This window comes from Phaseolus vulgaris, chromosome 11 (assembly GCF_000499845.2).
Source record: "Phaseolus vulgaris cultivar G19833 chromosome 11, P. vulgaris v2.0, whole genome shotgun sequence".
Taxonomy (NCBI): Eukaryota; Viridiplantae; Streptophyta; class Magnoliopsida; order Fabales; family Fabaceae; genus Phaseolus; species Phaseolus vulgaris.
The window spans coordinates 3399905-3460852 of NC_023749.2; the positions used below are offsets into that span (position 1 = coordinate 3399905).

General features: G+C 34.0%; 6 protein-coding genes across 6 annotated transcripts; 3 read left to right on the plus strand and 3 right to left on the minus strand.

The window, feature by feature from the left end:
• The first annotated feature begins 28212 nt into the window (after positions 1–28212).
• LOC137824880 (auxin-induced protein 6B-like) lies at positions 28213–28675 on the plus strand. Its single transcript, XM_068630562.1, has one exon. It carries the CDS (start codon positions 28296–28298, stop codon positions 28572–28574), a length of 279 nt encoding a protein of 92 aa, XP_068486663.1. The 5' UTR covers positions 28213–28295; the 3' UTR covers positions 28575–28675.
• A 5509-nt stretch (positions 28676–34184) lies between these two features.
• On the minus strand, positions 34185–34751 carry LOC137821210 (auxin-induced protein 15A). The gene has a single exon (XM_068625693.1). It carries the CDS (start codon positions 34635–34637, stop codon positions 34359–34361), a length of 279 nt encoding a protein of 92 aa, XP_068481794.1. The 5' UTR covers positions 34638–34751; the 3' UTR covers positions 34185–34358.
• A 2323-nt stretch (positions 34752–37074) lies between these two features.
• Positions 37075–37792, minus strand: LOC137820839 (auxin-induced protein 6B-like). Its single transcript, XM_068625124.1, has one exon. It carries the CDS (start codon positions 37519–37521, stop codon positions 37243–37245), a length of 279 nt encoding a protein of 92 aa, XP_068481225.1. The 5' UTR covers positions 37522–37792; the 3' UTR covers positions 37075–37242.
• A 2030-nt stretch (positions 37793–39822) lies between these two features.
• LOC137829691 (auxin-induced protein 6B-like) lies at positions 39823–41746 on the minus strand. The gene has a single exon (XM_068636572.1). It carries the CDS (start codon positions 40266–40268, stop codon positions 39990–39992), a length of 279 nt encoding a protein of 92 aa, XP_068492673.1. The 5' UTR covers positions 40269–41746; the 3' UTR covers positions 39823–39989.
• Positions 41747–45790: 4044 nt separating this feature from the next.
• On the plus strand, positions 45791–49250 carry LOC137825093 (transcription initiation factor TFIID subunit 14b-like). Its single transcript, XM_068630771.1, has 6 exons — positions 45791–46018; positions 46335–46423; positions 46526–46747; positions 47260–47447; positions 47527–47648; positions 48925–49250. The coding sequence occupies exons 1-6, from the start codon at positions 45905–45907 to the stop codon at positions 49012–49014; spliced, it is 825 nt and encodes a 274-aa protein (XP_068486872.1). The 5' UTR covers positions 45791–45904; the 3' UTR covers positions 49015–49250.
• Positions 49251–55338: 6088 nt separating this feature from the next.
• On the plus strand, positions 55339–56111 carry LOC137830333 (protein SMALL AUXIN UP-REGULATED RNA 12-like). The gene has a single exon (XM_068637613.1). It carries the CDS (start codon positions 55429–55431, stop codon positions 55741–55743), a length of 315 nt encoding a protein of 104 aa, XP_068493714.1. The 5' UTR covers positions 55339–55428; the 3' UTR covers positions 55744–56111.
• The last annotated feature ends 4837 nt before the right edge of the window (positions 56112–60948 follow it).

Sequence of the window (60948 nt, forward strand, 5' to 3'; positions counted from 1 at the left end):
CGAAATTTAAGCCTTTATGAACCTGAAGTGGTTTTCATCTTGCTTAAAGATTTTTGTGAAACATCCATGGTCACTGAAAATCCGAAATATGGCGTGACACGAGTTCAAATCCATTCATAGAAGTCTCTGTGATTCACATATGAGGGAGGACCTAATTCTTTATTATAAACAAGTCTTCATATATGTGTGTTAAGCGCCAACACCATCTTTGCTTAATCATGTTAGATGGTTTTACGGCCACAACAGGTTATTGTAATGACGAGTTCTCCATTGATTGAATATTCTTCAAACCTTGAACTATTATAAGTAGTATCTTACTCCTGAAATGGGGGATAATTGCCCCAGTTTGTAATCTGGGATCTTAAGATGATGGAAGCATAAGCAACTGCCCTGCTTTTTTATTGGGTAAAATTGAGAAAAGAAAATGGAATAAAAAGTGAAGTTTTCCCCAATGAGGATTTTAAGAGGGTGGAATAACATGGTGATGGATGGGATGAAGTAATTTCTCCATTTTCTTCTTTCTTCTGTAATGTTTGTTTAACAATTCAAAAAAAAAAAAATAAACAATATCATCCTCTTACAAAATGGAAACTGTGTATGTAGAATCTATATACAGATAAAAGAAACCATACCTCAAAATCATATGTAATTTTTATAATCCTATCCATTAAAATGAATGCGAAGAACACAACTTAACACAACTTAACTTGAAGTCCATTAAACTGTCTTGCTAGGCAAAAACCACTAGTGTGTATAAAACACTTAAAAAACTTTCAAATCCATTCTAAAAAGATTGATTCTTGTCCTCAGCACTATAAAAGTACTAATATCTCCACCCCCTCCCTGCCTTCCCCTGATCGCGAAGCACTGGTTTTCTTATGCTGTGGAACTTAAGAAAATATATAGTCGATTTCTAGTGTTGTATACCATTCCAACTACTGGAGAAGTAAACATTGAAAGATGTAAATAGAAAGACTTAGCATTTGAATTCGTTATCATTACTCAAAATTTGGTAATAATAGTTACAAGTTCGAGAAGATGCCCATTGTACAAAAATGTCTCTAATAATCTATGTTAGTCTCCTAAAGTGAGATCTATTGTCCCTTGAAACAAGAAACTGTATGTTGGAAGACATCCTCACTGCAAGGAATTGTGAGGCCACCCATGGGATGATCATATCCAAACTCTTCCTCAGCTTGACTCAGTAAGTCTTGGAATGAAGGTTGGTTCAAGTATGAGATGGAAATCACAAACCGTTTTTGTTTCTCTCCAACATACACGACAAAATAGCCCTTCGGTATGTCCTCAGATTTTGAAGTTGCTTGTCTTGCTGTCAATGATGCCCTTCGGATGGCAGGTAAACGGAAACCCATTTTTTGAGCTAGTTTGAAGGATGAAGAGAAATCTCAAATTTACAAAGAGTGAACCCAAATTTTTATGCTTGTCGAAGGCTTGTGTTGTTTTTGAAGGTATAGGATAGTGTATATATAGCTGTGAAAAGAAGGAGGGCATACAGATGAGATATCACGTGGTGTTGTCTTCAATACTTCTATGAAGCATAATGAAGGGTACAGGAGTGTAACCCCACCTTGTTGAACAACAGGCAACATTAAGCCTCCACATGTACCCAATGAAACGTGGCTAAGTGAAGACCTAAATTTCTTCATGCATTAATTGGTATTACATATTTTGCAAAACATGCTTTGGACATGTTTTCTTCACTTCACCTAATGTTGAAGAACAGCTGGATAGATGAAATTATAAGGAAATGGACAGCGAGAGATGATAGACCATTATATTCATGAGATTTGAAATCATAAGTCTAATCTATTTCAGGTGAATTGGCTTGAGATAGTGTACTATCGACTGTAACATCTCCCATTCAAGTAGCCGACGATATCCTACAAAAAATTTCATCTATATATATATTCTAGGCTGCAAGCCTTTGGGACAACAAAAATCATTTCCTAAACCATTTTAACTTCACAAACTAGCATCTTATTTGCAACTCTCTTTTCTCAACTTTCTCTTCCCAAGTATCAACATATAAAACATGGGTTTTCATTTACGTGGTATCAAAAAGGCATCCCTTCCTGCAATCCAAGCATTTTCAAAAGTTGTGAACGTGCCAAAGGGTTACATTGCAGTCTATGTTGGGGATAAATTGAAGCGCTTCATGATTCCTGTATCCTACTTAAACCAACCTTCATTTCAAGATTTGTTGAGTCAAGCTGAGGAAGAATTTGGGTATGACCATCCAATGGGTGGTCTCACAATTCCTTGTGGAGAGGATGTGTTCTTAGATATCACTTCTCGTTTCAATAGGTGCTAATTGCATGAAGATGAAACTGACTTAGATGTAGACTATACTTGACACATTTTTGTATCTTAGTTTCTTACCTTGAAAATATCCCCTCTCTATTTTTCTTATCTTGTTTAGGCAAGTGTAAAAAATATTAATCTGAATGAGAAGATTTCTACACAATGTTTTTTCTCACATTTTTTGTGAATCTGACCTATATAATTACTGAATAAGAAATTTGTTAAAAATCTTATCTGTATCACATTTTCGCTTCATCTATCATGAGTGATGTAACAGAGAAATAAAACGAAGCATTCATGAAAATTATAAGCTTTTGTTAACCTGAACTGCTTTGGTTCACCTGGCTCCAAGTGCTATGCGAACATCTCTGGTCACTTGAATATTTCCTGACATGAGATCATATTTCATTCATAAAATTCTTTCACCCACCTATGAAGGAGGCCTCATTAAGCAGCATCTCACCATGTTTTCATGATGGAGTTTGTTAGTTTTACTTGAAGCAGTTGAAGAAATTTTAATCACCTTGTTTTGGATGAAAACAGAGATTAAAAATCTTAATCCTGGAACGGGGGATAAAGTGACTGCCCTATTTTATATAATAGATATATATGTTATCCACTGAAATTAATAGGAACAACAAAACTTCATTTGAAGTCCATTATAACTGCCATGGCTGGGGCAAAATCTCACGTATGATTGGAACCATGAATTTTAATTTAACACGTGTGAATAAAACTTCAAAAATATATTTAAATTCGTCCCTCACAAATTGATGCTTTTCGTTTACCATAGCAAAACACTCTTACTCTGCCCTGGGCTGACTGTGCAGATCTTGGTTTTCTAGGCTGACGAATTTGTGAGAACAAAAGTCTTTTTTGTGGAACATAATAAATGTGGCTCTTAAATGATTTTATGAGCAGTTACTAGAAATATTAAATCAATAATTAAAACATAATTAAAACAACAGAGGAATAATAAAATATCACGTGTGCATTTATATGCAGTTAAAAAACACAATATCCAACACTCTCCTTGATTTTTTGAACTGCAAATTCCAATCTTCGGTCTTGAGAACTCAAACTTGTTGGCTGGGAGTGGCTTGATAAACAAATCTGTAATTTTTTTTTTCATCATCGCTTTGCTTAATCTCCATTCAACACCTTTTGATTTGACATAAGGTGCAAATTCTAAAAGACTTTTGTTAAAGTCTAAGCTGATAAGATAATCATCAATTCGGTTATACCATGTTCTGGGAACATCTTTTAAGCTATAAATAGCTTTAGATAACTTATAAACTTTGTCTTCTTTTCCTTCCACAATGAAACCTTTAGGTTGCTCAACAGAAATTTCTTCTTCAATAAATCCATTAAGGAATGTTGACTTGACATCCATTTGATGTACCTTTCTATCTCGAGGTATGTCAACAAGCTCCCGAATTTTGTTCTTCTCAATCATATACACATCTTTCTCCATTGTCTTTTTCAACTTTGGGTCATTGATAACTTCTTTGTGATCAGCACAAGTTCTTTGTGATCAGCACAAGTTCTTTGTGATCAGCAGGTTCACATACTGCAACGTTACATTTATGATATATGTCAGAGAATGATCGATTGCCTTTAATTGGTGGATCATCTTCCATTTCAGATTTTTGCATCTTGAGAAGCCATTGACTAGTCAGCTCCTCTTGAAATAGATCTAATGAGAAACTTTTGCCTCTCATTTGTACCTTGAACAAATCTTGCCCTGTAGCATCCTTGATCAAACAATAGTTATCTTCAAAAAACATTGGTTCCTATTCCTTTTATTGAAATGTGACCCCCATGACCTATCTTGACCTTTGAAATTTTTGAAGGCTTCAACTCATTGAATTTTTTTTTGTCATAAGTCATGTGATTTGTGCATCCACTATCAATTAGCCAAGATGCACTTGAAATATTGCTGGAGAAACCAGTTGCAAAGAAAAGTACATCCTCCTCCTCATTTGCAAATTGAGCATCTACATCTACGTCTTGTGCTCACTTTGGTTTCCATCTTGTTGCTCACTTTGGTTTCTACAAATGACTGCTTTTGATTGCACTTGTTGCACTTAGCATCAGGTCTTCTCCAGGACTTAAATGGTGGATGACCTAACTTGTTGCAAATTGCAATGCTTACAAGGAGGGTAATTTCTCCTTTTGTTGTTATTGTGTGCAGCAACTTCTCCATTTGCTGGTTATGCTTGATTTTTTTTGTTTCTCCAGCCACCTTCATGTTTGGCTGTTAAGGCTCCTTCTATTGCTCCATCTTTTCTCATGACTTTTCTTTGTTCTTGTGCTTGTAAAGCATTTAAGAGCTCTGCAAGAGAAATTTTTGATAGGTCCTTTGTGTTCTCTAGGGTTGTTACGGTGGCTTCAAACTTCTCTAGAACAGTTACAAGCAGTTTTTTCACAATTCTTGAATCTTTTAACACAAATCCAAGCAACCTCACTTTGTTGGCAATGCTTAGAAGTCTCTCAGGGTACTCTTTTACGGATTCTGACTCCTTCATTATCTGCATTTCAAACTCCCTGATTAGATTCAACACTTGCATTCCACGAATCCTCTCATCGCCTTCATATTCTTCCTTGAGGCAATCCCATATTTCTTTTGCTAACTTCAAAGACATTATCCTTGTGAATACCATAGGAGATACAACTGCAAATAGACATGCTTTTTCCTTTGATCTTTTCATCTTCTTTTTCTTCTGTGATTTTATTTGTGCCACAGTAGGGTTTTCTGGAAGGGACTAAATTTCATAAATCAAATGCTTCTAGGTAGGTCTCCATACGAACAACCCATATTTGATAATTGTCTCTATGAAAGACAGGTGGTGTCATTGCTGAAAAATTGGAACCTCCTTCCATTGATGCCCCCTACTAACCTTGGTTTTTTTAGAATAAATCAGATGAAGATATTTTTATTATTTTTGCTAACAATTACATTTATAGTACTTGCAGTAACTAACTCTTAAATGATTTTATGAACACTTACCTAGAAATATTAAATCAACAATTAAAACAGAAGAATATAATATCACGTGCACTTATGTGCATTTATATGCAATTAGAAAACACAATATCCAATATCCAACAGAATGTCAGTATCCTAAAGTGTGAGATTTATTGTCCATTCAAGCAGGAAGTTATATGTTCAAAGACATCTTCAGTACAAGGAATTGTGAGGCCACTATGGGATGATCTATCCAAACTCTTCCTCAGCTTGACTCAATAAATATTAGAGGGAAGGTTGGTTCAAATATGATATGAAAAGAACAAACAGCTTCTGTTTCTCTCCAGCATACACTGCAAGATATTGGTTTGCAACTTTTACAGATTTTGAAGCTGCATGCCTACCTGTGGGATGACTGTCAATAGCAAGTAAGCGGAAACACAATTTTTGTGCTTGTTATGAGAAGAAAGAAGAACAATATGAGATTAACATTGAATGGACCTAAAATTTCATGTTTGTGGATGACAATAAAGATAGTGTATATATAGTTTTAAAGACTCCCTGGAAACTGAATTTGAAGGAAAATGTAGATTTTTTAGGAACAAAGGCAATAGTTAACAGAGAAGAAAATGGAGAGTATGCAAATCTGATTAAAGACTGGGATTGCTAACTGCTGCAAACTATTATTTTAAGGCAACTAAATTAAATACACTCAGATAATAACAGACTAAGATATTAGGTTTCATGATTCTAGACACTACATTGATCATGAAAATAGTTAATCCACTAACAGCTAATTCAACAGAATAAATTTCACTTATTCAAGAATGAAACAATTCTGACAAGTTCCTGAATATATGAAACACCCAAAGACACGTTCTCAATAGAAAAGACTGTTAAAAGATGAAGGGCATACACATGAGATATCATGTGGTTCTATCCTCAATGTCTTTCTCTAGGATAAAGTTGTTTATTCATGCATTAATTGGTATTTCATGATTGTGTACATATGCTTGGGACATGTTTTCTTCAGGTTGATAATGCAGCCTAATGTCTAAGTAATGTACAGATGGAAAGTAATTTCCGACTATTGAATTATAAGGCTACGGATAGCAAGAGATTTTAGACCATAATATTTTAGAGGTTTAGATCATACGTCCGTTTTATTTCAAGTGGATTCACTTGATAAGGTGGGGCCCACACTCTCCACTGTAACATGTTACATTATTCATCCTTGAGAAAGTCCTACAAGGCAACAACACATGCCCCTGTCTCACTGTTGGTCCCGTGAATCATATCTCATCGCTCTTTCACTCAACTATTTATGTGGACAACAATTACACACTGTTCTTTCATCTCTATATATATCTTCAACTCTACAAGCCTTTAACACAACAAAAATCATTCACTTCCCAAAAGTATTTGAAGTTCATAAACTTGCATCTTACAGAATCATTTTTCATAACTTTTTTTCCGAAGTCTCAACACATATAACAATGGGGTTTCGTTTACCTGGTATGAGAAAGACATCATTTGCTACCAACCAAGCATCTTCAAAGGGTATGGATGTGGCAAAGGGCTACCTTGCAGTCTATGTAGGAGAGAAAATGAAGCGGTTTGTAATCCCTGTATCATACTTGAACCAACCATCATTTCAAAACTTGTTGAGTCAAGCTGTGGAAGAATTTGGGTATGATCACCCAATGGGTGGTCTCACAATTCCTTGCAGAGAAGATTTGTTTTTGGATATCACTTCTCGCTTGATAGGTGTTAATCCATATAGATGACAGAGATGTAAATGTATAGACACAATTTTTGTAGCATAGTTTCTTACTTTGACAATATTCTCTGTCCATTTTTATTCTATATTGGGAAAGTACAAAATTGTTATCAGAAATTTCCTACAAGACGAGTTTTCTCACATATTTCTTCATCTGTCATTCTGATCTACCTAGTTGTCGAATAAGAAATTAGCTACTCGTCTCTAACCAAATAATTCTTAATGTATCCGATTAAAATTCAGCTATTATCTCTACATTTTGTAACTTAGTTCAATAAAAAAATAACTGCGTTATAACCGAGAGGAAAATAAGATAAGTTTAAAACAAGATCATGGATCCAATAGACAAATAGAAAAACTCATCGAAATTTAAGCCTTGATGAATCTGAAGTGCTTTGATTTCATATTGCTTCAAGATTTTTGTAAGCCATCCATGGTCAATGAAAATCTAAAATATTGCTTGACACGAGATCAAATCCATCCATAAAAGTCTCTGTGATTCACATATGAGGGAGGACCTAATTCTTTATGATAAACAAGTCTTCACATATGTGTGTCAAGTGCCAACACCATCTTCGCTTGATCGTGTTAGTTGGTTTTAGGGCCACAACAGGTTATGGTAGTGAACTATTTTAAGAGATTACCATCTATTTGGGAAGAAAATAGAAATTAGGTATCTTACTGTGAGGAGTTAAGTTTTTTTTAGAAGAGTGTATTATTCTGAATACATAAATGAAGGTGTATCAGCTTCTACATGATGTAGAAGCTTAAGTACCATACTCCTGGTATAGGGGATTATTGACCCAGTTCGTAATGTGGGATCTCAAGATGATGCAAGGACAAGCAATTGCCCTCCTTTTTTTATTGGGTTGAATTGAGAAAGGACATAGGAATAAAAAGTGAGGTTATCTCCAATGAGGAATTTAAAGTGTGTGGAATCACCTGGTGATTGATGGGATGAAGTAATTTCTCCCTTTTCTTTCTTTCTTTATTTTGTAATGTTTGTTTAACAATTCAAACAATCTAATCCTCTTAAAGAATGGAAACTGTATTCGTAGAATCTACATATAGATAAAAAGAAACCTTGCATCAAATGCATATGAAATTTTTATAAGAAGGATCTTATCCATTGAAATGAATGGGAACAACACAACTTAATTTTAAGTTCATTATAACATTTCAAACCATTCTAAAGAAGTTGATGCTTCTCCTCGGCACTATAAAAATACTAATATCTCCACCCTTCCCCACCTTGCCCTGATTGTGAAGCAGATGGTTTTCTTATGCTGCGGAACTTATGAGAATAGTGGAGTCTTTTTAGTGGTTTATACCATTCCCATTGCTGGGAGAAGTAAACATTGAAATAGATCTCTTATAAAGACTTAGCATTTGAATTCGTTATCATTACTCAAAAATTTAGTAATAATAGTTACAAGATCGAGAAGATGCCCATTGTACAAAAATGTCTCTAATAATCTATGTTAGACTCCTAAAGTGAGATCTATTGTCCCTTGAAGCAAGAAATTGTATGTTGGAAAACATCTTCACTGCAAGGAATTGTGAGGCCACCCATCGGATGATCATGTCCAAACTCTTCCTCAGCTTGACTCAATAAGTCTTGGAATGAAGGTTGGTTCAAGTATGAAATGGAAATCACAAACCGTTTTTGTTTCTCTCCAACATACACAGCAAAATAGCCCTTCGGTATGTCTTCAGATTTTGAAGATGCTTGTCTTGCTGTCACTGATGCCCGTCGGATGGAAGGTAAACGGAAACCCATTTTTTGAGTTTGTTTGAAGAAAGAAGAACAATCTCAAATTTACAGAGAATGAACCTAAATTTTGATGCTTGAGGATTACAAAGGCTTGTGTTGTTTTTGAAGGTATAGGATAGTGTATATATAGCTGTTAAAAGAAGGAGGGCATAGAGATGAGATATCACGTGGTGATGTTTTCAGTATTTCTATAAAGCATAAAGAAGGGTACAGGAGTGTAACCCCACCTTGTTCAACAACAGGCAACATTAAGCCTCCACATGTACCCAATGAAACGTGGCTAAGTGAAGGCCTAAATTTCTTCATGCATTAATTGGTATTACATATTTTGCAAAACATGCTTTGGACATGTTTTCTTCACTTCACCTAATGTTGAAGAACAGCTGGATAGATGAAATTATAAGGAAATGGACAGCGAGAGATGATAGACCATTATATTCATGAGATTTGAAATCATAAGTCTAATCTATTTCAGGTGAATTGGCTTGAGATAGTGTACTATCGACTGTAACATCTCCCATTACTCCCTAAGAAACACATTCAAGGCAACACCATGTGCCCTTTCTGTTCTATCGGTCCCATGACTCTTATCACATAGCCCTTCACTCTCAATCATTCAAGTAGCCGACGATATCCTACAAAAACTTTCATCTATATATATATTCTAGGCTGCAAGCGTTTGGGACAACAAAAATCATTTCCTAAACCATTTTAACTTCACAAACTATCATCTTATTTGCAACTCTCTTTTCTCAACTTTCTCTTCCCAAGTATCAACATATAAAACATGGGTTTTCATTTACGTGGTATCAGAAAGGCATCCCTTCCTGCAATCCAAGCCTTTTCAAAAGTTGTGAACGTGCCAAAGGGTTACATTGCAGTTTATGTTGGAGATAAAATGAAGCGGTTCATCATTCCTGTATCATACTTGAACCAACCTTCATTTCAAGATTTGTTGAGTCAAGCTGAGGAAGAATTTGGGTATGAACATCCAATGGGTGGTCTCACTATTCCTTGTGGAGAAGATGTGTTCTTAGATATAACTTCTCGTTTCAATAGGTGCTAATTGCGTGAAGATGAGACTGACTTAGATGTAGACTATACTTGACACAGTTTTGTATCGTAGTTTTAGCCTTGAAAATATCCCCTCTTGCCATTTTTGTTATTTGTTTAGACAAGTGTAAAAGAATGTTAATCTGAATGAGAAGTTTTCTACATGATGTTTCTTAGCACATTTTCTATAAATCTGATTTATATATCACATTTTCTCTTTATCTATCGATAAGATTTAAATTAAACTATTAACTCCACATTTTATAACAAAATTAATTAAAAAAACTACTTAGAAGAGATAAGAAGATAAGTTTAAAACAAAACGAGTGATGTAACAGCAGAGAAATAAAGCTAAGCATATGGCTGACTAATTCAATAGTAGTTGGGGTGAGGAGGTTGAGAGAGATTTGTGTGTAACGTGTGGGGAGCTAACCGAAACAGTGAGCCACTTATTATTTAGTTGTAAGTATGCAATTCAAGTATGGAATTTGTGTAATAAGTGGGTTGGGATAACCTCTGTTTCGCAAAATATATTATAAATTTGTCCGTCATAAATTGATGCTTTTCGTTGACCATAGCAAAACATTTTTCTTTAGCTGTAGGGTGGCTGGTAGGATCTGGCAAGGGTAGGAAGATTCTCAGTTTATCATAATAGGGCTTATGTACACTTTAACCAATATGAAATTATTGGTATGAACAACACTGTTAATAAGATTTGGAGGAACATGTGGATGGCTATTGTTTGGAGGATATGGACTCGTAGAAATAACATAATCTTTAGAGGTGGAATTTTAGATTCAGAAGAGGTTTTGCATTGGCACAGATCATGACATGGGCATGACAACAGTTGTTTTTCATATTCTGATTGGTGCCTAAATCCAATTGGATGCCTGCAGTCTGTCAAAAAGGGCTAGTCTGTTAAAAAGGGTTGAAATTAAGTGTTTAGATATTGGTACAGGGATACCTGCAAATTCTCAGTAATTGTTACATCAATATACAAGGAGTAAGTCTGCATGTTATGACCTTCTATTTGCTTTGTTTATGTGTTTCTTTTTAGTGCTCAGGTATGCATCTGTATTGAACACACAGTGCAAATTAACATTGGAGTCCACGGGAGATGAAACAATTGTTGTTGAAGTTTCTCTCTAACCACATGACAACCAATGTCAATGTGTTTAGTATGTTTATGGAAGCTGCTAATTGTGCTATATTTCTTGCAGATTGACTGTCATAGAACAGGCTAGCTGCGTTGCAAGGTGCAATGTGCAGATCTTCAAGCAAGTAGACGAGCCACTCTATCTTACTGTAGGTGGAGGCTAAAGCCCGATACTCCGTTGTATCTGGAAGTTATTAATGACCCAAAGTCGAAAAAGGTAATGGAGGAAGAGGTGTATATGATTGAGAAGAACAAAACTTGGAAGCTTGTTGACATACCTCGAGATTGAAAGGTACATCAAATGGATGTCAAGTCAATATTTCTAAATGGATTTCTTGAACAAGAAATTTCAGGTTTCATTGGGGAAGGAAGAGAAGACAAAGTTTATAAGTTGTCTAAAACCATTTATGGCTTAAAAGATGTTCCCAGAGCATGGTATTATCTTATCAGGCTTAGGCTTTGATAAAAGTCTTTTAAAAGGTGTTGAATGGAGATTAAGCAAAGTGAGGATGAAAAAAAAAATTGCATATTTGTTTACCAAGTCACTTCCAGCCAACAAGTTTGAGTTCTCAATACAGAAGATTGAAATTTGCAGTTCAAAAAATCAAAGAGGAGTGTTGAATGTTGTGTTTTTTAACTGCATATAAATGCACATAAGTGCACGTGATATTTTATTCTTCTGTTTTAATTATGTTTTAATTGCTGATTTAATATTTCTAGGTATCTGGTCATAAAATCATTTAAGAGTCAGTACTCCAGATACTGTAAATGTAATTGTTAGCACAGATAATAAAATATCTTCCTCTAATTTATTCTTAAAAAAAACCAACAATCTCATCCTCTTACAAAATGGAAACTGTGATTTGTAGAATCTATATATGGACAAAAGAAACCTTACATCAACTGCATATGAAATTTTTATAACAAAGGATCTTATCCATTGAAATCAATGGGTACAACACGGCTTAATTTTAAGCATATTATAACTGTCTCGGCTGGGGAAAAATCCGCTAGTGTAAAAAACTAAAAAACCTTTCAAACCCGTTATGAGTATAGTGGAGTCTTTTAGGTGTTGTATACCATTCCAATTGCTGGGAGTAGTAAACATTGAAATACATAAATAGAAAGACTTAGCATTTGAATTCGTTATCATTACTCAAAAAATTGGTAATAATAGTTACAAGTTCGAGAAGATGCCTATTGTACAAAAATGTCTCTAATAATCTATGTCAGTCTCCTAAAGTGAGATCTATTGTCCCTTGAAGCAAGAAATTGTATGTTGGAAGACATCTTCACTACAAGGAATTGTGAGGCCACCCATGGGATGATCATATCCAAACTCTTCCTCCGCTTGACTCAGTAAGTCCTGGAATGAAGGTTGGTTCAAGTATGAGATGGGAATTACAAACCGATTTTGTTTCTCTCCAACATACACGGCAAAATAGCCCTTTGGTATGTCTTCAGATTTTGAAGTTGCTTGTCTTGCTGTGAATGATGCCCGTCGGATGGCAGGTAAACGGAAACCCATTTTTTGAGTTTGTTTGAAGGAAGAAGAACAATCTCAAATTTACAGAGAATGAACCTAAATTTTGATACTTGAGGATTACAAAGGCTTGTGTTGTTTTTGAAGGTATATAGGATAGTGTATATATAGCTGTTAGAAGAAGGAGAGCATACAGATGAGATATCGCGTGGTGTTGTCTTCAGTACTTCTATCAAGCATAAAGAAGGGTACAAGTGTGTAACCCCACCTTGTTGAACAACGAACAACATTAAGCCTCCACATGCACCCAATGAGATGTGGCTAAATGAAGGCCTAAGTCTCTTCATGCATTAATTGGTATTACATATTTTGTAAAACATGTTTTGGACATGTTTTCTTCACACTACCTAAAATTGAAGAACAGCTGGATAGATGAAATTATAAGGCAATGGACAGCGAGAGATGATAGACCATTATATTCATGAGATTTGAAATCATACGTCTAATCTATTTCAGGTGAATTGGCTTGGGATAGTGTACTATCGACTGTAACATCTCATATTAATCCCTAAGAAACACTTCCAAGACAACACCATGTGCCCTTTCTGTCTTATCGATCCCATGACTCTTATCTCATAGCCTTCCACCCTCAATCATTCAAGTAGCCGATGATATCCTACAAAACATTTCATCTATATATATTCAAGGCTCTAAGCCTTTGGGACAACAAAAATCATTTCCTAAACCATTTTAACTTCTCAAACTTGCATCTTATTTGCAGTTCTCTTTTCTCAATTTTCTCTTCCCAAGTATCAACATATAAAACATGGGTTTTCATTTACGTGGTATCAGAAAGGCATCCCTTCCTGCAATCCAAGCCTTTTCAAAAGTTGTGAACGTGCCAAAGGGTTACATTGCAGTCTATGTTGGAGATAAAATGAAGCGGTTCATGATCCCTGTATCATACTTGAACCAACCTTCATTTCAAGATTTGTTGAGTCAAGCTGAGGAAGAATTTGGGTATGACCATCCAATGGGTGGTCTCACTATTCCTTGTGGAGAAGATGTGTTCTTAGATATCACTTCTCGTTTCAATAGGTGCTAGTTGCATGAAGAGACTGACTTAGATGTAGACTCTACTTGACACATTTTTGTATCTTAGTTTCTGACCATCAAAATATCTCCTCTCTCTCAATTTTTGTTATCTTGTTTAGGCAAGTGTAAAAAAATGTTAATCTGAATGAGAAGTTTTCTACACGATGTTTCTTCCCAAATGTTCTATGAATCTGATCTACATATCCCATTTTCTCTTTTTCTATCAATCAGATTTAAATTAAACTATTAACTCCACATTTTCTTACAAAATTAATTAGAAAAACTACTTAGAAGAGATAGAAAGATAAGTTTAAAATAAAATGAGTGATGTAACAGAGAAATAAAGCTAAGCATTGATGAAAATTATATGCTTTTGTTAACCTGAACTGCTTTGGTTTGACCTGGCTCCAAGTGATTTGTGAACATCTCTGGTCACTTGAATATTGCCTGACAGGAGATTAAATTCATAAAATTCTGTCACCAACCTATGAAGGAGGCCCAATTAGGCAGCATCACCATCTTTCCAAGATGAAGTTTGTTGGTCTTACGGCCTCAATATATGATATGCTGGTTTTTGGCTCAGTAATTGAATAGCAGTGGAGTTTGAGAGTGATTTGTGTGTAACGTGTGGGGAGCTAACCGAAACAGTGAGCCACTTATTTTAGTTGTAAATATGCAATTCAAGTATGGAATTTGTGTAATAAGTGGACTGGGATAACCTCTGTTTCACATAATCAGGCAGAAAAGCACTTCAACCATTTTTTTGTACTTTACAGCTTAACACCAAAGGTAACACAGTGTGGAAGTGCATGTGGATAGCAATCATAGAGGTATATGGAATATGAGAAACAGAATTATCTTAAAAATGCAAGAGTGGATGGGGAAGAAATTTTTAAGTTGCCACAAATTAAAGTGTGGGCATGGGTGATGTATAGGTTCAAGAAGGCAACTTTTTCCTTTTCAGATTGGATTTTGTGCCCTTTAATATGCATCAAGTATATTCAATAATCCTACAGTGGTAACTGTGTGCAGGTGAATTTGAAAGACAATAATGCTTAAGGGTGTAATATAATATGGCTATAGGTGGAGCCTTAAGATCATGACAAAATAGGTGCACACACCTTGGTGGGAAGCAAAGGACCTTAGAGTGAACATTATGTATAAGAGACGACCATAGGTTCCCTGTGCAACAATCTAAATCATGAGATGGGTAGTTAAACATAGCACATTTGTAAACTTTTGGGGATGACCAAACACCCTTAAGGGCAGGGGACTATATCTTCCAGTGGTTTGTTTTTTTATTCTAGTAGTTGTGTTTTGCAGGTTAAGAAAATCCACTAGGTCATAGTGCAGTACCTTTGATGCTAAGGAGAAAAATATCAAGAGCAGGTTGGGAATACTCTGGAAAAGCTGCTAGATAGGGGAGGTAACGTCTCCCAAGGGAACAGAGAAGATAATTGTAAGTGGGTTAGAGTACCTGCCATTATTGCCCCATTTTGTATTCTGTGATCTTAAGATGATGCAAAGACAAGCAATTGCCCTACTTTATGTATGGGGTAAAATTGAGAAAGGAAAATGGAATAAAAAGTTAGGTTTTTCCCAATGAAGATTTTTAAGTGGGCGAAATCACATGGTGATGGATGGGATGAAGTAATTTCTACCTTTTCTTTTCTTTCTTTTCTATTGTTTGTTTAACAATTCAAACAACCAAAATAAACAATCTCATCCTCTTACAAAATGGAAACTGTGTTCCTAGAATCCATTTATAGATAAAAGAAACCTTACATCAAATACATATTAAATTTCTATAACAGGAGATCTTATCCATTGAAATGAATGGGAACAACACAACATAATTTTAAGTCCATTATAACTGACTTGGCTAGGCCAAAATCCGCTTGTGTAAAAACTTAAAAACCTTTCACATCCGTTCTAAAGAAATTGATGCTTCTCCTCGGCCCTATAAAAATACTAATATCTCCGCCCCTTCCCTGCCTTGCCCAGATTGCGAAGCACTTGGTTTTTTTATGCTGTGGAACTTATCAGATTGCAAAGCACTTGGTTTTCTTAGGCTGTGGAACTTATGAGAATATATAGTGATGTATACCATTCGATGGCAGGGAGAAGTAAACATTGTAATAGATAAGTAGAAAGACGTAGCATTTGAATTTGTTATCATTACTCAAAAATTTGGTAGTAATAGTTACAAGTTCGAGAAGATGCCTATTGTACAAAATGTCTCTAATAATCTATGTCAGTCTCCTAAAGTGAGATCTATTGTTCCTTGAAGAAAGAAATTGTATATTGGAAGACATCTTCACTGCAAGGAATTGTGATGCCACCCATGGGATGATCATATCCAAACTCTTCCTCTGCTCGACTCAGTAAGTCTTGGAATGAAGGTTGGTTCAAGTATGAGATGGGAATCACAAACCGATTTTGTTTCTCTCCAACGTACACGGCAAAATAGCCCTTTGGTATGTCTTCAGATTTTGAAGTTGCTTGTCTTGCTGTGAATGATGCCCGTCGGATGGCAGGTAAACGGAAACCCATTTTTGGAGTTTGTTTGAAGGAAGAAGAACAATCTCAAATTTACAGAGAGTGAACCCAAATTTTGATGCTTGTGGCTTGTTTTGTTTTTGAAGGTATAGGATTGTGTATATATAGCTGTTAAAAGAAGGAGGGCATACAGATGAGATATCGCGTGGTGTTGTCTTCAGTACTTCTATGAAGCAGAATGAAGGGTACAGGTGTGTAACCCCACCTTGTTCAACAACGGGCAACATTAAGCCTCCACATGTACCCAATGAGACGTGGCTAAGTGAAGGCCTAATTCTCTTCATGCATTAATTGGTAATATATATTATGTAAAACATGTTTTGGACATGTTTTCTTGACATTAACTAAAGTTGAAGAACAGCTGGATAGATGAAATTATAAGGCAATGGACAGCGAGAGATGATAGACCATTATATTCATGAGATTTGAAATCATACGTCTAATCTATTTCAGGTGAAATGGCTTGGGATAGTGTACTATCGACTGTAACATCTCACATTAATCCCTAAGAAACACTTCCAAGGCAACACCATGTGCCCTTTCTGTCTTATCGGTCCCATGACTCTTATCCCATAGCCTTCCACCCTCAATCATTCAAGTAGCCGACGATATCCTACAAAAACTTTCATCTATATATATATATTCTAGGCTGCAAGCCTTTGGGACAACAAAAATCATTTCCTAAAGCATTTTAACTTCACAAACTAGCATCTTACTTGCAACTTTCTTCTTTTCTCAACTTTCTCTTCTCTTTCCAAGTATCAACATATAAAACATGGGCTTTCATTTACGTGGTATCAGAAAGGCATCCCTTCCTGCAATCCCAGCATTTTCAAAAGTTCTGAACGTGCCAAAGGGTTACATTGCAGTCTATGTTGGAGATAAAATGAAGCGCTTCATGATCCCTGTATCATACTTGAACCAACCTTCATTTCAAGATTTGTTGAGTAAAGCTGAGGAAGAATTTGGGTATGAACATCCAATGGGTGGTCTCACTATTCCTTGTGGAGAAGATGTGTTCTTAGATATCACTTCTCGTTTCAATAGGTGCTAATTGCATGAAGATGAGACTGACTTAGATGTAGACTATACTTGACACATTTTTGTATCTTAGTTTCTTACCATGAAAATATCTCCTCTCTGCATTTTTGTTATCTTGTTTTGGAAAGTGTAAAAAATGTTAATCTGAATGAGATGTTTACTACCTGATGTTTCTTCTCACATTTTCTATGAATCTGATCTATATATCACATTTTCTCTTTATCTATCAATCAGATTTAAATTAAACTATTATCTCCACATTTTATAACAAAATTAGTTATAAAAACTACTTACAAGAGATACGAAGATAAGTTTAAAATAAATGAGTGATGTAACAGAGAAATAAAGCGAAGCATTTACGAAAATTATAAGCTTTTGTTAACCTGAACTTCTTTGCAAACATCTCTGGTCACTTGAATATTTCCTGACATGAGCTTAAATTTCATTCACAAAATTCTGTCACCGACCTAGGCAGCATCGCCATCTTTCCATGATGAAGTTTCTTTGTTTTACGGTCAAAACATATGATATTTTGGTTTATGGCTCACTGATTGAAAAGTAGTAGGGGTGTGGAGGTTGAGAGTGGTAACTAAACAAAACTTGAGTAGTATGGGTGTGGAGGTTGAGAGAGATTTGTGTGTAACGTGTGGGGAGCTAACCCAAACAGTGATCCACTTATTTTTTAGTTGTAAGTATGCAATTGAATTATGGAATTTGTGTAATAAGTGAGTTGGGATAACCTCTGTTTCGCATAACCAGGCAGAAAAGCACTTCAACCATTTTACAGCTTAACACCAAAGGTAACATAGTGTGGAAGTGCATGTGGATAGCAATCATAGGGGTATATGGAATATGAGAAACAGAATGATCTTCAAAAATGCAAGAGTGGATGCGGAAGAAATTTTTAAGTTGGCACAAATTAAAGTGTGGGCATGGGTGATGTATAGGTTCAAGAAGGCAACTTTTTCCTTATCAGATTGGATTTTGTGCCCTTTAATATGCATAAAGTATATTCAATAGTTAGTAGAAGAAAAGAGTGATGGGATGCTTTTGCTATGTCTTCCAGTGGTTTTTTTTTTTTTTTTTCTTGTAGTTCTGTTTTGCAAGGTAAGAAAATCAAATAAAGGTCATAGTGAAGTATCTATGATGCTAAAGAGAAAAAAATCAGGAGCAGGTTGGGAATACTCTGGAAAAGCTGCTTAGTACGGAAAGTAGTGCATATGAAATTTCTACAACAAGGGATCTTATCCATTGAAATGAATGGGAACAACACAACTTAATTTTAAGTCCATCATACTGTCTTGGCTAGGCCAAAATCCGCTAGTGTAAAAACTTAAAACGCTTTCAAATCCGTTCTAAAGAAATTGATGCTTCTCCTAGGCCCTATAAAAATACTAATATCTCCGCCCCTTCCCTGGCTTGCCCAGATTGCGAAGAACTTAGTTTTCTTATGCTGTGGAACATATGAGAATATATAGTCGAGTCCTTCTAGTGCTGTATACCATTCCAATGGTTGGGAGAGTAAATATTGAAATAGATAAATAGAAAGACTTAGCATTTGAATTCGTTATCATTACTCAAAAAATTTGTAATAATAGTTACAATTTTGAGACGATACAAAATGTCTCTAATAATATATGTCAGTCTTCTAAAGTGAGATCTATTGTCTCTTGAAGCAAGAAATTGTATGTTGGAAGACATCTTCGCTGCAAGGAATTGTGAGGCCACCCATGGGATGATCATATCCAAACTCTTCCTCAGCTTGACTCAGTAAGTCTTGGAATGAAGTTTGGCTCAAGTATGAGATGGGAATCACAAACCGATTTTGTTTCTCTCCAACATACACGGCACAATAGCCCTTTGGTATCTCTTCAGATTTTGAAGTTGCTTGTCTTGCTGTGAATGATGCCCGTCGGATGGTAGGTAAACGGAAACCCATTTTTTTAGTTTGTTTGAAAGTAGAAGAACAATCTCAAATTTATAGAGAGTGATCCAAATTTTGATGCTTGAGGATTCAAAGGCTTGTGTTGTTTTTGAAGGTATTGGATAGTGTATATATAGGTGTTAAAAGAAGGAGGGCATACAGATGAGATATCGCGTGGTGTTGTCTTCAGTACTTCTGTGAAGCATAAAGAAGAGTACAGGTGTGTAACCCCACCTTGTTCAACAACAGGCAACATTAATGAGACGTGGCTAAGTGAAGGCCTAAGTCTCTTCATGCATTAATTGGTATTTCATATTTTTTCAAACATGTTTTGGACATGTTTTCTTCACATCACCTAATGTTGAAGAACAGCTGGATAGATCAAATTATAAGGCAATGGAGAACGAGAGATGATAAACCATTATATTCATAAGATTTGAAATCTTAAGTCTAATCTATATCAAGTGGATTGGCTTGGTATAGTGTACTATCGTCTATAACATCTCCCATTAATTCCTAAGAAACACTTCCAAGGCAACACCATGTGCCTTTTCTGTCCTATCGGTCTCATGACTCTTAATCATTCAAGTAGCCGACGATATCCTACAGCAATTTTCATCTATATATATTACACGGCTGCAAGCATTCAGGGCAACAAAAATCATTCACATCCTAAAGCATTTTAACTTCAAAAACTAGCATCTTCTTTACAACTCTGTTTTCTCAACTTTCTCTTCCCAAGTATCAACTTATAAAACATGGGTTTTAGTTTACGTGCTATCAGAAAGGCGTCCCTTCCTTCACTTCAAGCATTTTCAAAAGCTGTGGACGTGCCAAAGGGTTACATTGCAGTATATGTTGGAGACAAAATGAAGCGGTTCATGATCCCTGTATCATACCTGAACCAACCTTCATTTCAAGATTTGTTGAGTCAAGCTGAGGAAGAATTTGGGTATGACCATCCCATGGGTGGTCTCACAATTCCTTGTGGAGAAGATGTGTTCGTAGATATCACTTCTCGTTTCCATAGGTGCTAATTGCATGAAGATGAAGTTGACTTAGATGTAGACTATACTTGACACATTTTTGTATCTTAGTTTCTAACCTTGAAAATATCCCCTCTTGCCATTTTTGTTATCTTGTTTAGACAAGTGTAAAAGAATGTTAATCTGAATGAGAAGTTTTCTGCACGAAGTTTTTTCTCACATTTTCTATGAATCTGATCAATATAATTACTGAATAAGAAATTCGTTAAAAATCTTATCTATATCACATTTTCTCTTCATCTATCAACCAGATTTAAACTAAACTAATAACTCCACATTTTATAACAAAATTAATTGAAAAATGACTGATGTAACAGAAGAGATAGGAAGATAAGTTTAAAATAAAATGACTAATGTAATAGAGAAATAAAACGAAGCATTTTTACATGATGGAGAAGATTCCTATTGTACAAAATGTCTCGACTAATGTATGTCAGTATCCTAAAGTGTGAGATTTATTGTCCATTCAAGCAGGAAGTCATATGTTCAAAGATATCTTCACTGCAAGGAATTATGAGGCCACCCATGGGATGATCATATCCAAACTCAGCTTGACTCAATAAATCTTGGAGGGAAAGTTGGTTCAAATATGATATGAAAAGCTAAAATTGCTTATGTTTCTCTCCAGCATACACTGCAAGACATCGCTTTGGGACTTCTACAGATTTTGAAGCTGCATGCCTACCTGTGGATGATGACTGTCGAATAGCAAGAAAATGGAAACCCATTTTTTGTGCTTGTCATGAGAAGAAAGAAGAACAATCTGAGATTTAAATGAATGGACCTAAAATTTCATGCTTGAGGATGCCAATAAAGATAGTGTATATAGTTTTAAAGACTCCCTAGAAACAGGAATTTGAAGGAAAATGTAGATCTTTTAGAAACAAAGGCAATAGTTAACAGATAAGAAAATAGAGAGGATCCAAATCTATTAAAATACTCTTCAACCAAAAAACTTGATTCACAACTGCTAGTACAGCTGCAATAAACTCAGCTTCAGCTGTTGACTGAGCTACAACCTCTTGTTTAAGTCTTTATGAACCTGAACTGCTTTGATTTCATCTTGCTTCAAGATTTTACTGAATCATTCTGGTCACTGAAAATCTGAAATATGGTGTGACACGACATCAAATCCATCCATACAAGTCTATGTGATTCACATATGAGGACTTAATTCTTTATGATAAACAAGTCTTCATATATGTGACTCAAGCGGCAACACCATCTTCACTTGATCATGTTAGGTGGTTTTACGGCCACAACAGGTTATGGTTGTGACGAGTTCTCTATTAACTGAATATTCTTCAAACCTTGAACTATTTTAAGATATTAGGAAAATAGAAATTAATTATATCTTGCTCCTGGTATGGGGATTATTGCCCCAGTTTGTAATCTGGATCTCAAGATGATGCAAGGACAAATAAATGCCCCACTTTTGGTATTAGGTAAAATTGAGAAAGGAAAATGGAATAAAAAGTGAGGTTTTCCCCAACGAGGATTTTTAAGTGGGTGGAATCACATGGTGATGGATGGGATGAAGTAATTTCTACCTTTCTTTCTTTCTTTTCAAAAGTTTGTTTAACAATTCAAACAACCAAAATAAACAATCTCATCATCTTACAAATGAAAACTGTGTTCCTAGAATCTATATATAGATCAAAGAAACCTTACATTAAATGCATATGAAATTTCTATAATAAGGGATTTTATCCATTGAAATTAATGGGAACAACACAACTTAATTTAAGTCCATTATTGTCTTGGCTGGGGAAAAATCCTCAAGTGTGTATAAAAAACTTAAAAACCTTTAAAACCCGATCTATAGAAATTGATGCTTCATCTCGGCCCTATAAAATACTATTATCTCCGCCCCCTCCCTGCCCTGCCCAGATTGCGAAGCACTTGATTTTCTTACACTGGATTTATGAGAATAGTGGAGTCTTTTTAGTGCTGTATACCATTCATTGCTGGGAGAACTAAACATTGAAATAGATAAATAGAAAGATTTAGCATTTGAATTCGTTATCATTACTCAAAAAAATTGTAATAATAGTTACAAGTTTGAGACGATACAAAATGTCTCTAATAATCTATGTCAGTCTTCTAAAGTGAGATCTATTGTCTCTTGAAGCAAGAAATTGTATGTTGGAAGACATCTTCGCTGCAAGGAATTGTGAGGCCACCCATGGGATGATCATATCCAAACTCTTCCTCAGCCTGACTCAGTAAGTCCTGGAATGAAGCTTGGCTCAAGTATGAGATGGGAATCACAAACCGATTTTGTTTCTCTCCAACATACACGGCACAATAGCCCTTTGGTATGTCTTCAGATTTTGAAGTTGCTTGTCTTGCTGTGAATGATGCCCGTCGGATGGTAGGTAAACGGAAACCCATTTTTTGAGTTTGTTTGAAGAAAGAAGAACAATCTCAAATTTACAGAGAGTGAACCAAATTTTGATGCTTGAGGATTCAAAGGCTTGTGTTGTTTTTGAAGGTATAGGATAGTGTATATATAGCTGTTAAAAGAAGGACGGCATTCAGATGAGATATCGCGTGGTGTTGTCTTCAGTACTTCTATGAAGCATAAAGAAGAGTACAGGTGTGTAACCCCACTTTGTTCAACAACAGGCAACATTAAGCCTCCACATGCACCCAATGAGACGTGGCTAAGTGAAGGCCTAAGTCTCTTCATGCATTAATTGGTATTACATATTATGTCAAACATGCTTTGGACATGTTTTCTTGACATTGCCTAATGTTGAAGAACAGCTGGATAGATGAAATTATAAGGCAATGGACAGCGAGAGATCATAAACCATTATATTCATCAGACTTGAAATCATAAGTCTTCTCTATTTCAAGTGGATTGGCTTGGGACAGTGTACTATCGACTTTAACATCACCCATTACTCCCAAAGAAACATTTCCAGGACAACACCATGTGCCTTTGCTGTCCTATCAGTCCCATGACTCATATCTCATAGCTCTTCACCCTCAATCATTCAAGTAGCCGATGATATCCTACAGCATTTTTCATCTATATATATTCACGAGCAAGCATTCAGACCAACAAAAATCATTCACATCCTAAGGCATTTTAACTTCAAAAACGAGCATCTCATCTACAACTCTGTTTTCTCAACTTTCTCTTCCCAATTATCAACACATAAAACATGGGTTTTCTATTACGTGGTATCAGGAAGGCATCCCTTTCTACAATCCAAGCATCTTCAAAAGTTGTGGACGTGCCAAAAGGCTACCTTGCAGTCTATGTTGGAGAGAAAATGAAGCGCTTCATGATTCCTGTATCATACTTGAACCAACCTTCATTTCAAGATTTGTTGAGTCAATCTGAGGAAGAATTTGGGTATGATCATCCACTGGGTTGTCTCACAATTCCTTGTGGAGAAGATGTGTTCTTAGATATCACTTCTCGCTTGAATAGGTGCTAAGTGCATGAAGATGGAACTGACTTAGATGTAGACTATATACTCTGACACATTTTTGTATCATAGTTTCTTACCTTGAAATTATCCCCTCTCTCCATTTTTGGTATCTTGTTTAGGCAAGTGTAAAAGAATGTTAATCTGAATGAGAAGTTTTCTACACAGTTTTTTCTCACATTTTCTATGAATTTGATCAATATCACATTTTCTCTTCATCTATCAACCAGATTTAAATAAAATTAATAACTCCACATTTTATAACAAAATTAATTAAAAAAACTACTTAGAAGTGATAGGAAGATAAGTTTAAAATAAAATGTCTGATGTAGCAGAGAAATAAAACGAAGCATTCATGAAAGTTTTAACCTTTTGTTAACCTGAACTGCTTTGGTTTCACCTGGCTCCAAGATGCTTTGCGAATATCCCTGGTTACTTTAAATATTGCCTGACATGAGATCAAATTTCATCTATAAAATTCTGCCACTCACCTTTGAAGCATTAAGCAGCAGCAGCATCTTTCCATGATGAAGTTTGTTGGTTTTACGTCTACAACATATGATATGCTGGTTTATGGCTCACTAATTGAATATTCTTCAAACCTTGAAGCAGTTGAAGAAATTTTAATCACCTTGTTTTGGATGAAAACAGAGATTAAAAATTTTATCCGGGATAAAGTGACTGCCCTATTTTATATAATAGATAGGGATGTTATAAAATTTCTTGAGTCAAGCTGAAGAAGAATTTGGGTTTGAACATCGTATGGGTGGTCTTAGAATTCCTTGCAGAGAAGATGTGTTCTTAGATGCCACTTCTAGCTTGAATAGGTGAAATCCATGTAGATGACTAAGAAGACATGTTCTTAGATGCCACTTCTAGCTTTAATAGGTGCTAATCCATGTAGACAAGACTGACAAACATATACTACACTTGACACATTTGTTTTAATATAGTTTCTTACCTTAAAAATATTCTGTCTCTCTTTATCTTTGTTAACCTGGGCAAGTGTAAAAGGTGCTCATCTGAATGAGAATGTTTGGAAACATGAACCTTTCTCTCATGAATCTATCTGTTGGAGGCACTAATAGGCTGAATGTTCAGTTTAGAATCACTAAGTGATAAAATGTAGTTTTTTTTTCAATACTAAAAAATTGATAATTAAACAAGGATTGTTGAATACTCTTCCATGCCAGAGTCATCTGAAGATATTACCCTGTTATTTTGATTGAAAATAAAAAGCATCTGTATAAAATTGAAATTATGTGGACTTAGTACAACAATCGTTATATAGATAAACAAACCATAGTCAAATGAATATGAATTTTTTTAGCTATGGATGTTATTCATTGAAATTCATGGCAACAATAATCCTTCATATTAAGTTCACTACAACTGCTTCAGCAGTTGGCATGAGTGAAATCTCCTGTATGATTGGGGAACTGAATTGTAATTTTCAAATGTGTGTATAAAACTTAAAATTCTTTTAAATTTGTCCAAAAAAATAAAGGCATGCCTTTAAAATCTATTAGCTCTGCCTTGTCCTAACTATGAATCACGTGGTCTGTAAAGCAGTGGATTTTATGAAAACAATAGCAAGCAACCTTCTAATATTGTTTACATTTTAATCGCAGGAAGAAGAGAACATAGTTATTGATAAATAGAAACACTCAGATATTCAAAAAAATTTCCATTACTCAAAAAATGGTATAATTGTTAGAAGTTAGAGAAGTTGCCAATTGTACAAAATGGCTCTACAAAACTGTGTCAGTTTCCTATAGTATGAGATTCGTCCCTTCATGGCAGAAGTTGTACACTCGAGGACATTTTGCTGCAAGGAATTGTGAGGTCACCCATGGGATGATCATGTCCAAACTCTTCCTCAGCTTGACTCAGCAAGTATTGGAATGAAGGTTGGTTCAAGTTTATATGAAAATCACAAACCGTTTTTCCTTCTCTCTGACATACCACAAGATAGCACTTTGGTACTTTTCCAGCTGCTTTGCTAGCTGTGAATGATCCCGTCAAATAGCATGTAAATGAAAACCCATATTTTGTGTTTGTTTTAAGAAAGAAGACAACGTCAAATTTGCAAAGAGTGAACCTAAATTTTGACGCTTGAGAATGCCAATGGCTTCAGTTGCGTGTGAAATCAAAGGATGGTCTATATACAGGTTTTAAGATTCTCTAGAAAAAACCAAATTCTTGGAGAAAATGACAGTTAAAGGAAAAGGAGGTGTATACATGAGATATCACTTCCATCAAGCATAAAGTTGGGTAAAAGTGAGTAACCCCAACTTATCAAAGAAATGGCCAACATAAAACCTTCTTCACATGCATGGCATATGACCAAACGAGACGTGCCTAATTGAGAACCAAAGGTCTCTTCATGCATTGATTGGTATTCCATACTTTTGAAACATGCTTTTGGCATGTTTTGTTCACGTGGCCTGATGTTGAAGATCAGCTGGATGGTCCATTTGGGCTGATGAATTATAAGGCCACAGATAGCAAGAGATCATACAATTTGAAAGGTGGATTCACTTTATTTCAAGGGGATTCACTTTGAAGTAACATGTCACATTGATCCCTGAGAAAATCTTCCAAGACCACACCATATGCCCTTCTCTCCCCGTTGGTCCCATGACTCTTATCTCATAGCCCTCCTACCTCAATCATTCAAGTAGCCAACAAAAAATTTCATCCATATATATATTCATCGCTGCAAGCATTTTAGGACAACAAAAATCATTCACAACCTAAAAGCCTTTGAACTTCAAAAACTAGTGTCTTATATACAACCTTCTTTTCACAACTTCCTCTTCAGAAGTATCACACATAAGAATGGGTTTTGGTTTAGCCGGTATGAGAAAGACGGCTCTTTCAGCTATCCAAGCATCTTCAAAAGCCATGGATGTGCCAAAGGGCTACCTTCCAGTCTATGTTGGAGAAAAAATGAAGCGGTTCTTCATCCCTGTATCATATTTGAACCAACCTTCATTTCAAGATTTGTTGAGTCAAGCTGAAGAAGAATTTGGGTATAACCATCCAATGGGTGGTCTCACAATTCCTTGCAGAGAAGATGTATTCTTAGATACCACTTCTAGCTTGAATAGGTGCTAGTTTCATGTTGATGATACTGACATAGATGTAGACTAAACTTGATCCATTCAGTTTTGTTATCTTAATTGGAAAGATTAAAAAATTGTTCATCCGAATGAGAAGTTTCCTACATTAACCTTTTTCTCACATATTTTGAGTTCATTTATCAATCTGTATAAGAAATTAATTAGCTAAAAATAGGTTTATTTGGATCAACTAATTATTAATGTATCAAACTGAAATAAAATTACTATCAAAAAATTTATAACCAAGTTTAATAAAATATAGCTAATTGTACAGAGAGGAAGAGGACAAAGATAAGTTTAAACTAAATGATTGATGTGATAGAAAAATAAAGAGAAAAGGTCAACTATGAAAAATAGAATTCTTCCTGAACCCGAATCGCTTTTGATTTCATTTGGCTCTGATATCTTCGTGATTGTAGTCACTGAAACATGGGTTGGCACAAGATCGAATTAGGATTGAATCACTGACACATCGTTGTATTACTTTTTATTCTGGTTTGGGTTCAATTAGGATTGTTCATGCTCGTTTTGAGCCGAGAGATAGAGGCAATTTCATAAGGGTTAGAGTTTTTTGGTTGGGTGATCTATGTAGGTTTTGATGTAAGACTTTGGTTTTTTATAGGATTGAAACATCCTAAAATGTTCTACATATATTTATTCTTTTTGTCGATAAAAAAATAAAATCTGTTATGAGCTGGATTTTGTCAAAAGAATGTAGTCCTCTTTCATCTTAACAGCAAGCAACCTTTAAATACTCTCTACAATTCTAATTGGAGAAGGAACATAGTTATGGATAAACAGAAACAATTAGAAATTCATTTTGTTGTCACTACTCAAACATTTGGTAATAATTGTTACAGATTAGAGAAGGCAAAAGGGTAGTGTACATATAGCTTTTAAGATTCTCTAGAAAATTGAGAAAACTGCTAAAGTCAGGAGAGTGTGTACATATGAAATATCATGTGGTACTATCTTCAGTATATAAGCATAAAGTATGGTACAAGTGTGTAACCCCACCTTATCAAACAACAACCAACATGCAAGCCTCAACATGAATCTAAGGTCTATTTCTGCATTAATCCTTATTCCATATTTTTGTGAACATGCTTTAGGTATGTCTTGTTCACGTGGATGATGTTGAAGCACAGCTGGATGCTACTTTTTGGCTGATGAATTATATCTCAGCAATAGCGAAAGATCATACATCTACTTTATTTCAATTGGATTCTGTTTGAAAGATGAGATTTGAACTATCTTTTACAACATGTCATATTGATCACTGAGAAAGTCCTACAAGGCCACACCACATGCCCTTGTCTCCCTGTTGGTCCCATGACTCACACCCCTTTCCCCTCAATCATTGAACTATCCAACGATTCTTACAAACTTTTCATCTGTATATATATTGATGGCTTCAAGCATTTAGGACAACAAACACAACCAGCAGCATTTGAACATCAAAAACTAGCATCTTATTTACAATTATCTTTTCACAGCTTTCTCTTCCAAAGTATCAACACATAAAAATGGGTTTTCGGTTACCTGGTATCAGAAAGGCAACCCTTGCTGCAATACAAGGATCTTCAAAAGTCTTGGATGTGCCAAAGGGCTACCTTGCAGTCTATGTTGGAGAGAAAATGAAACGGTTTGTGATCCCCGTATCATACTTGAACCAACCTTCATTTCAAGATCTGCTGAGTCAAGTTGAGGAAGAATTCGGGTATCACCATCCAATGGGTGGTCTCACAATTCCTTGCAGAGAAGATGTGTTCTTAGATACCACTTCTCGCTTGAATAGGTGCTAATCCCATGAAGATGAAACTGACTTAGATGTATACTAATTTTGACACATTTTTGTATCATAGTTTCTTACCTTTGAAAATATTCTCTCTCACTATTTTTGTTACCTTGGTCTCACATTTTCTCTTCATTTATCAGATTGAAAAATAGGCTTGATGTTTTAAATTCTTCAAGAAAGAAAAACTGAACTTGTTTCTTAATCCTGTGGTAAAACAAAAAGTAAGAACTGTTTTCATTTATAAAGTTGATTCCCTTGTTGTAGAAAAAGAAAAGTTAAGGCTCGTAACTACAATATGGAAAAAATAATGATATGCAAGTATTTGAATCAGAGATACCCTGCGTTTATAAATTTGGTTACAATTTATGACAAATCAAATTATATGATTCCAATAGATAAGAAGCCAAAGACTCAAGTAATAATGAGTGTTTGCTAATACTAAATGTAGTCTACTCAAAATCAAAACATGTATCTTAGCATTTGCACAATACAACTTTTGAACATAAATAGTTGGACCTTGACTATTAAATATAATTTTTAACCTAATAATAAATAGGAATCAAGGATTTAAGGTCGTTTAATGAGGGTATGGAAGGGATTGGAAAAGCTTGTAAGTTTTAGTTTTTTGGTGGGAAATCTTTTGAGAAAGTTAGGTATGTATATATTTTTTGTTTTTTTTTTTTTATGTATATGGGTTGGAGTGTCCTAATACTCCTTATTTATAATATTCTTTGTTGTTGATGGAGAAAAAAAAAATAGTGTCTCATGAAAAAGTGAAGGGGAAAGTTATGCTTGGAGCATCTCTAGCTTAATCTCAAAACTTTACAATCTTTAACTCCATATGGTGTTTTTTAGTCCTTTTTATTGAGAAGTTACTGTGCTTAAATTCAAAAAGGTAAGCACTACGAGAAAATTTGGTGCAAGTCTCACCTGACCTCGATTTTAAATAGGCAAAAAAAGATTGGTCGATCCTATATTAAACCTAAGAATCATTTTGACCTGATTTAAAAAAGAATAAAAAAAATTAAAAATAGTTCTAAATTTAAGAAAATAAAATGTATGTATCATTTAAAAAATAACTTATATAAATTAAATTAATTTCTACTTTTAAGTGTAGTAAATTGATATATAAATTCTAATATATATATATTAGTAAAGAAATATTATTTTCAAATCTTTAAAATTATAATTATTATTTTAAAAACATGTTACTCCATAAACTTACAAGTCAACTCTACTTATATCCCACTTGGGTTGAATGCTAAAAACGCTCTAGATCTCATCTTATAGCAGGGTATTTCTTTATGTACCCTACATTTTTTCTTCCTGCACCCTTACATTTTTCAAAATACCTAAATTTTCCCTGACAGTTTTGGATGGTTCCAGAATATGGAGTGTTTCGTAAGCAAAACGTATTTCTGGAATAGGAAATTCAAAATAAATAAAAAAACATTTAGGAATACCATTTGTAGAATACAATTTTTTACTTCCATAATGGTAAATCTGAAATTCATAAAATATTCTCTAGAAAGGGTATTTTGAAATGGTTATGGATTTTCCTTTTTGAGAATAGGTTACGGACTACCATTTCTGAAATGTAATATGCATGCACTCCCTCATTTCATTATGAATTTGTCATTTCCAAAAATATTACGAATTACCAATTTCATAAACAAAAAAACGAATCTTACCTTTCTTCTCTAACAAATACGGCTTCCAAAACCACCCACAAACTACTATAATGTCGCCAGAAAACACACATGTTTGTCTATGTCCACTTAGAACGCACTAAAATCACAAAAATCGCCCAAAATATTCATGGTCGCTTGCTCTGAATAGTGATAACAAAAATGGCAAAGGAGAAGGAGACGCTGCCCTTAGGTTCTTAAAACCTTACAGGGTTAATTTTATCAATTCACACTTTTGATAAGGTGTAGAAAGCAAAATGTAGGAGTACAGGAAGAAACACCCCCTTATAACAAGTTTCAATCTTCCATTAAATTATAGGAAGTTTCTTCCTGCACCCCTACATTTTTCTTCATGCACCCCTATATTCTTTAAAATATCAAAATTACCCTTTCACAGTTTTATGTGATTCCAGAATAGAATTTCCGTAAGAAAAAAGTGTTTGTGGAATAGGAGTTCCGTAAGTAAAGAGTGTTTTCGGAATAGAATATCTGCAAGACAAAAAGTCATTCTGAAATATCCTTTTTGGAATACATTTTTTTGATTTCTGGATTGGTATATCCAGAATTAATAGAATGTGTTCCAGAAAATATGTTCTGGAAATATTTCAGAAAGAACAATCTAGAAGTTATTTTCAAAAGGATAAAACAGTTTTCTGCAGGAAGAAATTTGTTAGGGTGCAGGAAGAAACAGCCTAAATTATATGATGTATTGTACTTTCCGTACCCTTCGTAAGGACGAGTGGTGCAAGCTGTTATGATAAAGAATTGCATTGATTTTGATTGGAGACATTGTTGTGTGCAGCCATTGAATTGCATTGGAGCTCCAATCAGACAGCTAATATAAGGATAATTATCAACAATAGAAGTCATTTCTTTTAGCTGTCATAAAACCATTGTAACGATGCACACATTATTTTGATCAATCCATGAATTGACCAAGAGATTTGATTCAGAAAGTGAATATGTGAGATGTTTCCATTTCTTGAACAGAGGAAACATAGCATTACATTGGCTAAAATCATTAGATTTCTTTCCGCAAAAATCTCTTTCATTTTTAAGAAATAACTGTTTTGGCCGAGGCTTTCTATGTGCAAAGTAGGTCATTCACTCTAAAATCTTTAGTAAACACTGATTATGACCTACAAGACAACACCACATGGTTCATGAAACCTTGTCCCTTACATAGTCCATCAACCATTCAATTCTTTAAAGAAGATTGTCCAAACATGCACTATATATACTCATTGCTGCACTCTCAACTAAAGTATCAGGCTTGAAGTATTTGTTTGTGACACAAGTTCTTGGAAATCACTCTATAGTTGAGTCAGTGGAGTAAAAATCAAGAGAAACCATGGGTTTCCGTTTACTTGGTGCTAGAAGAGCAAGACAAGCTGCATCAAATGGTGAAGAGGTTCCAAAAGGGTATCTTGCAGTGTATGTTGGAGAAAAAATGAAGCGGTTCATGATTCCAATTGGATACTTGAACCAACCTTCATTTCAGGACTTGCTAAGCTTAGCAGAAGAAGAATTTGGATACCATCATCCCATGGGTGGCCTTACAATTCCTTGCAAGGAAGATGTCTTCTTAAATATCATGTCAGCTATCTCTTGAATAGTTCTGGACAAAGATATAGTATTTAGTTCAAACAAACAATTTTGCAAAAAAATGTGAAGGAACGAATGTTACTCGTTTCATTGATTGGTTTACTGAGGAATTTAAATATATACACACTCATTGTGTTTGAGGAATTGTTTTGTTGTGCATACAACCTTACCATTTTAGCACTTAAACATTTGTTTTTATTGTTGTAATTGAGGTTTCACTTTTTTGTGTATATTCATCCAAAAGTTCGGTCTTCTTGTTTTTTAATGACATAGTCCAAATATTTTAAGGGACTCTCCAAGTCACATCCTAAGGATCTAACCTTAAATTTGCAATCCATCCTCTTTCCCATGGTTCTTATTCAAATTTAGAAGCTCAAGCTCCTTCGTTCTTTTGGATTACATTGGTTCAATTGGGTAGTGATATACAACGTATACTAAAATTTTGTAAATTATACATCTAGTTCAAGAAAGGTATAAGATATATACTCAATTATTGGTGAAGTGCAAAAACATATGCAGCTGGATCTTAATATGTCTCTTGCAAAAATCACAATGAGATGGAGGTTGCGTCATATGTACAGGGAGGAAGAGTCACAATAGCAAGGCTGTTTCAAAATCAGAACATCTGTGATTTTGGTCATGTTGATCTACAAATGCATAATCCCGAAGGAGAAAAGATTCAAAGATAGACGCTTTTGTAGTTTTGGGTATGGAAGATCAAGAGATTATGCAGTATCCATACTACAAGTGTTGAAGGATTCTTACAATCTTGATGTAATGTGCATGGTACATCATGTTTATGGATTGGAACATCCCAAGGACTCCATTTAATTAATTTATTATTGTTGATTAAAAACATTATAATTCCAATAACTGAAGTACAGTAGCTTGTTTTATTGTAAACACGCATTTGTTTTGAATCATCATAATAATTCCAAGCATAGAGTAGCTCTTCTTGCTGAATCAGTAAGTTTCAAAGTGGTCAAAATAATGTGGAACTACACTTAATTTAGTTTAAAACATTAGAACGTTGAATTATTATAAATGGTTATTCGCTGATGTATCCAATTATGAATTGTCTTCAATTTCGGGCACCCAGGGAGACCAACTAAAACAGTAACAACCAATCCAACCCAGACTCTGAACCCAACAAGCATGAATAGCTTGGGAATAGAACTTGTGACGGTTAGATCGAGTACATACTACTATACCAAAAGTTATAGTTAATAATGGGGTGCAACTCTTTCTACTTAAGAACATAACAATTCAAGTATCAGGATTTGATTGTAACTTGGTCCACTTAACCTATGCCACGGGACAATTGATGCATTACAACCCACTCAATCTATAATCTATATGTTGGAAGACATTTTTGCTGCAAGGAATTGTGACACCATCCATGGAATGATCGTTTCCAAACTCGTCCTTGGATTGACTCAACAAGTCTTGCAAAGAAGGTTGATTCAAGTATGATATAGGAATTGCAAACAGCTTCGTTCTCTCTCCAACATAGATTACAAGAAAGCCCTTTGGCATGTCAACCGCTTTTGAAGATGCTTGGTTTGCAGCTAATGTTGCAATTAGGATATGTGGTAAATGAAAACCCATTGTATATGTGTTGGGACTTCCTTATGGGTTTTTTGAATTTTTAATACTTCGAATGAATTATGTTGCTCCTGGATATATAGATTGATATGATAGTTAACAGGATATGAAAGAAACAATTGGCTACAACAGTTATGGGTGAAGGAGGTCTACCAGATAGGAGTAATGGAACCAACTGAGATACAAGGGCATATAGTGTTATGTCGGAGTACTTTCTCAAAAATCAACGTACCATGTTGTGATAATTAAGATAATACAATCCCACCCTCTAGAGTAAAGGTCAACAGATTTCTCAACCTGAAAGGAACATATATCTATGAAAAAGAAAAACTACTTGGATCATCTTGACAATTATCAAAGGAAGACCCAGCAGCTAACATAATGTATGCAAATTTCTGGCTGTGTTGATTAAAATTTCCTTCCAAAAAAATGTAGCTAATGTGTTAGTATTGAATCTCTTCTAACCTCCAAAAACTATTTCTGAGCTATCAATCTGGTCTGCTAAAGGTTTACTGGTTGCTAACTGTCACTCTTACATTAGTTGGTATATATGTGTGTGTATATAATTTTCCCTTGCCCTTGTTAGGAATTATGTGTTCTGTTCTTGCTTTTAAACTTCTTAAAATAAAGTCTAGTTTCTTTTTCTTTGCAGCAATCAAGTGTGCTCGTACAGGGAATGAAACATTGTTACAAATAAACATAAAATGCAGACGAGAAGCTTGAGAAAAAATTCATTCTTGATGAGAATAAAAAATTATATATTGTGATATTTTCAATCTGATGATTTTTCATTTCCTCATTTCTTGAGAAAGGGAGCTCTTTACAAATTGAGAAGATGCCTAATGTACAAAAATGTCAATTCTAGTCTATGTCAGCCTCCTAAGGTGTGAGATTTATTGTCCATTCAAGCAAGAAGTTATATGTTGGAAGACATCTTCACTGCAAGGAATTGTGAGGCCACCCATGGGATGCTCATATCCATACTCTTCCTCAACTTGACTCAATAAGTTCTGGAATGAAGGTTGGTTCAAGTATGACACAGGGATCATGAACCGCTTCATTTTCTCTCCAACATAGACTGCAAGGTAGCCCTTTGGTGCATCCACCGCTTTTGAAGATGTCTGATTGGCTGCAAATAATATCTTTCTGATACCAGGTAAACGGAAACCCATTGCTGTATTGATGTGTTAGAAACTTGAGAAGGGAATGTGTTGAGAAAAGTCTTCAAAACAAGCTTTTGAATTTTGAATGCTTTAGGAGGTGAATGATTTGAGTCCAAATGCTTGTATCCATGAATATATATAGATAAAAGGTTATGTAATAAACCACTTGACACATGAGTTATTGGTGAAATAAGGATATGAGATAGGAATAATGGGACCAAATAAGAGACAAGGAACATGGTGTTTTCTCCGAGGATTTATATCAAGAATCAACGTAACATGTATCTATGAAAGAAAGTCTAATTGAATCATGTTAAGATGTCACACTCATTGAGGGGGCCAGAAACTTCATTTATGCAAAATTCATCCTGTATTGCTTACAATTTGGCATACACAAAATATGTGGTTCACACAGTGTCTCATGATCATACATTCTGTGTTGGTTCTCTTCTTATCTCTACTGATTCAGAGCTAGCTCAAGCCTCAACATTTACAGGTTGCTATGTCACCATGATATTAGTTGGTACATGGTAGATATATATCAACAGCATTATAATCTTACTTAAAGAAACATGTGAGATGTCTAAAGTATGTCTACTACATGTTTATCATTGATGTAGATAGATCCCAATAAGTATTCAATAGTTAAGTTTCACCTTTGCAAATTTCAAGTGGGAAATTCTGTTGGCCACTATCTGAGAAAGTAGGGATGTGGGGTTATGCTTATGCACTTCCACTTATCCATGAAAGAGGTCTAAGACAATACCATGTGATCCCCTGTCCTTCCCTTGACCCCATCACATCCTTGTCAATCATTCATTGTGGAATTAGATTGCAGTTGCAGCGTTCCCATTAGGGACTATATATACACTATTTCTTGCATCCTCAAGCAACACAACTCATTTGCATCCTCAAGCATCAGAATTCAAATAATTATTTCTCATACAAGTCTTTTGACATCACTTAGCAGATTATTTGTTTGTGGTGCAACAAAAACAATGGCTTTTCGCATCCCAAGTATTATTAGACAAGCATCATTTTCTACTGCGAAAACAACTCGCAAGGGACTTGAAGTCCCAAAAGGCTATCTTGCAATCTATGTTGGAGATAAGATGAGGCGGTTCATGATTCCAGTATCATTTTTGAATCAACCTTCATTTCAACAATTGCTAAGTCTATCAGAAGAAGAATTTGGATATGATCATCCAACTGGAGGTCTCACAATTCCATGCAAGGAGGATGAGTTCCTAAACGTTATCTCTCAATTGAATGAGCAGTAAATCATGCTATTGGAAAGTGAGTAGATTAGATGAGGCAAATTTGTATAGAAGGCACTTTCTTTTATTGTGTAAATCCATTGGAAGTTGAAACAGGTTCCATAATGAGAATACAGCAGTAGATATTGTTTAAATACTTTTTCCTTTCACCAAATACCAATGAATTTCAATATGATTATCAAATATCTTCTGATATACAACATGCTATCAGCATATATTACTATTAGAGATTAAGTGGAGAAACTCTATTGGATATATTATCAAAACTTCATATTGGTTGGTACTGCTTCCCTGTTGTAATTTCAATACTCATCCTTGAGCCAAACAAGGAAGCCACAATACATTTGTCCTGAAACAGTTTGTTTCTAGAATTTTCAATAAATTTAAGGCTCATTCAGTTCCTGCTTTAACCGCCACATTATCATTTGCCAAGTATTCAATTTTTCTGTTTGCCTAGACTGGCAGCTCTATTTCTATGCCTGAAAAAAAAAAGCTTTTTGGTGGACAGAAAATCACACCCAATCCACAGTTTCAATGAGTATTAGAATAGTAACATTGTGCTATTATCCATGGTCAACTATTTCCACAGATTTAGGGTATGCTAAGGCCATTGACATTTTGCACCTGCTTCTCAAAATTGTAATTTCGTATGTATACTTATTAATATAATATATTTTAACTTTTTCCCAAATAAATTAGCTCCCTCTTTGGTCCTAGAAAAAATAATTTTCTCTATTGATCAGAATCATCTGTTCTGTTCCTGCTTTTAATTCTTTAAGAACAAAGTCTAGTATTTTACTGCATGATTGCTCATACACTAAGAAGCACAGATATAATACATCCGATATGACGATATGCTTATTTTGAAAATAACATGATACGATACTTTTACAGTTACTTATTTAAAAATGTATAAAAATATTCTTAAAACAGAATGAATATATAATTGCAATTGTGCAGATCCAAATTAAAATCACATTTCTTAGACATCAAAATAAAAAATGGTAAATCATTGTCATCATAAAAGTATTAATGTTTCATAGATTGGATATTTCATCGATGAGTATTGGTAAAGTATACTAAAACGGATATTGGAGGATCAAAGCTCATAGAGGAGCAAGGGAGCACTGTAACTAATAAATAGAAAACTCAGAGGAGATGCTTCAAGCTTGAGCAGTTAAATTCTTCTTGAACAAAAAAATGATATACTTTGATTTTATCAATCTGATGATCTTTCTTCACCCTAATTCTTGAGGAAGAGAGAAATTTACAAGTTGAGAAGATGCCTAACATACAAAAATGTCACTTCTAATCTATGTCATCCACCTATGTGAGATTTATTGTCCATTCAAGCCAGAAATTATACGTTGGAATACATCTTCGCTGCAAGGAATTGTAAGGCCACCCATGGGATGATCATATCCAAACTCTTCCTCAGCTTGACTCAACAAATCTTGGAATGAAGGTTGGTTCAAGTATGACACGGGGATCATGGAACGCTTCATTTTCTCTCCAACATAGACAGCAAGATAGCCCTTGGGCACATCCACCACTTTTGAAGATGCTTGATTTGCTGCAAATAATGTCTTTCTGGTACCGGGTAAACGAAAGCCCATTGTTGTTTTGACTGGATTAGAAACTTGACAACAGAACAGTTTAGCAAATTCTTGAAATAAGCTTTTGAATTTTGAATTCTTTTAGATGGGAAGGATTTGAGTTGGTCCTAAATGTTTGCAGGGCATGAATATATAGATAAAAGGATATGTGATTAAGTGTTGGCTAAGTGAATTATTTGTTGAAGTAAGGATATGAGGTAGGAGTCATGGGACCAAATGAGAGACAAGCCATATGGTGTTGTCTTAGAGGACTTTCAAAGAATCAACCACCACGTTATAGTTGATCTCTCTCAGTCTCTCCTTCTTGCTCTATGAAAAAATAGTCTAATAGCTCATCTTGACACTAATTCAGGGTGGTGGGGGCCAGAAACTTCATTTATGAAAAGTTCAATGTGTGTTGCTTAGAATTTGACGTACATAAAAATGTGGTGGATAGTGCCTCATGGTCATGCATTCAATGTAGGTTGTCTTCTCATCTCCACTGTTTGAAAGCTATGGATCAGGATTTCTCAATTCTAGTTGGCACATGGTAGATATATATCAACATCATTAGCCTCTTATTTGACTAAACATGTGCTATGTCTAAAGCATGTCTACATATATAAACTGAAATAGCTAGAAAACAATGACAAATGCATAAGCTTAGGTTTCAAAACCTTTGGTGATGTATTTATTTTCATGTACGTAAATCTGTTGGTCATTATATCAGAAGGTGGGGTTTGGTATGCACTTTATCTTCCTAATCCTTGAAAGTGATGTCTAAGACAATACCATGCGATCCCTTGCCCCTCAATGGACCCCCTCATGCCCCTGTCAAAAGTTATTAACCACTATATATACACTATTTCTTGCATCCTCAAGCAACACAAGCTTCATTTGCATCCTCAAGCATCAGAATTCAAATATTTCTTTCTCATACAAGTCCTTTGGCATCACTTGGGATAGTTTTCATTTGTGGAGCAACAAAAACAATGGGTTTCCGCATACTAGGTATTATTAGACAGTCATCTACTCGCAAGGGACTTGAAGTCCCAAAAGGCCATCTTGCAGTCTATGTTGGAGATAAGATGAGGCGGTTTGTGATTCCAGTATCATTCCTGAACCAACCTTCATTTCAACAATTACTAAGTCAAGCTGAAGAACAGTTTGGATTTGATCATCCAACAGGTGGTCTCACAATTCCATGCAGGGAGGATGAGTTTCTGAACCTCACTTCTCGCTTGAATGAGCTGTAAATAATGCAAAAACGGAGACAGGGATAGATTAGTTGAGCCAAATTTGTTCGGAAGAAAACTTTCTTTGTTGTGAATATTTTCCATATTTTTTCCTTGTATAGTCCAACTGAAGTTGGAAATTTTGACATGAATGAGAATGCTAAGACTAGACATTTCCACAAACACTTTTTGCTTTTTCGACATCTCAATAAATCATAATATATACAATACAATTATTTAATTTTAGATTGTGTGTATCAGGTTTTCACCTTTTAATAGTGATTAACTTGGTTCCAAATATGAAATCTTTCTCCATGGTCCTACGATCAAATTGTACCAGAGTGCAAAACCCACTTACCCAAATGAATAGCCAATAAAGTAACCACTTAATCAAAGGAGATTTGATCAAGTAAAACCAAATGTCTATTCATGGATTGCTATTTCATACTTCTGTAGACACTTAGACTGTCACATGTTTCCTTGAATATTGATAACGCGGTTTGCCAGCTAGCATCCACTTGAGGAGATGAATTATGCAGAAGTTGACACTGAAAAATCATAGGGTTACTGTGTTAGTGGGACACGGAACTCGAGCATTATCAACTCTAGTAGACTACTAAACCAATTTAAACCTCAAAGTTTTAATTATCTGCATAAAATTGTAAAATGGAGAGTTATCAGTTTTATCTCAAATTGATACGTTAAAGTTTTTATTTGTGATATAAACTAACATTATATATCTGGGATAGGATCATTGACATCCCGATTCAAACTTCTACATTTATACCACTTACACAAAATATTAATTCGAACAGTTGAATCAGTCCATATTATCTTTCTAATCATGTATAAAAAAAATCACATAAATTTGTATATTCTTTGGTATGTTATTTAGCAATGGATATATCTCCAAAAAAACAATGCTGTATCAATTAGTTTTTCTTTGCATAAAAAAAATATTCAATGTTCATTCCTTGAAATTTATCAGGACAACCAAGTAACTAATTTCTTATAGCAGCTCTGTTCATTCAGGGTGAAGTTAACGTTGTCAAAGTAACTAAAGTAAAAAAAAACACAGATGAGAGACTGAGTAGTTGAATTCATTTTCATTAAACAAAAATGGGACAAACTTGTCATTCTAATGATCTTTCATTTCTCCAATTTCTCAAAAATGGGATCCAAACAAAATCAACAAATGCCTAATATTGTACAAAATGTATCTACAAATCTATGTCTGTCTTCAACAGTACAAAGTTATAGCTTATTCAAGCGTGAAGTTATATTTTGGAAGACATCTTCACTGCAGGGAATTGTAAGACCACCCATGGGATGATCATATCCAAACTCTTCCTCAGCTTGACTCAACATGTCTTGGAATGATGGTTGGGTCAAGTATGATATTGGGATCACAAACCGCTTCACTTTTTCTCCAACATAGACTGCAAGATAGCCCTTTGGCACCTCCACAGCTTTTGAAGATGCTTGGTTTGCAGCAAATGATGACCTTCTAATACCAGGTAGACGAAAACCCATTGTTGTTTTGTATTTGCAGAGACTTAAGAAGAATTTGATCTAAAAGCAACTTGAAAGTTTAGGCTTGTGAAGTTAGAATGCTTCAGAATGTGAAGGATGGTGTTGGTTGTAGCATGCTTTCAACCATGAATATATATAGATAAAAGGTTGTGTAAGTAGGATACTTGAATTATTGTTGAAGAAAGGTTGTGAGATAGTAGTCATGGGACTGGGACCAACTGAGAGACAAGGTCATATGGCAATGTCTTTAGGACTTTCCCATGAATCAACCTAACATGTTGTGACATATAATGCAAGCCAACCTTCTGGAGTGAGAGCCATCAACTACCCCAGTATGTAAAGAAAAGTCTATTAGGATGGTGTTGACACTGATTTGGAGTGGAGGGGACCAACTTCATGTATGTAAGTTCACATGGTATTGTTGTATATTTGAAGTACACAGAAAAATTGTGGTTCCTAGTGCCTCATGATCATGTGTTCAGTCCTCTTCTTGCCTCTAATTCCAACTGAGACCTCTCATGGTTTACAAGTTGCTTACTCAGACTTTGATATTAGTTGGTGAATGGTACATATATATCAATAGCGTTGTCATTTATTAAAGAAACATGTGAGATGTCTATAGCATGTCGATATGAATGAACAAGCATTAGTTTTCACCTGTAATTTGTTGGCCAATATCTCAGAAGGTGGTGGGGTATTTACTCAATTAACTTCCTAATCCTTGAAAGTGATATCTAAGACAAAACCATGTGATCCCTTGTCTCTTGGTCGAATCCATCATAGCCCCACCAAAAACCATTTATTGTGGCATTGAATTGCATAGGCCATTGGCAACTATATATACAATATCTTTCCAGTACTCAAACAACACAATTCATTTCATTCTTCAAGTACCAGATTTCAAATATTTTTTTCTTATACTAGTTCTTTGACTTCAGTTTGTCATTTGTGGTGTGGAGCAATAGAAAACAATGGGTTTCCGCATAGCAGGTATTATCAGATGGGCATCACCTTCTACAACCCAAGCATCGTCCAAGGGGGTTGAGGTACCTAGAGGCTATCTTGCAGTCTATGTTGGAGACAAGATGAAGCGGTTTGTGATTCCTGTATCATACTTGAACCAACCTTCATTTCAAGAATTACTAAGTCGGACAGAAGAAGAATTTGGGTATGATCATCCAGCAGGTGGTCTCACAATCCCATGTCAGGAGGATGAGTTCCTAAACATCACCTCTTGCTTGAATGATATGTAAAACAAGCTGATGGAGACAGAGATAGATTAGATGAGGCATATTTGTACAGAAGGCACTTTTGTTAGATTTCTATTTTGTTATCTTGAATAGTTGAAACCTGTTGCCTGAATTAAAGTGCAACACAACATTGTTTTGGACACTTTTTGCTTTTGCGAAATCTCAATGAACTCTAGTATACACAACAGTATCATTATCAAAGTTCAGTCCATATACATCAGATTATTAGCTTTTAATAGTGATCAATTGCACCAATTCTGTTAGAGATATTTACCAATCCTGACCCTTACAGTATTTCAGTGTTCATCCTTTAAGCCGAACAAGGAACACACAACTCTTCTGTCCTGAAACAGCTTTTGCCACTTGTTGCTAGATTTTTCAGTAATATGTGGTGTACTCAGTTCTTGACATTCTGCTTTCAGCATCACAGAATAAATATCTCAAGCTAATTTGGTGCACCCTCCAAAGCTATCATCCCTGCAAGATAATCTTCATTTCCCAAGGCTATCAATTCATATTTTCCTGATTAAGCATGACCTCTTGAAAAGTGGATTTTAAATCAAACTCAATTGGCTTAATACCATCTTAAAAAAGTACATTTTAAGTTTAACTTAATTTACAAAAACTGCTTGTAAAGTGAAATTTGTATCACTTATATATTATGAACTAGTAGGTTGACCCGTGCAACGCACGTGACTTTTTCGATTTTTTATATTTAAATATTAATATTAAAAATAATAGATTTATTTAGATATATATAAATTATTAATATGATAGAAATGAAATTAAATATATTGCAATAGTATAAATTTATATAATTTTAGTATATTAATGAATTTAATATAATATAACATAAATAATTAAAAATTCATGAATATATTTTGACCATAATAAATACATTACAATATTAATATAATAAAATAATTTGAACAAATACATTATTATATAAACAATTATCTAATACTATGTATCCATTTTGAAGTCCTCTTCACCAACCTCATGCTATCTTCAACCTGTAATTTAATCTGCAAAAAAAACTCTCCAAAAAATCTTTGCAATTAAAAAATAGAATAAACTCTCCAAAAAATCTTTGCAATTAAAAAATAGAATTCAGGAGATTATACCAAGTACAATTATTACAAAAAAAAACTCTCAGTAAATGTGTGTTTCTTCAAAAAAACAGATTGTAGGCAAAATCATATTAAATTATGAATTCACTTTTTATTATCTAAATTAAATTAAAATGTAATGTAATATAATACAACTAAAACATAATGAAATACTATTATATAAATAACTAAAGATCTTAAAAACCATACAACAATAATAAACATATATACATCATCAGGTTTTTATATAAAAAAAAACAACAATTAATACTTGAATGACTAATTAATAATAGACAATATACAAAGAATAAAACGAATATAAGCATTCTCTAATATTAACACAAAATATATATAATAAAAAATATGATAAAAGATTTTTCTGACTTTAATATACTAGCAATTGTTATAGTGTTAAGCATATGTAATAATGTCAACCTATTATAAATATACCAGATAATGAAACAAATTTGTAATAAAGAGATGAACAAATAGAATATGAACACTTCTAAACAAAAACATATAGTGAATATAATATAAACATAAAGAGTACCTAATTGTTCAGTTTTCCAAAAAGTCCAAGCAGAAACATAAATATGTATGAGCTTTCTTAGTCACTGGTAACTATTATGCTATGAGAATAATAAACGAAATTATGCAGGATAACTTAAACTGTGAATAGAAGTAAGTAACAAAACCCTGATATGAGAAGAAGGATTTCCCGTATCACATTCAAAGATAATCTTGTCTCCTTCACGAAAAGAATGAAGACTACAGAAATTCTTCCACCCTTTTCCAAGTTTAATCCGTCTAAAAGGAGGCTTCCCTTTCAAGATCTTGCATTCCACATCCATTAGTAGACCATGCAGAGTAACCTTGTTGAATCTCCCTTGTCGAATATATTGTGAAAATTTAGCAGGAAGATCCTACAACAATATCGAAATAATAAGAAAATAGAAATGAAGTAGAAGAAAATACAGAGCATTTTTAAATAAATCAATTCATATTTTCCTGATTAAGCATAACCTCTTGAAAAGTGGATTTTAAATCAAGCTCAATTGGCTTAATACCATCTTAAAAAGTACATTTTAAGTTTAACTTAACTTTACAAAAACTGCTTGTAAAGTGAAATTTGTATCACTTATATATTATGAATTGGTCGTATCTCTAGTCGATGTAGGATCTTCAATAAAACCATCGCATGGATCTCTCATCTTTAAGTAGTGACTTCAACCAATTAAGAATGTTGGGAGGATAGTTTACATCACAGACATTAATTTAATTGCAATGACTTCTTGATTTAAATGAGGTTGCGCAGATACCTCTGTCATTTGTCTTTCAAGTAACTAAAAAATCTTGTTTGGGTGCATGGAGTGAAAACTTTACACACGGTGGATTAGTGATTGTATAAACCTGAACTGCAAAAGTTGCACAGAAACTTTAAGGCTTCAATAGTAAGGCATCTACCCAAGAATGTGCAGTTTATGAGGCATATAACAAAGTTAGTAATGAGAATGTGATACCTTCTATTTCACTCTTTTCAACTTTTCAAAAACTCAACCAATATTAGAGTTTTCCTTATGTCATACTCTCACACTTATGCACGTTACAGTGTAAGATTACAGCTGCTGTTATAGAAACTCATAGCTCGATTAAATTCATTTATGAATTTAAAAGAAATAAGATTATTGTTCAAATACAATTCTACATGTTCCCCTTTAACTATCTTTCAAGATCATACAAAAGAACGAAGTTTTTGTAACTATGAAATATATAAAATTTTCCTCTTATATTATATTAAGACATGTTTAACTTCCACACGTTTAATAAAATACAAGTGGTTCTCTCATTAATCATCTTTTCAATTAGTCATTTTTCTGTATTATGATATATATTTTTATGGATTTGATGTAGGTGAATATAATAGACAAACGTTGAATGACTGAATTAATTTAGAAGTACAAGCATGAAGTTAGCTATTGTGTGAAATTGGTCTCTCATGCTTTTTTTTCTAGTAAATTAAAAAAGAGAAAAAAAACAAAGAATATAATAATAAAATTACATATTTTTATATTAGTCAACTCGTGATTATGAGATATTACCTCAATTCTTATCCATTGAATACTAGTTTACTATGTAATTTAAATGGATAATCATATTTTCTTATTCAAATTATAATATTCTTGTTTGTTTCTCTTACATTTATCACTTTTTTCCCATATCCTAACAACATTGTGTTTTTCTTCTTTATTGTCCCCTTGCTATATTAGACTTTAATATCACAACTACAAATCTAAGTTTAAGTGTTACTCCATAGACCCATTCTAATAAGTTATCTAACCTCCCAAATGTCTACACAAATACATTGCAATGTAACTATATGTCCCTTAACCATAACAATTTTTACTTGTCTCATCCATTGTAAAAGCTTGAGCATAATCCTCTTCAACCCATTAATATTTTTTTACCTCAAATTTCACAATATCGGACATTTCGTCCATGGCAAACAACTTATCAATTTTATATGATATTTTACTACAAAATTCATGGAAAATACATCACACAATTGACTTCCAAATTGCACAATTTAGTAGTCAAATTTCACTTCTAAATTGTGTCATGGAGTGTGGAATTGGAATAAAATTTTGACTTTTAAACTATACTATATGAAAATTGAAATCGTATTTTAGATTGTAGAATTTGAAAGTCAAAATTTACTTCTAAATTATATTCCAGGTTGTATAATATAAATATTGTTTCCAAGTTCTAGATCACAATCTGAAATCAATCACTTTTATCGTTTTTAGATTTCACAATCCAAAAAAAAAATCAAAAACTCAAAATACTTCAAAACAAATAAACATGTAAACTTTTACCATCCTTCTTATATTCACTTCGACTCCATCTTATGTTAAAATCAACTCAATACCCTAAACATGAACAAGAAAAACCACAAATTAATGTTGCAAGTGTGTAACAACAACAAAGAACACAACAAGACAACAACACAAGAACGCAAATCCCATTCTTTGTAATTAATAAGACAAGGGTAAAGTAAGGATTTTGGTATTTATGAAGTGCAGAAAGAAAGCATGAGGGTGAAAAAAGGAATTCCAAAAATACTGCCTACTTAGGAATTGGGTTGGGCTCGTAAAGTGGTTGTACAGGCTCGTAAACGACGTCGTAAAAGCCTTCTTCACAATTTTGGCAGAGGCTTACAAACCCTAAAAGTTGATGGTCGGAGTGAGCTTCTAGTTTTGAGAGGAGGTCGTTGATTGATATGACCAACAGCTCATCTTCGAAAAAGCACGGTCAAGATCAGCCTGAATTAAGTGGTCCTACCCCCAAATCCCAGCGAACCAAAATGGGCAAATCTGAAGACAATGATAAGAAGGTAACCTTGTTTCGATTCAAATTCGGATAAACCATCAACCCCATTTTCCAATCGCCAAAATAACGATTTCCCACAAATCCTGCGCTTTTGGGACTGCGTAAAGATTGCACCTTGTTTCCGTCGTTGATTCAAATTCGAAACTTTGATTTGCAGCTATTATGTTGCACTACAAGGATCTTAAAATCAATGTTCAGAACATCAAATATGATTTTAGAATATAATACAGAGTGAAAACTAATTCCTCTATATGCTTTACTAAAATAGGTTCTTTGTATTGATCATTATACAAGTATAACCATTTCTGGGTTTTGTGTAGAACATGGGTAAGAAACTCAAAGATTTGGAAATAAGCGTTCCAATAGTGTATGGGAACATAGCATTTTGGCTTGGCAAAAAGGCTAGCGAGTAAGTATCCTACATTGCCTCTACCTGGTCTAATGTTTTGCTTGAAGTCTCTAAAATGGGTTTTAAAGTTAAGAAAGTCACCATGTTTATGTATATTGTAAGGTATCAGTCGCATAAATGGACAGTATATGTTCGTGGAGCAACCAATGAGGATCTTGGGGCGATAGTAAAGCGTGTTGTTTTTCAGTTGCATTCTAGTTTCAATAATCCAACACGTGTTGTGGAGTCACCACCTTTTGAACTCTCAGAGGCAGGATGGGGGGAATTTGAAGTTGCCATCACACTTTATTTCCACAGTGATGTTTGTGACAAACCTTTGAACTTGTGAGTTGTTGGTTACTGCTTTGGATTTAGTAACCGGTAGCCTGGTTCCAGGAAAAAAAGTATTGTTGAGCCATTTATTGATGCTCCGATTTCTTGGTTCAGTTAGAGGTTCGAAATATGCTTGAAAATTTGTATGCAAAATGTCAACTGATTTTCTAGCATGTTTCAATTATACAACTTGCTTATGGTTCTGAAATTCTGCAAGAGTGCAGCTCTGTTCCCTACTAAGTTTAGTTAGATAGATAGAGCAATTTGGCTGGAGTGCTTCATTATTATGAATGATAAGCTTGGATGACTATTATATGAATAACGTCTATTTTTGCTAACTGAAAAGTTTGGTAAGAGTGTTCAGTTATATATGGTCCAAGTGCTTGAATATTGTCTAATGATATAGTAGATGACAATACAACCTGTATCCTTCGTTATTAGTCATGCAGATTGCAAAGCATTTTATGTGAATGTCAAAATAATTTCTGAACCTTGTATTCTATTGAAGAGTGATATATATACAGATACCATCACTTGAAGTTGTATCCAGAGGATGAAAACAGTTCCATGTCCGCAAAGAAGCCTGTTGTTGTGGAGTTTTATGATGAGATAGTTTTCCCTGATCCTTCAGAGGCTTTTTTAGCTCGTGTGCAGAGTCATTCAGCAGTGAACTTGCCAAGATTACCTGCTGGAATTACGTTGCCTCCTCCCAGTATGTTATGTAGCAATTACCCCCTGTTATCTGCAGCTTTCTTTTTCCATGCTTGAGTTGAAAGAACTTGTAAATGCAGTACCTGTTGAGGATGCAAGTAAAAGGAGGAAAGGTGATACCAAAGACCATTCTTTAAGTCAATGGTTCACGAATTTCTCAGAAGCAGATGAGCTCTTACAGCTTGCAGCAGCTCGACAGCAGGTATGTATGACAATACTTTTATCATATTTAAAGTACGTAGTATTTATGGATGTCAAATCGTTTTTATGGATGTCAAATCGGTTTTCAATTGTTGATGCCTTAATGGTATAATAATGGATCAAAATGAGCCATAGTGCAAGCAGACGCTTGCATCTTTACAAAGTTGAAAAGTCTGCATCATACATGGTCACTTGTATATAGTAAAATACCCTAGCAATCTAAATTATATATGCACCTGATAGTTTCTGTATGGTGAAATGTTATAGCAATAGCATCATGATTTATGATCTTGATGCAAGGTTAATGTTTGATAAAAAAGGAAATATGTATAAGGATTTTTTTTCATGAAATTTTCTGCTTTCAGAACATGTACTTCAGATTCATCCTTCAAGAGACTGAGACTAATGATCTATGCTTGGGAGGTTATTTTTGTTTGTATGATGTTTGCGGCCTTTTTTTATGGATTAGATGAACTCAAAATAACTGTGCGTTTGAAGTATTAGAATAGAATGAAGAGACATTTTTCTTAAATTTACATTGTTGTGTGTACTGATATGTACATGTATGGGATTCTGGGTTGTAATTAAATTTTTTAATCCAACTTCTAAAGAAAACAGAGCCCAACTGAGAGGAAGGAGGAGGGGAGGGACAGAAGACAGATAAGATGGTCTATATGCTGATGAACATTATTCTAATTTTATTTAATAGCTATCATATCATGTTACATCACTCCTACTTGTTCATCATTTAACGAATTAATTAACATCCATTATCATCAATATATGTGGGTTCTATATGTTCTAATCATTTTCTATGTGGGTTCTATATGTTGTAATCATTTTCTATGTGGGGCATGAATATTTAGGATGAACATCATAAAGTAATTTTATAATAATGAACAACTAACTAGACTAAAGTATGTAATGCTGACACTATTCATGTTCTCCTTTTAATTTGAGAGCACACTGTGTAGATTAACTTTATCTTCATCCGAATCAACTGACCTTTGTCAGTGTGTTGAAGTCTGTATTACAGTCCTTTCTCTTGCATAACCTTCATAAGCTGTTGATTGCCTTAGTGTTACTTGTATATCCCCATTTATGCTAGTGAATTAAAAGGGGGGACCTAAAAAGGGTGGTTGAATGTTCTTTTGTTGTTGTTGATTAATTTGTGAATATGTTTTAGCTTTTCTTGTAGATTTTTATTGTTCTATCATCTTAAAGTAGTAAGAAAATTGTGACTAAACTCACTGTGCTTCAAAATTCCAATGGCTTAGGTTCAAGCACATATTGCTAAACTCAGACGACAGATAAACTTGATTGATGGACAGCATCAGCAGCAGTTTAAATCTTCTTCTGACCAGTAGATGTACAATTAGGATCTTGGAAGTTTTTTTTTGTAATGACTGAGAGAGCAGAAGAATGGGATGATTGTGTGCTCTAACCAGCTAGTGGTTTCTTCAACTGTATTGTAACTTGTTTCATTTTTTTGTCTACGGTGTTGTAATTTTAGAGTAGTGTACCTCTGCCAATAAGCAGAAGCAGCAAACTGTGTATGATTTAACCATCAAAGATTAAAAAAAAGTGTAGTATTTCTCATTTATTATAACATATATTCAATATACCTATAAAATTCAGATACATCATCTGAATAAATAAATAGATTTATCATGTTGACAGCCATTAAAGACATGAATAAGCAATTTAATTAAGCATTTGTTAATAAGTTTTTGTCAAATTAACATTATCCTACTAATGGGAATAGATTTCATGGATATCCAAAAAAACATTTGTGATTGATAAAGTAATTATATGTGCAGGTAAATTATTTGGAAACTTGATGAGGGATATGTTAGTAATTTCATACTTGAAGAGGCACATTTAATAAATAAAATTTCAATTTTATGAAAATAATATAAACGTTTATGTTTATTCTTTTATTGTTGTATGGAAAAGGAAGGCATAAATGTTGCACTAATATATTTATTTAATTAAATTTGTGATTGGTCTGTGTTTCACGTTCTACTTTATGCTGCTATCACTGAAGTAAAATAAAATACCTTCCCTGTCCTATTCCTAATTTTAAGACTCAATTAACTAGTTTATTAATACGAAGGAAATAGTTTAATTTAGTTTATAGCAATAAATATAACTTGGATTTACAATTTGTTTTTAAATAATTACTGTGGATATACTTTGTTTTTGTAAGAGTATTCCTCTCTTTTGTTTAATAAGGAATATTTTAGTTGAAAATAATTAATAAAAGAGACGTAATGATCGAGTCTTCTAAAAGATAAGAAACATTTATTTTAATTTTAGTTTTATAAACAAAAAACGGATGAAACAATATTTAGAGTTTAGGATAAACTTTGATTTTTAGGCATGTCATATAAGTATTTGCAGTCTTTTAAAAAAACTTCAGTATAATAAATATAATATATACTCTTACAAAATTATATTAATTTTTTAATATATTTTAAAATATCAAAATCCGTACAACACCGAAAACCTCCAAATTTTTATCAATTTATTTATGACGTGGAAATTTATAAATTTGTCATTGAGAAATTTTTTTAAATAAAAACTTTCAGCATTAAGAAACTTTATTATTGTAGTGCTTGTAATATTTTATAATTATATTTATGATGTTTTATATATATATATAGCACCGAGTAGTATTTTAACTAAATTACAATTATGCTTTTAATAACATTTATTCACTAATTTTTTATAAAAAAAAATTAGTAAATATCAAGGCAATTTTTAGAGATCAAAATAATTAGTTACAATAGGAACTAAAATAGAGACCATTTTAGAAACTAAAAAAAAATGGTTTCTAAATTATTTTCTATTATTGTTAAATAGTTTCTGAATTGGTATCTAATTAGCAAATAAGGTTTTAACTACCAATTATTTAGTTTCTAAATTTGGTAACAAAAACTTTGGTTGCTAATTAGATACCAATTTAGAAACTATTTACAATAATAGAAAATAATAGAAACTAATTTAGAAACCAAATTTTTTTTTTAGTTTCTAAAATGGTCTCTAATTTAGTTACTATTACAACTAATTATTTTAGTTTGTAGTCTATATTAGACAACACTATCAAACTTTCTTTGCTATCCAACTTATTGGTATTCTAAAACTTTATCAATCATTTGTCATCTCAATAAATAATTAATCAAAGTAAAATGTATGAGTTCTTTTGGACAAATTGTACATGAATATAAGTGTTTAAATACAAGTTTTATTTTTTTAAAATAATATACATTGACAACCTTGCTTTAACTTTAAGTATATAACTTTTTTTTCTTTATCTAAAATTTTAATTTTTATATGAAATAACAAAAATACTCTTTTTTATATCATTAATTAGTGGAGCAATTACCAATATATCATTTCTTTTTTTAAAATTGGAAGTATGAGGACAAGTTCCATGATAGCCTACCCAAACCCTACTTGTGTTTGAACCCTATTTTTTGGAAGGTATAAAAGGTGTGCAAATAGGCACATGATAAAGAGTGAAAAATTGGTGGTGGAGTTGAGTAAGTGTGAATGATCAAAATAGTGTAGCTTTGAGTTGTGGGAGGAAAACATTATACTAACTGTTTTGAATTGGTAGTGCATTGAAGTGAGGGAGGGGTAGGGTCCCTGCAAAGGCTGGCATTACATACACACATTTGAGTGGGTTTGGTGGGTAATATGGTAGGAGTAGACCTTAGGGATTGCCGTTAATGGGAAAATCCAACTTCCAGCTGTTTTATTTTGGTGGGTTTTGTAATTCTAAGTGAGGTTCCCACATTCATGTTCTTTTTAGCAGGTACTATGAGCAGACCAAAAATTACCAAGTAGGTAGTTTGCAGGTACATTGGTACAACATTGTATTGCATGTTATTGTTACCCAAGGAATGGCCTTTGGTACATTGGTTAGTACAGATAATAATTTGAAGACAAAAAAATGACAGTTGGACCTCAATTCGCACTATCATGGTCATGGACATAGCCTTTGCTTTTGTTGTGCCAGCTGTGAAGGACATTTCAATCTATTTTCATGCATACGTAATAAACATTTGTTGTCATTATCATAAACCAGACCAAGAACTCGCTCAATATGTCCTTAAGATTGACAGAAGCTTTGGTCTTTTTGGATAGGATAAGACTCTTAAATTAGTAGAAACAAACAAGTTTTATCAATGGATTTGACATGTCACTAGCATCCTTTATCATCAATACTTCTTTATTAAAATAAAAGCTAAGTGAATAAAAAACCATGACAACAAGAGAATGAAGATTAAGAGATAATAAAGAACATTTAATACTGTCATCATATTTGAACTATCTACTTTTGATTAGATGATATTATCTTAAGGGATCTCACTCCACCTATACAAAAGAAACTGAACATATAAACTAGTAACATAATTGCTTTAACTTGATCACCATCAAAATGTTTTCTGCAGGTCCCTCATAAGGAGGAAGATTTGAACCAAGGGTCTGTTAGATATATATATACATTTGGAGGTCACATAAGAAGAAAGACATGAACTTCATCTGTTAGCACTTTTATGCTTTCTGATTGATGTTTGTTGTCAGACGAGGACATCTGGGAATGGGAATTAGACAGTTAGATGTTTCACTTAGAAGAAATCATCTATCTTAGATGCATTGTTACTTGTAAAAACTCATAGTTTAGTGGGGAAACCATGAATGTAGACATAGATAAAGATGATGAAGGTAACTCAAACTCAAACTCAGAAGAAGAATGTACTATTTCACAGAACTGTAAGAAGAGTTGTTGTGACAGTAAAAGAAGAAGAAAAGGGGTGTTGTGGGTTGTGAGGTTGGTTGCATTGGAAGGTAAAAAAAATGAGAAGTTAGGCAAATGAGTAAAGATGGGCAATTTCAAGTGGTTGGAATGATCTGAGAAACAGGGCCTTAGCAAGTGGATTTTGGGGGCAAGAGTAACATGGCCTTCATGTGCCAAAGTAAAGGTTAAGTCTCCATCAACTTAAAAGAACATCCCCTTCGTTGATTTGCTCCTCAGAGCACCGCATTTTGGTGAAAATGGTGGGCCTTTCAATTCTCTTCCTAATTTTAATTCCAACTCTTTCTCCAATTAATCTCATTCACAGAACATGAAGGGTCTGTCCAAGGAATGCGACATCCGTTTACCTGGTTTCCCATCTACACCTTACCTTCACACCGTAATACATTTATTTATACACATTTCATATGGTGCTAGTATCATGCTACGTACTTCCTTACAAACAAACCGACACAACTATCCCATTTTTTCCCTCTCTTCTCTCTCCACCTTACTTTTCCAATAACATCCATTACCATCATTCATCTCTCTCAAAATTTCTCCATACAGTGCAGCAAATCCATAAAATCAACCATCTTATTTGTATGGTTTTATAGTTTCATCATGAATTCAATTAATGCATGTAGATGTAGGAGTGGTGGTAACAGAGTTGTGTTGGTATTGGTTTAACCATAGAATTTAGTTGAATTTAAGTATGATGAGTTTTGGTTTAGGTGGTTGAATCTGTGCTTGTGAATGGATATGATTGATGTCCTACAAATTGGCATGGGATTTGGCATTGAGAGAGACACAAAGGGTAGGACATATGACTAAAATGCAGGACACTACCGTATATGATATGAGTAGTGACTGATTATTATTAATAAGATGAATTTATTATTGTGGGCATGGGAAACATGCTAAGGTAAGGAAGCAAGGTGGTGCAGGTTAAACCTAAATAGTGGTGCGCATTCAATATAATTTATGTCTTATTACACTTATAAGTTATCTAGTGGCCATGGCTTGGGCAGGACCACATGGGAAGCCCTGCATTGTTGAGACACTGATTTCTGAGTGCTATAACCATTCTATATCATATTACATGGTCCAAAGGAATCTAAATACTACCACATCTCTATCACTGGGTTCAACATGATACTATAATTCTGGGATTGATGCCAAATCCTGACTCCAAAACCTTAGTAAATTCACCACTCTTCCCCACTTGCATGAGACCCTTCATCATTCACAATCACAATTGAGTTTTCAATTACTTTTCTTATTACACATTATATAGTCTTTCCACTAATAAATACCAATGTCTTCCTGAAAAGAACTAACCAACCAACCACGTTGTTGAGCATGACCACTGCACCTTCCATCGACAGCTTAGCCTGCTGCTTCTGCATCATTTCTTCTAAATTAATTCGGATCTTAAATTAATCAGAATAGTAGATAGAGATTAATTAGGCTACTATAGTCGAATGAATATACGTATATATGATCATCAAAATTGGAAGGGGATGAAGCATCTTCCAGGAAAACAAATTACTCTTACTGCTTCCTAAATCTCATTTGGTGTAAACAGAATATGTTACCCTTCTGCAGTTGCTTTCTTTGAGTTCTGTTTGTTATTTGAAAAATAAATTTTAAGAACAAGTTTTTATGGTGTGATAAAATTTTATTAGGTAAACAATACTACATTAAGCTATTATACAAAAGTACCTAATCTGTGGTGATCATGTGAATTGGATGAAATGGTTGAGAAAAGGACCCCGAGTGTTTAGGCTTATATTTTTTGAAATATTTCAGTAGTTTGCTGAGGCAAGTGTTGCACTTGAACTTGAAGGTAGAGAGTCCAAATCCTGTAAAGTATGAACAACACTGCAACATACACATGGGTTTCGGTTGCATGAGTCACTTATCACTCCTCACTCGTCAGTATCACTAGCCGAACAATCAGAAAGGCCAAACCATCACCAGGACCAGGGTGTGCCAATGATTCCATTGAGACTGTGCAGGATTCCATCAAAAAATTCTTCCAAATTCCCTTCACTTTTTCATTCAGTCACACAACATTTGCACTCTAAAATAACAAATAGTGTTTACGTACTCTGTGTTAATGGATTTAGCAGCACCAAATCAAAAATCAAAAATCTTATGTATACAATTCATGAGCGAGACTTGTAAATCAAAATAAAAAGGGTCTTTCTTACATGTACCAAATTCCTGAGAGTCTATATAAGCCACACATTTTCCTAACCAGATCTTCAGTACCCATACGGAATCAAACTATTGTACGTTTCTTAAAACTGTGATACACAACTTTTTTTCACGGATACTAATTCTTTTCTGTTTTTTTCTTTTTATCACCACAATTACTTATCTGTTGTTGTTGATGATTAATCTTTATTAAGAAACCTGGTTGACTGCTATTAACGGATCTCCTTTCTCAGTTTTTTCCTTAACTGGTAGATGAACATTTTGAGTGTGAATATGCAATTTAAAAGTAACCAATTTCATGATTGTGAATTGAGGAAGGGTTAGAAATATGAGTACAGAATAGTATTGTCCAAGAATTGAGTCAAAAAAGAAAGAAGAGAAAGGGTGTGAGGATTTGAGAGAAATGAGTTGGGGTGAATAAGAAGGTTGAAAGCAGACAGATAGGTAGGGGGAGAATTGAAGGTGTAATAGAGTGAAACTGGGACCATGTTGCTGTGAGGAGGACCAACATAGAATAGTATAGCCAATGGGGTTGGCTCCCACCATGTCCTTGCACAAATACACAAACCCCAAAACACCCGTGGTCTGTCCTTTAATTTGCCTCAGGCCCCACAATCCCTCCACATCAACCCTTTCCACCCTCTCCATAAATACCCCTTCATCACCCTCCTTTCTCATCATCCACCACAACATCTTCTTCACTCTCTCTTCTCATCTCATCTCATCACATCACATCACATCTCAACCACTTAACATGGCCATCAGAAAATCAAACAAGCTTCCACAACATGCAGTCTTGAAGCAGATCCTGAAGAGGTGTTCAAGCCTAGGAAAGAAAAACGGGTACGAGGATGATGGCCACCCTGGTGATGTCCCAAAAGGCCATTTTGCTGTTTATGTGGGTGAAAACAGAAGTAGGTACATTGTGCCAATCTCATTCCTCGCTCACCCTGAGTTCCAATCCCTCCTTCGACAAGCTGAAGAAGAATTTGGCTTCGATCACGAGATGGGCCTCACCATTCCTTGCGAAGAAGTTGTCTTCAGGTCTCTAACATCATCGTTGAGATGAAAAAACAAACAAGGGACGAGGTTTATTCACACAATGGTTCTGACTGAAGAGGATGGCCAAGATGAAGCACCCCACCTTTTGCTTCTTTTTTCTCCCTTCGTCATTGCCGTTTTCATTGGCCTCTCATTCATATTCTTCTTCATTTGCTATTTCTACATCCATCTCATTCTTTTCTTGTCTTTTTTTGTGGGTTTGTCGGAACAACCTGTTATGAAGTCAATTATGCGACTCTAACTTTGTTTCCATGAAAAGATTTCATGGGTAGAAATTGTACAAATGTTTGAAGTTTTCCTCGCAGAGGTTTCGAAATAATATACCCTGTGAGAGAAGTTTTATGTCAATGAAAGCCACTTCATGTATGTTCTTCACTCCTGCTTCCATTTAATGCAAATTGAAACCATCAAGATCTGCTACATTATTAGTACAAGGAAAATCTTAAACTAAAACAAGATCAAGTGTGGTGAAGGATTACGAGGAAGGTGAAAAATAATTCATTGTTGCAGTGAGAAAATCAAAGTATTAAACTCCCCACAATTTTCTAAGAATAATTTAGTTTTTTCTGTTAGAAAACTGTGTATTATTCAGAAAAAGTTAATGGACAGTACCATTGTTGTACGGATTAACACGGTACGGCTTGGCTTAACTTTTAAATTTTCCCAACTTGCTAGCAAATGAAACAACGCAATCACAGTGTAAGATTTTCTACAGTGATTATTATGGACACTTTTTTATTATTGATGTTCTTATGTTTATTTTTTTATCTCGAATATTATTTACTATATTTACATGTCAAGTGTTGTTGAATTATTAATTCATCATTTTTCACCTGTAGAATTGAATAACAACCAAAATCATGTCAAGTTTCCTCACTTTTGTACCCTGTAAATATTTTTTTAAAACCATCAATGTCTGAGTTTGAATGTGACATTAAATAAATAAAAAGTAGAACATGTTAAGGAAGATTAACTATCAAACATCCCACAAGTTCCATGGCTATAGCAGTGGAACTTCCAATGTCTTTGGCACAATGCTGATGGCAAAGTTCGAATCTATTGATAGTAAAGTTCTGTTTTGGTTGAGAAAACAGATAATAAGGTTTAAATGTCTGAGAAATGTGCTGGTATAATCCTATGTAACTGACTCAAGCCTTATAACTTATTCCTACACTAAATCTTGGCTGAATTTTTTAAGAAAAATTATTCAAAATTTAAGCTGAAGTCCATTCTATGGATTTACAATATGTTTTTTTTTATTATTAAGTTCACTTTCATGATCATCCCAATAAATGATTCCTTATTTTAGAAAAAAAAATAAAAAGGATTTTAGGATTAAAGCAATTGTGTTAATTAATAGTATAAAGAGAAACCAGAAAAGGGGTTGGATTGGAAAGGACCATGGTTTTAAGCCAATATGAGCAAAGTGGTTGTTAATGATGAAGACAGAACATAAATGATGGTTGTGGCCATGAGCAGACCTAGCTAATAACCCTGCAAGTACTACCCTTACAACCCTTTCTCTTTTCCAAAAGCTCATACACTTTTTTACATGCCCTTGCAAGTTGATAGAGACCAAAAAACTGCCTAACTGTATTACATTTATTTAATTAATGACAATACTAATAGCTTCACTTTACACTCAAACTCCTCCTCAATTATTTGTTGCACTAAAATCATATTATCAACTTTGTTATTTTTCCTATAGTCCTCTCTCACTCAATATAAGTAAAAGAACAAAAAAATCTCTTTCACATAACTTATTACATTCACTTGCAATTTTTGTGTTATTCTATAGAATTGAAGTTTCACATTTAATGCAGAACTTTATTATAACTTACAGTAAAAGTTGATTAAAAACAATATGTTTTGCATTTACTAACTGCATCTAACTTTTGTATGTTTATCAACATACTTAAAAAAAGGAAGTCTTTCTACTTACACCAAGACTTGGATAAAATTATCTACTACCAAGATCCACCTCAAACAAACTTTATCTGAACACAAGGCTGAAAAATAAGTTTGAAAGTGGTTCTGGTTTTCCTTTTGCAGGAGGACCAGCAGAGAAAATAGGAGTGTGTCTGTGCTTAGATGGTCCTCTGCATTATTAATGCCTCTTTTTCTTTCTTTTGGTTTCAGCCACAAAAAGACTTCTGACCTCTGACATTCACAACTCCCTTATAACTGCCTTCCTCCATCACCAACTTGGCAACTCCCTTAGCACCAAAACATCGATCATGTGTCTTCTCCTTCCTACACTAATCCAATTTTCAATGTCCCTCTTGAGAAAAAAAAAGAAGGAAAATATCTCCTCCCATTACTCTCTTGTCCATGCCTTTGGTTTCTCTCTTTCTCTCTCTATACGTCCTTCACACAACTAGTGAGGTTTTGATTTGTCTGGACCATAAAAGATTGTATATAATTTAAATAACTCAATACAACCTTCAACTTCAAACAAATATATGCAACTTGGAACTACATCCTTTTTTTTTCATTATGGTATATTGATGTTGCAAGTCTCATAGTGAAGTAATAAAAAAACAGAACTTTGCATTCACTAATGCATCCTTACAAACTCTATTACTCAAACATACATGCAGTTTTTCTTTCTGTTATATCCATTAGTTTCTATCTCCAATAATGCATTTGCACTTTGCCTGTACTTCACAGTTAACTTGCTGATATACATCAAATTCCCAATGGAATAATGTAGCTGTTATTATCTTTCACTTTACTGGGATATTTGAGATCTACTGTATGCAATTTCTATGCTGGAAATTTGTCCCCGGAGACTAGAGTGTCCCACCCATGTGTTCTCTCTATTTCGTGGAAGCTTCCCATTTTCAACTATTAAACAGATTAAGAATCAGATTGGTAATATCCAATCAGTGTTACCTTTTTGTTTTGAGTTAACATCTCATGCAAATAAAATTTGGTTTGTAAGAAAAGAAAAGGGTTTCTTTTTTTTATTTTATAAATAATTATAAAAGGCAAATATGTAAATAAAAAAATGATATTTTTATCATTTCTTATATCTTTTTTAAACCAGTATAAAAAATCAAAATATATACTGTTTTTATCACTACTTAAAATGAAAAAAAAACTTTTTTTCATACCAAATATTATTACATGGCTAGTTTTTGTTGTATTATTAGTTTTTGCAAATGTTATTTTGTATCTCGTGCAATACAATTTGTTAATAGAATTATGAAAAGTTAAACATTGGAACAAACTACTTTTTCATAATATTTAGTAGTACTATAGAGAGTACACTAGAAATCTAAGAAGAAGAAAGGTAAAGGGAAGTGAAATTGCTAAAGAAAATGGTGAAAGAGAAAAAGGAAGAGGGTTGTGTGGGAGAAAAAGTTTTTTAGAACAATGAGACATGTTGAACCAAAGTCATTGTTTTAATTATTTATGGTAATATGTACAATAAAGTGGACTTTTCCCTGCATAAGGGCTTATTTTGTGTACTGGTGCACAGTGGTCTATAGACCTTGCATGTGCATGTGTATAAAAACATAAATACAAACCTTTCCCACTGACCACCCTACACCATTTCCCTTAGCTAGGTCTCAGTGTCATAACATCTGAGGAACAGGGTACATTTGTCATTGCATCAGAATGTATAATGGTTTACTTTTGCTGTAAAAGTGAAGTTTTTTATATCTAAAACCAGTTGAAACAGCCCTAGTGGTGATGAATTGGTGAAGACTTTGTTTGTTTGTTTTACATTTGATGTTTTTATTTATTGTGATGACTATTGTGGTTGAGCTAAAGACAGTGAAAATGACTGTGAGAAAGAGATGGAATGTGGGGTGTAATGTAAGTATAGAGAAAGCGTGTTGGGCTGCTGAGACAAATTTGAGAGAGATAGCCATGCCACCAATTAAGACAGTATCGCCACCATTTGCGGCATGGCCTGCTATATCATAAATAGAAAAACAAATACTTTCACATTCAAAAAGTAAAAACATTCATTTCATAATTCATTATAATAACTGGGAAACACACATCCCAATATTAATTTTATTCAACCGAATTTGAAAAGAAAAAAAAAAGGTTATGAATTGATTAATCAATTATTATTTTTATTGGACTTTTTTTTTCTTTAGACTTTTACTATTTTTTTTCTGCTAGTGATTTTGGGATTAGAAAATATAATGGGGTTCAGATTAAGATTGAGATTTACTCGATGATAAATACGAAATAATGATGATTTTATAAAAAAATAGTTGTTTGAAGTGGAATATAACAAAGAGAGACGAAAGACTCACTAATAATGAAATTTACTTTGGAAATTTTGTGTTTTTTCTTTCTTTTTTTTTACTGTTGTTATCTTTTTCTTTTTCTTCAAAAAAACTCTTTCCATAAAGATTATGCTTTAGATCTTAAAATAAATAATTAAAAGAAGAATTTTGGTTAACATTAATTTTAAAAAAAATGATTTTCAAGTGATTTATATGAAATAATGAAATGTTTTTCACATAATTTTAAAATTTAAAAGATAAAATAATAAAATGAGATATATTAAGATAAAATTGAAAAAGAAAATTATTTACACCAAAAATATTATAAAGAAAAAATCTTTTTATTTATATATATATATAGATATAATAAAATTAAAAGTAATAATTTACTAAGGTGTTAGATGAGTATATATCATGATTCATTATAAATATCATGTTATCTGTCATTTGGGCTGTCATAATTTTGTTTAATCAAAACATTTATCAGATTAAATAAGGAACATAATATTAAATACTTTTTGATATCTTGGTTTATCGGGTTAACTATAATGATTTGTGTTGTTAGTATTTTATAATGTTGCATTTAGAAAATGAAATTAAAAAAGTATTATTTTAAGATGAATGTTTATTGAAGAAGATAGGATAATTATGCAGTGATGAGATGCTTAAAAGAGAATTATTGTGAAGGTGGCATGTCTTATCAAAAGCTAGGGAATATTCCGTTATTGATGTCTTTGGGTCTGGAATTTCCCATTTGGTCTCAGGTGTTAGTATTATTGTTGGGAAGAAGGAAGGGACAAAATTGTCTTCTCATATCAAAAGTACGAATCCCATATCGGGTCCAACAAGGTTTGGGGAACTGTAATCTCACCCGCCGTCACTCACCTATCGAAGAAAGAAAAACTAAAACGCTGATTGTGACTCCACCGAATGTTGCTGTGATCGAAGTGCGCACAGTGATG

What these genes read in the sequence shown, in the direction of transcription:
- LOC137824880 (XM_068630562.1), top strand. Translation starts at nt 28,296, where the DNA reads ATGGGTTTTCGGTTACCTGGTATCAGAAAGGCAACCCTTGCTGCAATA.
- LOC137821210 (XM_068625693.1), bottom strand. Translation starts at nt 34,637, where the DNA reads ATGGGTTTCCGTTTACCTGGTATCAGAAAGATATTATTTGCAGCCAAT.
- LOC137820839 (XM_068625124.1), bottom strand. Translation starts at nt 37,521, where the DNA reads ATGGGCTTTCGTTTACCCGGTACCAGAAAGACATTATTTGCAGCAAAT.
- LOC137829691 (XM_068636572.1), bottom strand. Translation starts at nt 40,268, where the DNA reads ATGGGTTTTCGTCTACCTGGTATTAGAAGGTCATCATTTGCTGCAAAC.
- LOC137825093 (XM_068630771.1), top strand. Translation starts at nt 45,905, where the DNA reads ATGACCAACAGCTCATCTTCGAAAAAGCACGGTCAAGATCAGCCTGAA. An exon ending in CTGAAGACAATGATAAGAAG is followed by an intron (nt 46,019 to 46,334) that starts GTAACCTTGTTT and finishes GGTTTTGTGTAG; the next exon opens with AACATGGGTAAGAAACTCAA. An exon ending in TTGCAGCAGCTCGACAGCAG is followed by an intron (nt 47,649 to 48,924) that starts GTATGTATGACA and finishes CCAATGGCTTAG; the next exon opens with GTTCAAGCACATATTGCTAA.
- LOC137830333 (XM_068637613.1), top strand. Translation starts at nt 55,429, where the DNA reads ATGGCCATCAGAAAATCAAACAAGCTTCCACAACATGCAGTCTTGAAG.